The following is a 72,089-nucleotide window of genomic DNA, read 5'->3' as shown; positions in this document are numbered from 1 at the left end:
TGGGAATGGGGAAGGGTTAATGGGGATTGGGGACTTACCGCCCCGCCAACCTCGGAATGGGGCGGTAAGTCCGCCAACCACCATGGCGTAAACATAGTTTACGCCATGGTGGTAAAGTCACGGCCCAGGCGGTAACTTACCGCCTGGGTCGTAATGAGGCCCAATGTTAGCTCTCGTGCAGTATATCAGAAAGCAATGCAGCTGCGCGTCTTACACGTCTGGTGTGAAACGCAAGGGGCACTGTTCATTGCTGCAAGCTTCTATCCTGGGAGCCTGGACTGCTGCTGCCTGACAGATGCGCCCCATCACAACGCCGCAAATACAGGCAACAAGCAAGAGGAACGAGAAGCTTTCAAGACCGCAGGAGAGAGCCCTTTGGAAGATTAAAATCCCATCAGGACAAATCATTCTTGTGCCTGAGAGAAATACGCTGTAATTCATTGCATGAAAAGGAACATGAGCAGACTATAAAATGCTATTTCACAGCGCGTCAAGAATGCAGGATTTACAAACTCAGCAACATGTAGGGGCTCTTTTTTTATGCACGTTTGCGGGGTGTTTTTGTTTCAAGGTCGAACATGCTTTTTTATCCTTCTCAGTACCAGGAATTGTCTTTTAACTGAGTAGAATAACCACCCAACAACGCCTTGGAGTGATCTAGATAACGGCTGTCTTGGGCAAGCCCCCTATCCTTATATTTCTCTGTGATAATTGCTACTAATGTTAACGATGACTTGCTACATTTTCGCTACCGATGTTTTGCTCTATGACCTACACAGCGCTCTGTGGCTTTGGAACTAGGGTTGTGCTATAAAAATAGACAATAATAATAAGCATTGTCAAAGTCAATGGGTTTTGCTTTTTTTAAAACATTTTTTACAGGCATTGTATAAGCATTTATCAGGCATTATCATCATATGCAGAGGTGACCAGTTCTGGTAGGTATTGGAATGATATGTCCAAGCACTTGCAACATCATCAGGGATTGCCATCAAATGTCCAGGTAGAGACACAATTGCCAGGTGCTGCCATTAACTGTCCAAGTACCCACACCATTGGCATGGCAAAAGTCCAAGCACTCTCAGAATTGCTACCCATCATCTCAAATACCCTGTTACTATTATGAGCACTACAGGCTGACATTGAATGGGCAGGTACTCCCCCATGTCTAGAGAATGCCTTCAAACTTCCACAGGCTCACCCCATTGGCATGGATTGAAATCAAATGTGTAGGTACTCACCCTACTTGCGGGCATTGTCATCAAATGGTCAGATATGCCGCTTGCAAATGGCGGGCTACTCCATTATGTGGAAGACGCCCACTGTTCACTAGTGACACGGAGAAGCAAGGCAATACAAACTCTCCTGAGGTGCAAGGAACATGCGTGAGGAAATACAATTAAATAAACTGTATTAATAATGTGTCCAAATCATCTGTGTGCATATATATGTGTAAAATGTCAGCTAGAGAAAATGTGGGCATCACATATCCCAAGATGGCGAGGGGAAGCATCATCAAGACAGAGATAGGCAGAGATAATCAGATTTTGCTTATTTTATTTATTTTTTTACTTTCAGTTATCATGAAAGGATTTTTTTGTACTGCATTTATAATTTGGCCAAGGCATGTACAACTTTTAACACTTTTCCCACAAAAGAGCACAACAGACTTGCTCAACCTTTCCCTAACCCCGCTTTCTAACGTTTTATGAGAGCACTGACTGACTGATTCACAGACTGTGCTGAGCAGCAGATCCTATTTGTCAGTTAGATTCAACGGTTTGGTAATAGTGCTGCTTTTGGGCGAATACCTCCCTAGAAAGTGCTTTTTGCAGTAAATGGTGCAATCAGAAAATATCTGTGTCAATTCTATATATGAATGCACTTAAGCGCATAGCTGTATCTGCCTGTCTGCATGTGCACCGTGCAGGTGCAGTGCGTGGTCCTTTGTGCAGTGTGTGAGCCTATGTGTGATGTGTGGGCTTATGTGCAGGGTTTGGGCAAGTGTGTGTATTGTGTTGGCATGTGTTTAGTGTGGGAGCATGTGTGCAGAGTGTGTACATAGATCTAGTATGTTGTCACCGGTTCATCCGTGCAGTGTGTGGGAACATGGACAGTTTGTGGGTGCATGCACAGTGTGAGCATGTATGAGTACATTATTATTATTTTTGATTATGTATTGTGTTTGATTTGAAAATCAAATATTTCACAATCACAAAATACAATCACAATCACTTAAGAGAAGAAGAAAAAATAATCAGGAAATCACAAAAAATCACAAAATAAAATCACAAATTAAAATCACAATTCCTTAAAAAGCATTGTTAACAGAATTAGTATTTGAAATCTAAAACACATACGATTTAAATACTAACTATACATGGTTATAATTTCCTAACATTTCACTTCAAATTCATTCAAGAAAAAACGTAATCTAAAAATCTCATTGTTGCTAAATTTACAGACATTTGAGAATGTGAGAAACCTGAAGGTGTCTCACCCGCTAGTCCCCAAATAGCTGTCATCCAGGTGGCCAGGACACAGCCATCGCTATTGGATCCAGTTCCTGGGGGTGGACCAGTGGGGGAGGATCACCTGGATGGGGGTCCTTCGGGGGGTGGAAGTAGGACACCGATGGGTGAGACACTGTACCCCCGTCCTTCAAACACCTTTTCCCCATCCTACCCAAAAGGATACTTAGAAGCTCTACCCCACCCTTCCAGACATGAGCTTTTTCTTACACCTTGAAAGACAATAGACTAACAGCAGAGCCGTTTACCAGAGACAGGCAATTGACAATAACTATACACACCTGACGGCCCTTTCCCTTCCCCACGTGGGGAAAAGACAGAGCACGATAGCACACTTTGAGCAAGGCTGAACGCACAAGGAAACAGCTATTCCTGACTGGCAGTTCAAATGAAAGAGAAAGGCGCAGAGACCTGCAGGGACAACAAGGAGGGAATTGCCCTTGCCCGTTTCAACTCAGACCCATGAAGCCTCCAAAAGGGAAATCATAAGACCGGGAAGTCCAGTTGGCGTGTGTTATGACAGGTGTCAACGGCACATGGGGCCCTCCTGCTGATAGCCAAAGCATGGAGAAGTGCTTGCCACCGTGGTGCCTTCCTTGACTCCTGAGACAAGAAACTCCCAACAGTTCAGCACAGCCAGTGAGTTGGAGAAGACTGATAGTAAACTGAACTGTGCTGTGCCCAAGGTTGCAGGCGGCAACATTGTTGAACAAAGAACTTGTGTAAATGAACTTTGAAGAAACCGTAATAAAAGGCCCAGAAGCAGAGCGGTCCACCGCTGCGGCGGCGCTCATTCGAAGGGCTCTGACTGGAGCCTTTTTGTGTGGTGTTGTTTCATTGAAACTACAAGAACCGAGAGGCCTTAGGAGAATGTCAAAGTGGTCCTATGAGTGTCGAGCAAAACCCCTCATACACCTGAAAGTCTTTGACACATTGAGGAAAACTGAATGAACTTTGATATTGGCAAATTTGATCCCGACTGAGGGATGCCTGTGAAGACATTGAGACTTTTTGAATGTTACATTTTGAGTGAAGGCCGTAGTAAACCCGACTGATGGAGGCTACCTTTGCATGAAGGATCAGAGCCCGGCTGAGGAGGATCCAAGGGGCAGAGAGCAATCGCCCAATGTGAAAGATTACCAAAGAAACTTGTGTTTGTTTATTGTTTTATCATTTATAGTCCAGCAGGCCTTCTAAGGCAAGAGACTTGGCCCCAGAAGGTCCTGGCATCGTTGAAAGGAACTGTAACTTCGTGCTGGCAAGGCCCAGGAGTGTGCTGGGCTCAAAGGTCCTGACTTGTCATGTGCTTAAAACATGGGGAAGGGAGACCCCAGCCTGACTTATCATTTGGTAAACACTTCTTTCGTTTCTTGTGAACATTATCCCACACTAATTTTTTAACTTAGTTGTAAGAATTGGCAATAGATTATTTTGATAAAGGCCCTTTTTATTTAGACAAGACGCCACTCGGACTACCTTATTATTATTTGATGGTTGTAGCTTGCTCCCATCTTAGATTTAGGTTTAGATTATACATTTGCATCAACCATTTATACTGTTTAATAAACACCCTTGAACTGTGATCACTTGTGTCTGTCTTTACTGTTGCCACCATGAGTTCCTTACAGGAACCACTCAATAAATATAGACACCAATCTGCGGGAGACATAGTATAATATTCTGAAAATATCTCAGCGAATTATTGTTGTCTTAAATTTGTAAGACTTATACAATTAACAAGTAAATGCTTTAAGTTTTCCACAACAATTTTTTGCTCACAGAATCTACAGATTAGTTTATCTCTAGGGATTCTCGCAGAGGCTCCTAAAATCTCATTAGTCGGATATACATTTAAACCAACATGATAAAATTACTTGTACTGTTTTATGTCTGTGCTGTTTCAAACCAATCCTTATACCATAATTTCTTTTTCACCTTAAGTGGATTCTCTACCAAGGTATCAACAGTTGTGTCCACCTCCTTTAGAATGTTCATTGATCTATCCAACCAGTCCATCAACAATTTATCTTTTTGTTGCAACAAGGCTCTATATAGCAAATAGTAAGGAGATCCGTCAACAGCCACTAGACATTTGCGCAAGAAAGATAACTTTTTCCACTTTATCATTGCCTTAATGGAAAAGAGACCTAGCTGGAATCTTACAACTTTGATCGGGACTCTGTTAAGAAGGGATAAAGGTTTCTGCTATAAAATACCTTATAGACATTCCCATATATCAAAATCAGTTCTGATTAGTAGTTCACTTCCATAAACCAGTGTGGGAACAACCTTTAATTTATACAAGTGCAACACTGGTAATAATGAGCATATTCCAAACATGTTATTCAACATGCACATCTGAGTTGCTAGACACTTAATTTTGGATTTTAAGGTACAAGGTATCATTTAAGATCTTTAATTTAGGGGATTCTGAAAAACAGAATCCAAGATATGTAAAGACATTCACTTTTTCCAAATTCTCATATTTAAAATACCAACTATGGGCCTGATTCATGGAAGTGTTTTATAATGCCGCAATCCCATAGGAAAGTGTTCCGTGAATCAAGCCCTATATCCTTTATCACTTGTTTTTCTGGAGGAATTAACAATCTGAATGTTTGTCTTTGACACGTTAACAACCATAGAATTAACCTCTGCATATTTTTATAATACACACAGCTGATGTTAAAGACCTATGGGAGTCCGGTCAATTAGCACATGGTCATCTGCATACAAAAGATAACTAATGGCCTGATCTCCAATATGAGGTGAAACCTTTCTAACATCACCCAACGTTTCTCCTATATCAGATAAAAATAAATTAAGTAGTAGGGGCGTTCACATGCATCACTGTTTTAAACCATGCCTGGTGGAAATATATGAAGATAATGTCCCTTCTTGATTCAATCGTACACAAATTGATGTTTTTGTGTGCAAATCAACGAGAATTTGTAAAAGATAAGCCATACATGACCATTTCTGCAGTTGTGTCCAAAGTATTTCTCTGTCCACACTATTGAAAGCTTGAGCAAATCAACAAAACTCAAATAAATCTTAGCTTTATTATTAATGACTCGGTACTTCAGAAGGTTTAGTAAAAATCCATTAAAGGTAGGGTTCAAACCTATTACAAACTTTGCTTGGAAGGGGTCTATTATATTATTTGCAATTTCCCAGTGATTTAGTTGTAAACGAACCAGTGAAGCAAATGTTTTACCAGGAATGTCGTTTAACGCAATTGGCCTATCATTCTTTGGCTCCAGCGTGTTGCCTTTTTTGAAAATGGATGGGTACTATTAGTAACAATTTCCAAAAGAAAGGTACTTTCTTATCAATCATTTTTTTTAAAGCTCATATAAAGTATCCGACCATACCTCCAGTGTTTAAGTGTGGAGTTAGATAGGCCACCCGGACAGGGACTCTAGAATCTTTACTTTTAGAAATAACAAGAGCAATGTAATCTTTAGTAAAGGTTAGCAGCCAAACATCGGCAGTCTTCAAATTATGGGGGTAATTCATAGAATGTGGCGCACAAGTGGCGCACGCTGCTGGCGCACATTTCGCCAAAATCCATTTCTGCACACAGCGTATTCATGGATTTTAACATCAATAACCAGCCGTGGCCCAGAGTGGCGCAGCGACCCTGCAGCAGTGCCAGTTATGTCCCCAACCCCGCCCGTGCGCCATGAACAGCGCACAAATCCTGTACATGGCGCACAGGCCAGTGGACCAGCATACAGCCCCCAACCACGAAAACATCTGTAAAACTACCTGCACACCCCTGAGAATACACGTACCTCTCTCGCAGTAGCAAAATCACATGTAAAACTCCCAGCGCACCCCTCCGAATACACGTACCCCGCTCGTGCCAGGTAAATTGCATCCAAAAAGCACCCCCCTCTGGCGTGGGCTGCCTCTGGGGAATGCCCACGGTGGATGGGGTGCCTGCGTGTATTTGGGGGTGCGCAGGAAGTTTCAGACGCGATAGGCCCTGTGCGAGCGGGGTACGTGTATTTGGGGGGTGCACGTGGAGAATCACACGCGATAGGCCTTGTGCGAGTGGGGTACGTGTATTTCGGGGGTGCGCATGGAGAATCACATGTGAAAGGCCTTGTGCGAGCGGGGTACATGTATTTTGGGGGTGCACGTGGAGAATCACACGCGATAGGCCTTGGGGAGCGGGGGACGTGTATTGTGAGGGGTGCGCAAAGAGAATCACACGCGAAAGGCCTTGTACGAGCGGGGTATGTGTATTTCGAGGGTGCGCGTGGAGAATCACACGCGATAGGCCTTGTGCGAGCGGGGTATGTGTATTTCGGGGGTGCGCATGGAGAATCACACGTGAAAGGCCTTGTGCGAGCGGGGTACATGTATTTGGGGGTGCGCGTGGAGAATCACAAGCGATAGGCCTTGTGCGAGCGGAGTACGTGTATTTCGGGGGTGCGCGTGGAGAATCACAGGCGATAGGCCTTGGAGAGCGGCGTACGTGCATTTCGGGGGTGCGCCTGTAGAATCACACACGAAAGGCCTTGTGCGAGCGGGGTATGTGTATTTGGGGGGTGCACGTGGAGAATCACACGCGATAGGCCTTGTGCGAGCGGGGTACGTGTATTTCGGGGGTGCACATGGAGAATCACACACGATAGGCCTTGTGCGAGCGGGGTATGTGTATTTCGGGGATGTACATGGAGAATCACATGCGATAGGCCCTGTGCGAGCGAGTACGTGTATTTGAGGTGTGCGTGGGGAGTTTCACACACGATTTAGCTGTGTGAGCGGGGTCAGTTTGGGTCCTCCCAGGTGTGCCCTCTACCCCCTCCCCAGCCACTGCAGGCAGCCCACACCACAGGGGACTACCCTCGATCCCTGGTCATGTCCCGTAGGCAGCCCATCCACCCTGGGCATGCCCCAGCCAGCCCACATGTCACCATGCACTAGTGAGCACCGACTCACGTCCCCCTGCACCCCCACCCATCCAGCATTGACTGGCACCTGCCAGCAGGCCCCGACTCATGTCCCCCTGCACCACCACCCATCCAGCATTGACGGGCACCTGCCAGCAGGCCCTGACTCGTGTCCCACTGCACCCCCACCCATCCAGCATTGACAGGCACCTGCCAGCAGGCCCCGACTCATGTCCCCCTGCACCCCCACCCATCCAGCATTGACGGGCACCTGCCAGCGGGCCCCGACTCATGTCCCCCTGCACTCCCACCCATCCAGCATTGACGGGCACCTGCCAGCAGGCCCCGGCTCATGTCCCCTTGCACCCCCACCCATCCAGCATTGACGGGCACCTGCCAGCAGGCCCCGACTCATGTCCACCCCCAACATGTCATAAAGATGCACATTCATGGGCCTGATGTCCACCAAAATCCTACTGCATGCCACCCCAGTCTTGAGACCCAATTAAGTTTCCCATCCACCCCACACTGAAAGGCCTATATCATGACACAAACCAAAAGTCAACTATGTAGATCAACACATGTCCATCACACACACACACACTGGGTGCCAGTGATTGTGTAAACCCACATTGTGACATGCAGTAAACCAATGAGCGAATACCACACATGGAAGTAATACATCAAAATGTATTTTGTACAAAATGAAGGTAATGGAATGAAAACATGAAAATTATTTTAAACATGAAAAGAAATGCACGTCCAAAAATGAAAAAAAAGAAATGAAGTCTCAATCCAAAGTAATCCAAAAGAAAGTTAGTCCAAACTCTCCGTCCACCAAAGCAATCCAAAGGAAACATAAATTGTAAAATCCATTGATCCATGGTGATTTAAAAAAAAATATTTTTCATAAATCCACAATTCAACTATGTACAATGATTCAATCCAGGGTCCATGAGCCCAACGAATGAAATGAAACCTATAAAAAAAAACCTACCTAATGAAGAACTATATACAAAAACGTGAGGCATTGTCCAAGCGTCCCAAAAGAAATAAAAACAGAAAGGAAACCTAACACTAACTAACTATATACAATGGTGGCGGGCAAGTCCTACGGCTCACTCTGTGATGTCGTGGGCCAGGGCATCATCAAACTCCATGTCAATGTCCCGGAGGCGGGCCTCTGCCCTGGCCCCGAGGTCTCCCAGGGATGCAGTCATGGCCTGTTCCAACGCCCTGCCAGTTGCCTCGAGGCACTCAGCCCGCCTCAACGCCCGGCGCATTGAGAACTCCACCCCGACCATGGTGAGCCGCGCCTCTTCTGCCTGCCGCCGCTCAGCATCTATCCGCTGTCCCAACCGCAGCCACACGGAAGACACTCCCATTCCAGGGTCCTCCTGCCCTCCGGCGGATGCCTGCCCCTCTGATGTTGATGGCCCCTAGCCACCATCGCTCCCACCTTGAGCCTGCTGCTGCTGCTGTCCATGTGCCCTGTCCGATGATGCCTGCACATCCTCCATCTGCTGCTCTCCAGTTGATGGGGTATCCACCTTTGGTGGACCTCCGACTCCCGACTGTGGCAGGGATGGGATCTCTACCAAGCTGGCTGTGTTGGTCGGGCCAGGTCCACAGGGGGCCCTGGTGGAATGTGTGCCGGAAGACGGCAGGGAGAACGACTGGCGCATAGTCTCCACAGAGAAGGAGAGGTCCGCCAGAGTGCGTGACACATGTAGGAACCCTCCAACCATGGCCCCTCCCAACTGTGCCATGTTGCCACGCAGCTCTTCATGATGGCGTGCGTGGTCCCCCCAGGAAGCACGCACGTCATCACGAATGACACGCGTGAGCAATGGGACACCAATCAGGACGGAGCCCATACGGTCAGGGGACTCCTCGTCCTCGTCCGCAGGTAGTGGAGTGCCATATGACATGAGCCTCCCCCCTACCTGCGGACCGGCCTGGGACGGGGCATCCCTGCTGGTGCATGGTGGTGCAGTCACAGGGTCAGGGACAGCGACATGCACAGGCACCTCCGCAGCGACCTGTGCTGCCTCCTGCCCCTGGCCTTGGACTGCACCACTTGCACCAGTGGCACTACCCCCACCAGGCCCCATGTGCGGCTCAGTAGCGGGCTCCTCCTCCTCTGTGGAAACCACCAACATGGATGTCTCTGCACCGTCTTTCACCATTGCAAGCCCCTGTGGGGGCTCACCCGGCCCAGCCGCTACAGCTGTAGTGGCATACGTGGCACCAGTCCCCTCGCTCCCGGATGATGGCAATTCCTGGGAGGGTGGCTGGGCCTTGCGTCGCCGCCCGGTGGAGGCATCCCTGCCGCTTTGCTCCACAGCGCCGTCTCCGCCCTCTTCTTCACTCGACGCTGCATAGAGGGAGACATAGAACACAAGCATCAGGGTACTGTACAATAGTACAATAACACATGAGTGGCACTGTCAAACGTCACTTCCATCCTGTCCATCCACAACACATGGGTCAATGCATACAACACACATGCAGAAACAGGAACGGTACATGCAATCATCATCAGCATCCATGTACAAGGGCCTCTATTGAAAGGTTTGGCTTCAAACTCACATGCATCATGGCTCATACTGATCCCATGCACACACATCACCGGAGAGTCATGCATCAGGGCTCGTACACCACAGACACAGTGGATACAAGGGTGACTAGACTGCATAAGTGAATCAACACATCGTCACGGACGTGTGTCATGCATCCATGGCATTTCAAAGTCACACACACGCTTCTCAGACACACAGACATGTACACCATACATGTACATGAGAGCAGCACCCATCTCCCACCCCCCATCCATGTGCAAGAACAGAGACAGGCATCCATTCATGTGTGCATTCCGCATGCAGCTCCCCATGTTGCATTGGAACACATGCACCATCCATGTGGTTCAAGCATTAGTGGTCTCACATGCATTGCCATGATGTCCCTGCACACACACATCCATACATGGCCTATATAACACATACAGGCATGTAGCTGACTACCAGCACACTGCAACATGCCCTGTTTCACACAGCAATGCATGGCCACTTACCGCTCGACTCCAGACGAGTCTTCCTTCGAAGGATCTGGACGTGGAGCGCTGGGCTTATGCGTTCCAGGACCCTCATCTGGATGTTGGTCTGGCTGACCCGGCATCCTCTGCCTTCAAGAGGCGCCGGGCCTTGTTGAGGGTCCTGGACCTGAAGTCCTCCCATCGCTTCCGGATGTGCTTGATGTCGTGGGTTGCCACCCCCTCCGCGTTGATGGCAACCACTATGTCCTCCCAGATCCTCTCCTGCCCTTCCTTGTCGGCGCACGATGGTGTGAAGAGGGCACCATAATGCCCCAGAACTTGCTCCACCAGGATACCATCTTCCTTGTCATTGAAGCTGGTAGCCCTGTGCCTCTCTGGCTGGGGGTCGCCAGTGGTCTTGGATGGTGTTTGCCCCAACATGGCGACCCCCGAAGCAGGTGTGGGTGGGCAACTGTGTCCTGGGGCTGGGCTGTGGAGCGATGGTATCCCAGTCGGGAGTCTTCTGTTACAGCAGGGGTGGACACAGCAACTGGACCCCTGCAGATGGCTGACGTGCAGGCACCAAATAGCAGGTCACGTGGGCAGCAGGCAGGCAGGCAGCAGCAGATGGCAGGTGGGAGCGTGCTCAGGGCTCTGGGGGGCAGGAAAATGGCCTTTTGGGCAGGAGCGTGGTCTTCCGTGTGGTGTCGCGTGGCCAGCTTGATACGGAGTGATTTGGCACGTGAAAAAAGTGCACATCAGCGTGTAATTCGAGGAAAGGCCCTTAGCGCGTAAGCACGTCTGTGACGTAATGCGCACAGGCGTTTCCCTCAACACGGGTGCATAGTGGATCAGCACGTGAAAAAACCACACGTCCGTGTGTGAATGCGTGCAATCCGGGGAAAGGGCCTAAGCATGTAAGTGACGTGATGCACGCAGGCGTCACCCTCAGCACGGGTAAAAGGTGAGCGTGGCCAGCAGTTCACTGTACGTGCCTTTCGTGGAGACCGACGTGTGTGTTGCTACTTCGTGTTGTTTCGCGCGCCATCACAACTTCACAGCGAATCAAGGACGTATCTCTTCTTTTGGCGGGGGTATTGGTTACACGTGTTTTTCATCATCACACTAGTCTGACGGTGAATCGCGCATGCTATTTTTCCCACTGCAGGTGCCCCTGTGTATCGCGTACCCGTTTTCGAGGCCCTAGTAGCCTGCGTGTCCCACGCGTATGCATTGTTTGTCTTCCTGGGTGCCACTGCATACTGCGGGAGGTTAATTCCATGCACGTAGGCTGCAGGGGTTGCGTGCACGGTTTTACTACAGTTTTGGGGTGCCTGAGCATTGCGTGACCCATCACTTAATCACCGGGGTCACATACAGCCTTGCAGGTGCAGGGGTGCTGTTAAGATCTTGCATCCCACCCCCTTCACCCCAATTGCCCAGGACAATCGTCGTGTACACCTCCCATTGGGTCTTCTCCATCTGTGCTGGCACTACTCCATCTGTGCCATGGTTGGGAGGCCACCAAAGGTGAGAGGCACCTCAGCTGGGCGTACTCCTCGTGGTGGGCGTGGTCAGGGATGTGGCCGGGGTGACCAGGGAGTAGAGGGACTCCAGGGTGTCCAGGGTGGCCGCAGAGGGGGAAGAGGCAGGGGTGTGCCACTTCGGCACGATGTTGTGCCATGTGTTGGTGCAGTCTAGCCACCACCCCCTGTGGTTCCGGGAGATGCAGCTTCTGCATATGGCACTGGTGCCCATATGACCCGGCAGTCCGTTTCATCGACAGCCACAGGCCCAAGGGTAGTGGTAGCTGCAGATGCAGCTGTGGACACCACCACCCAGGCTCAGGGTCTGCCAGCGCAGGCTGAGTTGGCACTTGAAGAGAGGAACACCGTAGGTGCACGCAGGGCTGCCCTGACCGAGACACGTCCCTGGGGCAGTAATGTCATCTGCTGCCCCGACCAGCCGGGGGTTGGCAAGTGCAGGGGCAGATGCAGACAACAACACCCCGGTTGTGAGTCTACCAACCAGGACAGTCGCGGTCAATAACCCTGCCACAGCAGATGTTGCTGGCAGGGTCCATTTGAGGGCACCCAGCAGCCACTGACGCAAGTCAGGCCTTTGGTCAACCTTCCACCTGCCACTCCCTTGGCTCAATCCACCGGTGCCACTGGCCATACTGATCAGGGTGGCATTTGCCAGCAAGGGTCCGCGCCACCATCCAAGAGGAGGAAGGTTGCACCTGCAGCACAGGCTGGGACCCCACACACAGCCACGACCTCCTGCACATCGAGGAAGAAGCCTTTCTGTGCACAGGAACTGGACTTCCTCGTGGACTACGTGCGGAACCACAACCGTGACATGCTAGTGGGGCCTATTTGTCAAACTACGGCTGCTCATCATGATACCCACTGGAAGCAAGTTGCGGAACATGTGAGTGCATTTGGCAATGAGGTGCACACGGCGCAAGAGTGCAAAAAGCGTTGGAATGACCTCAAACGCAGCGCTAAGGCAAAGCGTGCCTCAAATTACAACATGACTCTGGTGACTGGCAGTGGGCCGGCACCTGAGGAGGGAGACCTCACTCCGCACGAGTCACACGTTGCAGAGTTCATACCACCTGAATCGGTCGAAGGAGTGGGAGAGATTCTGGACTTTGATGCCCAGTCCAGTGAGTGTTGCTGCGTGTTTTTTCGAGGCCATGTGCGTTTTACTTGTGTGATGTGTTGTGCATGACTGCCACTACATGTCATGTGTACATGGTTCAGATCTGCAAGTAATGCAATGCTTCACTGATGCATGGCTGCTCTACAGGATGGTGGACATGTGGAGCAGACGGGGACTGTCCTCATCATCACACTTGCACCCTACTCACATGCTGGTTACCTGGAAGCCCCTCCGGTCCATGTTCCAGCTCACTAGCCCTTCTGTATGTAGCCTGGGGTGTCCTTCCTCTCAGCACTGGGACTATGTCATAGCATGACTGACGTGCATGTGTCCTCTGCCTGCATGTGGGTACTCCACGAAGGCATGCTCCCTTGCCCCTCCACCCCCCCGCACCCCAATATCACCTTTGCACTGGTCTGCATCATTTTGCCGTAATGCAGTGGCCTGTGCATGCGTCCTGTGTACATGCTAACTTCCACCAGCCAACCTGCCAAACACATGCAATGGGGTACATCCTTTGTACTTGATGCAGGGTGTCTCACTTGGAATGTGCAGATGTCAGATGCTCCGCAGGGACATGAGTGCCCATTCAGGCTCCATGTGCATTCCATGCATGCCCCTATATGTCCTTGACTGGAAGATCATTGTAGTACGTGTCCAGTGTGACCTACATTTCATGGCATTTCATCAGCCTTCCCATGACCACTGTGGCTCAGTCCTGCGTCCCACACATGTTTAGGGTGTGACAGTCTGTGTGGGTCACAGGCCTCAGCCTGTTTCAGGCTCACTGACTCTGTCCAACTGGTGTAGTGTCTTCTGCACACGTGGGTGTACTACTGAGGGTTCATCATGTGTCCTGCTTACTGTCCCATCATCACCTGCTGTGTTGTCACTTGACTCAGATGATGCAATTGATGCTAGTCAACACTGTCTGCCAATACACAGGTCTCTGGTCATCCTTTTGATACCATGCAAGGCATCCCTGCATTTACACTTAGGAGGGGTGATTTGCTTGTAGCCATGCAACACATTGCATGAACATTGCACGTGATGCCTGAACTTGACCTTGCACTGCCTTCACGTTTTATGATACACATCATGAAGTACTTGTACATGTAGATAGTTGAGTAACGTACAAATGTTCTGCACTGCATCGACCCACTTCTGAGCAGTATAACACCCTTCTACATGCCTAATCACAGAAGCAATGTCAAGTTGACCCGGCATGCATGGCAGGTTCTCTTTTGTGTGTGACATGTCTGCTTCATGTGTTGGCTGTCTATGTGATGTCTATGTGTGTGTGTGTTGTGTGCTTCTAACATGTGTAGTGAACTTTTTTTCTCTCTACTTTTCAGATGATGACGCAATGGAGCCAGAGGATGGTGTTGTCATGCCAGGCACAGGGTTGTCATCACTACAGCAACCCGGCATAATGTGGCTTGTGGGGTGTTAGACCACGAGAACCCACATGTGCTACAGACCATCTTGTCTTTGGCTGGCCATCTTGTCCAGCCCAGATGACCACTCTGACGTCCATGTCGAGTTGGATGTGCATCAGGTCCATACGTCAGGGGTGAGTGATTCTGATGTGAACACTCCTCTGACCGCGACACCTGCACTGAGGGGTCAAACAGTGGTGGGACCTCTGCCTGTGCTGGATCGGGACGCAGGGTCACCCTCCATACCAGTCGCTGATGGGCCTGGGCCATCATGTCGATGGGGGCATGTAGTCGTGCAGCCACGGGCGGTGCCAACCCAACGAGGACGGCCGGTCCTTGGGTCCCGCAGGTGTCAAGCCCAGCAGCGCGGTGGCCACGCGCCACCGAGGTATACTGAGTGGGAGCAAGGCATGACTGCCAATTCAGAACGCCAGGGGGCAGCAATGGAAAACATTGCTGTGAGCATGGAGCGTGTGGCCCAATCTGTGCTCCCCCCTGCCAGGCAGGTACTTCTCCAGCAGCGGGCAGCACAGTCTATGGCCCGCTCGATCAGGCTGGGCATGGCGGGCTCAGACAGAGCACGCCGGGCTGAAATGTTGTCTTTGCGTCAAGCAATTGCTGCTCACGCAGAGGCACACATGGAGGCCCTGAGGGCTGAGTCTGAGTCCCTTAGATCCACTCTGAGTGTCCTGTTGATGTCCCAGAGGACGCGGTCAGAGGAGAGGTTTGCGCAGCTTGAGCGTACCATCTCGGCTGAGCTACATGCTTGCCGGGAGGTGCATCAGTTGTCCAGCCAGGCCTTGCAGGAAGAACTCTGTGTTACATGTGTTACCTTGCAAGAGGAAGCACGGGTATCACGGGAGGTTCTGCATGCAGACCTACATGTCATCGCCGCACAGAACCAGGCTCACCCGTCGGGCAGACTTGCTGCCAATGAGGGGCAAGCTGCGGCTAGGCATGGTCAGGCTCCTGTGCCATGTCCTCCTTTTCAGGATGAGCCAGACTCAGACGACGAGGTATCTCCCACACAGGTCAGGCTGTGCAGGCGTTGAGCCCAAGGAGGTTTTTTTTTTCCTCAACATCATCGCATGTGGGTGTTGAGCTGTGCCCTGTACCTCCCCCCTCCTGGGTGCCTCCCCACCCCCCCGGGTCGTATGTGGCCATTTTTGATTTTTCTTTTTAGTTTAGTTAGTTAACATTCAATTTGATAGTTAGTTTAATTAGGTAATGTAGGTTTTTTATAGTTAGTGTAATTAGTTAATATAGTTAAAAATTGCTTGTCTATTGTGCTTTCATGTGACGGTGTGGTGCTTTGTGGCTTTTGAAAGCATCCACTGTCTGTTCCAGCTGGGCCCTTCAAGCTTGTCTCGTGTATGTGTTTGCAGCTTGGGGTCCTGACTCTCATAGGCCACTCCTGCTTCCCTTATCCATGGGCTCGCAAGGATGGTTCGGTGTTACAGTCTATTTCACAAGGGCTTTGGACTGTCATATCTGTGGCCTGTCTGCTGCTGTACTACTTGTGTTAACACCCCTAGTGGGTATTGTAGGGGTCTTATTGACGGCATTTCAACATTAGAAATGGGTGGTTTCAGGAATCAGGTGTCCATTGATTGTTATACATTGTGTTGTATGTTTATTTTCTTTAATGTACATGTGCTTGATGCACTTCATGCTGTAGAGAGTGTCTGCCACCCTTTGCCTGTCAAAGTCACACTGATGGTGGGATGGAATCTGATGTACGTCTCTGACATGGTCCAGTCACAACCAGCATGAAGAGACACACACAGGTGACTTTCCTGCATTAATTTTGTGTTTTGTGCCCTTTCTGCAGGGGAATGAGCCTCCAGACCATCTTTGCCGGCAGACATGGGCCAGTGTACGTCTGGCAGCTGGCCACGTTCGATGGTGCAGACATGCGCATGTGTGCGCTAGCAGTGCCACAGGGCTTGTGCTCATACATCCAACAGAAGCAGACGTGTTTCCAGGAACTCCATGCAAGGTGAGCAGCACAAGGGGCACACACCACAGCCAACCTTCCACTAGGCCTGTTGCACATGCATGCTAAGTAGCACCACTGACGGTGAGCTTGGACAGTTATTGGTGTTGAAGCGCACAGTACAGCTAAGATGAGTTGGTAGATAAATGGCAAGTTGCTTTCCAAGTTGTCAGGGGCACATGCAGGGGCTGTCGGACATATCCTCCAGTCCACCATGCTCCATTGAAGCAGATGTATAAGCCCATTAGCGTTCAAAGCCTGGAAAAATGGAGATGCGCACAGGGACAACCAGCGAGGGACAGACTGGCGTGCAATGCATATCATTTGCATGTTCAAAATTACACATGCACTACCTCTTTTATTTGGGGGATGCCAGAACACTACTTGTACTGAAGTCGTACCTCGCTATATGCGTGTAGCTGCTTATCCAGGGACCATTGCATGATGTGTGAATCTTGACACATTGGTCTTCCATTTGCCACGCGTCCACGTGCGCCTGACTTACTGCATTGACAGTGTATGAACAATCACGGGGGAGTCTTATGTATGGGCAGACAAGAGTGTTTGTTTGTGGAGGAGTTACTTGCTTTGGGGCACATATGGTGGTGTGTGTGTGTGTGTGTTATGGACACACACAGATAAGTAACTCTTACTATCTTTGCAGCATTGAACTGCTCCTGTTACTGGACCTGAGAGTGCGCAGGCAGGAGGCCAGCACTCACCCCAAAGATAAGTCTCTCTTTGACTTCCATTTGAGTCATTTGGTACACTGTGCATGATGTACATGGTTTATCTGATTGAGTATGTGTTATTATGAATAGTAGATTTTTGTCTTTTCTCTACTTTCCATTGACAATCCGACTCCCCTCTCCTGCCCCTCTTTCCGGTTATCCAGAATACCAATGCATGTCCAGTCAACATATCCCTGACCCTCCTTCCCCACCATGGTCTCAGAGGCCTGTGTAAGTTTGGGCTTGCAGGCACCCAGACCACGAGGGAGTGGTTGGTTCGTGCCACTCCTGTGCGTGGACACCGGAGCAGTGACACTACCCATCAGATGGTGCTGCATCATTGTATATTATGTAGCAAACATGGTACACATCCTGTTGTACATTGTTTAAGTGTGCTAACTTGGTTGTTCCATCATTGTGCTTGTACATGTGCTTTGAAATTTACTGCTACTTCAAGTCATCTACTGGAGATTCTTCAATGGTTTTTTGCTGCCTAGAGGCTTTTTGCTTGGCTTGTGTGTTTGGCTCCTTTGAGTTCTCTTCGATTTGGTATTTTTGCCAGTCAAGGTGGCCTCTGAGGGTGCGCAACACTATTTACATGCAAGGTGGTAGATGGAGACAAAGGGGTAGGGTGATCCTGTGGCCAGGTAGACTTCAAGGAAGAAGGCTACATACCCCAGACACAGTTGTGCAGTAGGTCATGGTGATATGTGAATGAGGGAGGGTGTTTGGTTGTTGGACAGTTGTCTTGGCCTACAGTGTGATGGGCACCCTGGCATTGTTATTGTGGTGTCCTATGTACATGATGTGTTCTGCTGGTCAATGCCTGTTCTTGTGTTGTGTTTATCTTTCAGGTGTGAGGGGATTGGTGTGGTTTGACATGCTGGGGTGTGCACATGGGCAATGTTCACATGTGATGTGTAGAGGACACTGATGGTCACTTGATTGGACATGCATGTATTGAGTGCATGTCCCTACTGACACACACAGTCGCACTATGCTTCACCACATGTACATCCACCCTTCCATGTCCAAATGTGCACACAGTTTTCCTTCTGGGGACCACTGTGTCCCTGCAGCACATGATCTATGACCATTTCTGGATCCTGTACATGCGTCAATTGTTTATTTATTTATTTATTTTGTCCTTTTCATGTGATGCTTAAGGTGTGTCTCTGACACATTGGCTGGTCACTATGCTGTGTGCTGAGCAGTGTGTTGGATGAGATGCACACAGCACACGTATTCGGGAGTAGGGATTTTGCCTTGGCCAATGTGCATGTGAACAGGCATTGATTGATATGTTCATGCTACAACTGTTTGAATGCATTTGGGTATGACTTGTTTTGTGTGGGAGGTTGTTTGTCAGTCATTTCATCAGATTCCATGGCAGGCGTCATTGTGTGAAGGCAATTTACATTTATCACATGTCACTTCGTATATTATTGGTAATGTGTTGGCCTTTTGATATTGCTTGCCATGTCATGGTGTGTCAAACAAGAGTGATGTGGTTTAGGAGGGTTTGGGTGACATACCAGGGATTGTGATGGCCTGTTTTGCAGGGGTGTGTGATGCACACCTTGCATGTGTTCCTTTTGGTCACACACGATTGTTCATGTTTTAGTAGCTAGGGATGCACACAATGTAGCACATCCATGGCAACATTCTCAGGGTGGTAAGGTTGTGACAATTGACTGTCTCTTTGTCATCATCGATTGTCACCTGTGCCAGGCGTGTGTGCACTCCGCAGGGGTGGGAGTTTAGGTGAAAAATGTAGCCACAAGCTGGGTCCGGCTGCCTCACCACGTGCCCTATCCCCTCCCATGGGCAGTGCCTGTGCCTGTGGTTGGGGATGTGGGGGCACCACCATGTCCACCGGTACACCCTGCCATGTTACAACATTGTGTAGGACACATGCTGCCACAATTACCCTGCACACTACTGGGGGTGCATAGAGTAGCTGCGCACCAGAGCGGTCAAGGGAGCGGAAGCGTGACTTTAGCACTCCGAATGTGCGCTCCACTATGCACCTGGTTGCAATATGGGGAGCATTCTATCTTACCTGGGGTGGTGTGGTGGGGTTCCGGAATGGCGTCATCATGTGGTTGCTCAGAGGGTAGGCACTGCCCCCTGGAGAGGTGATAATGGTTGTGATTATTGGGGTTTGTGTATTTGTCTGTGTGTGACATGCATGCATGTGCACGGGCATTTGTGCTCACCTAGGAGCCATGTGTCGCCATGCTGCCCAGCTTCCAGGGCCCGGCTGAGGGCAGACATTCTGTATATGAAACTGTCATGGGTGGAGCCTGGGTAGTTTGCATAGACAGAGGTGATGATTCCCTTTGCATCGCATACCACCTGCACTTGGATGGAATGCCAGTGCTTGCGGTTTCGATAGATGTGCTCAGTGGCCCTAGGTGGACGTAGGGCCACATGGGTGCAATCTATGGCACTGAGCACTTTGGGGAAGTGTGCCACCCTGTAAAAGTCCTGGACTACGGCCTGCCTTTCTGCGGGTGTTCTGGGCATGTATATGTGCCTGCAGACTGAGGGGCGCGCAGTCATGATTGCCAACACCTGGTGTAGGCAGTGTGACTGCGTGGCCTGTGAGACCCCCCCACTATGGCAGTAGTCCGCTGAAGTGACCCAGTGGCCAGAAAATGCAGGATATTGAGCTCCTTCTCCAAGGGGCTCAATGCTTGGGAGTGAGGGTGGGGGATGTAAGGTCATCTTCCCACTCCCTGACGAGGTCTAGGATGATACAAGGTGGAAACCTATACCTGCCATAGACCTGGACGTCAGGCATCCCAAAAAGGCTAGTCCGGGGGGAAATAAGGCGGGCCCTGGCTATTCTCCTCCTCCTGCGGTGTCCCACGATCAGTGCTGTGACAAATGGGGCATTCATCGTAGCTGTATATACGTGTTTGTTCTTTGCGCCCCCTTTTATACTGTGCGCAGGGACCCTTCGCCTGCCTTCCTGTGGCGGACGTGTTGACGCCTGTGTGCATCTTTTACCGTGCGCTTGTTTCCCGTATTCGAATCCATGAATACGAGTTGTTCGCGTGCGTGTGGGCGTTCCGTGTATTTCCCTGCAGTACTTCCGCAGTTACGCCTTCTTTGTCACGCGTTGTTCCTTATTCCGCGTGTTACACCACATGTCCCGCCCCCTTTTTGGTGTGCGCGCCGACGTTGTGTGCTTCCCTGTGCGTGTCGCACACAGCGTTTGGGTTGTTGCAATGACGTGTGCGCCCGTGTGCACCACGCACGGATTTGGTGGAAAACACACACAGGTCCTTCCTTGAATCGCACGCGTGCACGTGCGCTTGCTTTTTCACGCTTGCGCCACCTTGCGCCTGCTTGCACTGAGATTTTCGGCGCACGTTTGTTCCATGAATCAGCCCCTATATGTCCAATTTATTTTGGAATTTTTTAATATATTTTAATACAATGCAGCATACGCTGAGTTTCCATAATTGGATTCAATTGCATCGATAACTGTGGGTTGCTCAAATTTGTAATACGTTTCCGAAAGTGCAACAAATTGTTATAACATCAGGATACTAGCATAGATTCTGTGTCTTTATGATAAAAAGTAGCCTTGTCATTTGATAACCAATTTCTATATTTATTTTTTGCACTCTTCATTTTTTTACACATTTGTAGAATGGTCTATAGCATGTATGGCTCCTATAGTAGATTTTAATAACCTTTTCTGTCTTTGTATCTCTGTATCGAAAACATGTTTATGTCGGATCAAGGGTTTCCCTGGAAGATGAATAATGTAATAAAAACTTGAAAGAACCTAATATACTTTGTAGGGCAAGTGAGTGTAGAATTCAGTATGTAGCTTCCCACATGTCTATTACATGTTTCAACAATAGGTACACTCCAATTGATTCAATTCTCCCCAGTATTCACCTCCAAGGTATTAACACAGGTCCCTATCAATCTTTCATTCATTAAAAACTCCCATTGCGTATAGAGAATTCGATGATCACTATAATAATTTGCAAGTATACAGATTTAGGGAAGAAGGATTCCGAGACAAACATGTAATCATTTATCGCACATTGCAACTCCCTTGACTGGGTAGCTTTGGCAAGGATATCAACATCAACTTCTCCACTAAGGATACAAAGACCCCAGTTGTCCATAAAGGGTGACAATGCTTCTGCTCATTTGAATGATACACAATTACCCTGAAGGTTTATCAACATTTTTGGTTGTCCCTTATGCATGCAGCATTTAAATCTCCAACTATCATAATAGCACCACCGTGAGAATCAATCAGCCAGTCATCAATAAGGCACTCAACCACATCTGAAAAAACATGAGTACTTACTCTAACAGGGTTTCAATATGTATTAATCACTTCGGTGGAGCCCAACCTCAGAATAATTATAGGCTCCCATACCAACTTAATTTCTTGAATAAATGAATTTGGTTGTCTCCAATATGCGGCTTTAATGCCTAAATTATTCTGTATTCGGGTCTACCGTTTTCACCTTTTGTGGCAGGGTATAGAAATAACTGATAGCCATCCAACAAAGGTAAATCACGCACCAAGTCTCCCGAAACATGAATATGTCATAATCATCAAAATTAAAGGTTCTATTTTCACTCTGAAAGAGGTGTACAAAACCATCAGTATTCCAGGAAGCTATCCTCACCCTTTTCAACTTATTTTCTCTTTTGAGTTATCGTTGATTAGAATGGGGAGCTCCCGCCAACATGTCCAATTTTCTTTGGCTGCAGTGGACACGTTATTCCATTTATTTAATGAAACCTTCCTTGCCAAACCTTCGGTAGTGAGGAAGACAGTCCTCAATAAGGGATATCTAGAAAAATTGTCATTGGTTTCTGAATTTAAGGTTGGTTGTTGCTCCTCATCTTTCCACAATTTATCATAATTTATCTCTGTTAGGTCATATTCAAGTGGTAGTAAATGAGGTGTGGCTTCTAACAATATGTTCCTTGCAAAACTAGATTTTAATTGAATACATACTCGGTCTAGAATGGTCTCCTTTACAAATTCCACCAACTTTATGTCTTTGGAGACAATTACTCTCAAGCTCGGGATTATATGAATATTAAAATATTAAATCCATTCAAAAATGTCAGGGGATTTCAAAGTCTGTGATATATTCTGTTCTTTATCTACTTCCATGGTACCAAACTCAATCTCTTTCTTTAGAAGGTTCTGATTTAATCCATGTCTATGCTGTTTTGAAGTAAGACATTTTATTTAGTTTTCTTTTCAAAATGACTTGAAGAATCATCTAGCGGACATGTGGAGATGTTGAACAAGTCATCACACTCTTGATTATTCAAACTGCTCTCATTTAACTCTATATGTTATGAATACTACTATTATATCATAGACAGAAAGGACTGACCTGTCAGATGCAACAGTATTGAGGAGCTAAGGAGACATGTCCCCTCTTCTCCCAGCTTAACGAGATAAAGGGACGCAGGGACAGTAGGGAAACCCTCAGGGGAATAAAACCCTGTGGCTTTGGTTGAGAGCAATGTGCTGATCTCAGTGTAGTCTCAAGTTTAGTTCAGATGGTTCTCGTTGATTGCCTAGCGGCTCTGGTCTCAGCAAATGCAGTGCAGGACCTCTGAGGCCGTGAACAGTGCTTCTGCTACAATTACAGGATAAGAGATAGTGAATGCCTTTGGATTGCACAGGGAATAGCTATCTGCTCTAAATGTTGGGACCTACAGCCAGTGGACAATTGTGAGCAAAGCAAGAGAATACAGGAAATGAGTGTTGACTAGAACAGGGTAGCAAAGTCAGCTGGTAGTCGAGAAATAGAGTAGACAGATTAGAATAGTCATAGAAGAGGAGGCTTTCCGAAATGTATATCAGTAATTCAGGAAAAACAAGAGCAAACTTACAAAGCGTCTGGAAGAGAGTAGCAATGTATTGTCTCCATGGTAACTGGAGCCTTTATGCCATTCCAAGCAGGAAACTGACGATGCACAGGAAACGTGCCATGCGCAGTATGAATCCACTGGACTGATAAAAAACACACAAGCCACCATCTTGAGATGGTTGGAGACATAGGATCTCTTAACAAAGGAGATCCTATGTCTCCAACGATGCCACAAATAATTCTGTTGTACATGGGACATGACAGTATGCCCCCTTCCTAGGGGCAACATCCCCAGCTTCCACCGCTTCAGAGAATGAAACCTGAAAATCCGACGAGGATCCTGTACTGACGATGCAGGTTCCCAGGTCCTGAAAATATCCCTTCCAACCAACCAGATACTGGACACTGCCCCAAAACTATCTGGAGTCACAGATGCCTGTGACTTCATATTCCGTCCCAGAGAAAGTCATCGATCTTTACCATAACCGCCGACGCTCCAATAGACTTCGGAAGGTCGACTATAAAAACCGGTAGAAATAACCTGCCACTGTCTAGTTAGTACCGGCATGCTGATGAGCTGTCCCAATGGGGATTCAGGGAGTTTTAGTTTGAAGACAGACCATACAAGAAGATACGTAATCTATCACATCCGTTTTCAGTTCAGGCCACAAAAATGTCTTTGTATCAGCTCTAGTGTGTTAGAGATTCTTCGATGTCCGGCAGCTACAGTATCATGACACATTCTTAGTACTTTCTTCTGTAGTTCCGGGGTAGGGATTAAAACTTATTGATTGTGATAATAGTAGGCGTTCTCAAGTTACAAGTCATATTTTGTAGCCACAAGTCGACTGTGTTCGATGTTCTCTTTGGTCTTGTGTAGAACTGTTTGGAGAAAGTCTAACACCACACTAATTAATTGTACCCTATGGAGTAGCCTTTCTCTTTGGAATTCGATTGGGTTCAATTTGTCTTTGTGTGATAGAGCATCCACCTGTAAATTGCTTTTACCAGAGATGATAGTAAACAAGATATTATATGGGAGAAAAAATGCACCCCTCTTGCTTGTCACTGTTTCTGGTTTCTGCATATTGCAGGCTTCTTAGATTCTGATGGTCGGTGCAAACTTCGATGCAGTGCTGAGATCACAACAATAGATGTCTCTATTCCTGGAAAGCTTGTTTGATTGCAAGCAATTCTTTCTGGAGCACAGTGTAATTTAATTCTGAAGAAGAAAATGTTTTAGACAAATAAGCGACGGGGTATTCTACCCCAGAAAAAGTCATTTGAGAACTGCCTCTAAAGCGTTGTGTCAAGCGTCTGTTTCTACTATGAATGGTTTCGACTAATTCGGTGTCTGTTGAATGGGAGCTGATTAGAATAGCTGTTTCAAATGAGCAAAGGCTTGTTGAACGTTCCTTGTCCATTCATAAACAGTTCTCTTCTTCAGCATGGTCGTCAAGGGAAGAGTGATGTTTGCGAAATTCTTGATGAAACTCCTATACAAATTTGCTAATCCTAGGAATCTCTGTAATTCCCTGACCATCTGAGGTGGAGGCCATTGTAAAACAGCTGCGACTTTACTGGAATCCATTGAGCTCCCATTGGCCGATAAAACGTATCCTGGATACGTGACTTCTGACTGTTGGAATTCACACTTTTCAGGTTTACAAAACAAATGGTTCTCTTGTAAGCATTGTAACACAGTCTGCACATGCTGCTTGTGTTCAACTTGTCTATGTAGAAATATGAGAATATCATCAAGATATACTATGAAGGAGTCGAGTAGCACATCCGCAAAAACAGGATCCATACATCTTTTGAAGACTGCAGGGGCGTTGGAGACTCCTCCAAAAGGCATCACACGGTACTCAAAGTGCCTAAAAGGGGTGCGAAAGGCAGTCTTCCATTCATTTCTTTAAATGATTATTTATGTATTTGTAATGCGTTATAGCCCACAGGCATCAGGGTGCAATTCACAGAGAAGAGAAACACTTACAAGAAATAGAACTGCACAGACAAAACAATTAGTTAAACAACAAAGTTTTTAACTTCCTTCTAAATGGGGCATGATTTTCTTCCTTGCAGAGAAGTTCCAGCAGAGTGTTTCAAGCCGTGGCATCTTTAACAGAGAAGGAAATGCCTTTCCCTCTTGCTCTCCTCACCCAAGGGACTGCGAGCAGGTTTGCTGCACTGGAGCACAATGTTCTGCTCGGAACATGCCTAATAAGCATTTGTGTAAGGTATGTTGGAGCCTTGCCAAACATGCATTTATGAGTTAGTGCAAGGATCTTAAACTGGACCCTTTCTGCGACAGGCAGCAAGTGTAGTTCTTTCGTATAACTGGAAACATGTTCTTTCCTGGGGATGTTACAAACTACTCTTACCACGTTATTTTGAACAATTTGGAGTCTGTGTATACTCTCCTTACTTGACCCCCCCCAACGGGGGCATTACAGTAGTCCAGCCAAGGCATAATGATTGCGCGAACCAAGGTTTCGCAGTTTTTGAAGGAGACTATTGAGTTTATTTGTCGTAGAATATTTAGATGGTTTGGGGAATTTGTAACAATGTTTACATGTACATCAGCACTCATAGATGCTTCTAACACCGCACCCAGGGTTTTTACTTTTGTTACCACTGGGATATGCATGCTAACAGTCCGGAATGCAGAGTATGCTGGACCCAGCTTATTGTTTGCAAGATTTGTACCAAAGATCATGATTTCTGTTTTTGACCCATTTAGCACATCCAGTTGTTTACCGTCCACTCCTGGATGGATGAATAGATGGAAGTTAAATGTGCTAAATCGATGTCATAGTCCCCACTAAGATCCATTAGTAGCGGAAAATTATCTGCATAGTTTGTAAATTGCAGACCCCTACTTTCCAGTTGGTCACACAGAGGCTTTATGTATAAGTTGAAAAGTGCTGGAGAGGTGCATGCACCCAGTCGAACTCCATATTTAATTGGGACTGTCTTAGAACATGTGGTACCCTAACAGATTTTGGAATGTCTTTCACTAAGGAACGCGTTTATCCATGTGATGACATCACTGGAACAGTTCCCCACTGAAGCCAGAGTTTTGAGCAAGTAGGAGTGATCCAGCAGGTCCACGTGGCTGATAAGTCGAAGAGGATCAGCAAGCCAGTTTTACTTTCCTCTAGCTTGTAGAATTAACAGGGCACTCTCAGTCCCATAATGGCTCATAAAGACTGATTGACTAGAATTCAGGATGGCAGTTGCTTCTAAATGGGCTGTAATTGACTGGACGCAACCTTATCCAAGATTTTCAATAGGAAAGGCTTATTGGTAATGGGTCTCAGATTAAGGCAGGTTTCTTGATTAGGGGTGTAGCAACCACTTCCTTGATGGTATTTGGTATGCTCTTATGTCTGATAGCGGCGTTGAAAAATCTTGGCAGAAAAGGGGCAAAAAGTTTATTATTGGCTAGAATTACTTCAGATGGCAGCAAGTCACCTGGACATGATTTGGGCCTCATTTTAGCAAGTGTGTCTTCCATTTCTGAAATGGGAATGTTTTGGAATAAAAACCTGGAGGTAAGCCTTCTTTCCTGAGACCTAGTTCGGAAGCTTGATCAGGCGGTATATTGAGTATGTCGCACCATGTTTGGATCTTATCACATGCCAATAAAACGTTGTCCTCCAGTGCTTTCTGAGCATTGTCACAATCCATAGTATCAGGGGAAAAGGACAGGGAAAGAGCAGCTGGCTTTTCCCAATTACTGTATATTTCAAACAGTTTGCGAGAACTGTTTCCTGCTTTATTAATTTGTTCATGGCAGAAAAGTCTTTTTGTTTCAGGTATTTTAATTTTGTAGCTTCTTATAAATATTTCCACTTTTCCCAATTTTCCACTGATTTGTCTTTAGTTCAGATTCACTCAACCTGTCTTTTCAGGGGAGAACCAGTCCTGTTTATTAGGGCAATCATGCACTGCTGATGACCTAAGCGTGCTTTGTCTTCTAACAGAACGAACAGATGTTGTTTTTAAACTTCCACGAAATGTCCAAGGGGATCCAAATTAGAGGAAGCTGTCATAATTGCTGTTAGACAGGCATTTAGATCTGAGGCAGCCAATTTATTAAAATCCCTATTACGTATTTTCTTGAGGGGAGCTCTGCTGAGCCCCGTCCTCATCGGAAGGTTTATACTGCAGCTTACGATCCCGTGATCTGACCAGATGCACAGCTCAGTAACTATTGCGCTAGTAAGAATATTACAAGTAGCTACCAAATCAAAGGTGTGTCCCTTTATGTGAGTTGGCTCATGATTTATAACATGGATATTAATATTGGCCAAGTGAAGCTCCAGTTCAATAGCTTCCTTGTCATGTGGGTTCTCTTTACAGCGGTTGAAATCCCCCAGAAGAAAGGTTGAAGTTTTGGGATGGTCCAGAGGATTTCAAAGGTTTAATAAGTCTTCATTAAAAGATGGCACGTCCGACTTGTCTGTTGGAGATAATTTGGCATGAATGATTTCAAAGTTAGTGCATTCTATGTTAGCCTCAAAAAAGACAAAGTTCTTTCTTACTTACAATAGCCACCCTACACGATCTCCTGCCTTTATACGGATCAGATGGTAAGCTCCTCAGAAATCTAGCTTGGTATACACAGAAGTCCCTTTTACTGCCTTTAATATGTCTGGAATCAAGGGCATGGGATACCGGTCAGGGACCATGATTATATTGAATCTCCTAAAATCTATACAAGGGCGATGCTAGTCCGTATTTTTCTTTGAAATAAAAAGCAAAGAAACCCCTCCCGGGGATGTAGATTCCACAATCAGATCGTTCTGAAGATTAGTTAGTAAATATTGTTTCAGAACTACCTTCTCCCATTCAGACAGAATAAAACAATGAATAAGTGTCGAGGCACAAGAAGATGAATCAGAACTTCCCGGTGAGGGATTCAAAAAAACTGGTGTGATAGTGAAAGATGAGTAGCTGATCACAAGGAATTTCCAAAACCTGAGCATGACATCTTCCTATTTTGCCATGGTTCTAATGCAATTCAATAAAAAAGCATTTTGAGTTTTTCTAGGATCAGCCGATCCTGAACAAACGACACAAGTGACGATTTGATTAGAGGCATTATTGCCACCTACACACTTGGTAACAGCTCATTATTGTCCTGCCTTACATCTTCAGAGTTATCTAATTGTGTATCCAAAATATCTCCTTCCGGTGTTATAATATAAGAATCAACAGAACTAATGATGGTGGTGGTATTAGAATTTCCTTCATCTTCTAAACAATGTAACATGTCCCTATCTGAAATTATTTCGTCAGACCTTGGTCTAGAGCCATCAGGAAGTGGTACATCCTCAATCACAAGTGAGGGCATTAGCGGCGCAGATTTTGGGGGGAAAGTTGTGATTTTCATAGATGGAGTAAGTAATAATCCAGCTTTCCGAAAAGCTTAGGGGAGTAGCATATGATAGCACTGCATATGACGAACTGAATTTGCTACTGCATTTGACTCTTTTCGGTTAACTAATGTATGTGCTTCCAGTAGTGAATCAGTATCTTTCAGATATTCTTTATGAATACTAACAGAATTTACAGAGCATTCTACCGGCAGGATTTGAGATTCCCTCTCCTGCAACCCCTTGCTTTGCAGAGAGTATGATGACGACATTTTCAGAAAAGGGAAGAGTTTTAACTATACAACCGTTACCTGCGGTAGATGCTACTTTAGTATAGGGTTTGTCTATCTAAGCAAGTAACACGCGCAAAAACCTTGGAGTCACTCATTCCAAAATCCAAATTCACAAGCACAGTTTACACAACAGGAGCCAAAGCACCAAGATTACCGTTATTCTGCTCGGAAGTGCGACCGCAGGAAAGCCCGCTATTACTCGCGTGGTACTACGGCATGAGTACACTTCCGGTGGCGCTTTGCGCCCAGCACAGTATTTGTGTGGACACCCTCTTATGTAGTTAAAGGGGCCGCTGTTAACTGCACAGTAAAGCTTGGCAGGCTCCAAAAACACTTCCTCTGTCCTCAGGAAAACGGCACAACTACACTTGTCGGCACACTTCACGTAGCACTTCGCACCCTGTGCTGTATTAGTATAGATGCCCTCTGCTGGAGTTAAAGTGGATGATATTAACCATACACTAAAGTTTTGCAGGCTCCAAAAGCATGTTCTCTATCCTCAGCAATACGGCACCACTACACTTGGCACCACACTTCACACTGCGCTTCACGCTGAGCCGGTATTTGTGTAGATGCCCTCTTCTGGAGTTAAAGGGCCCACTGTTAACTTCACAGTAAAGCTCAGCAGGCTCCAATACCATGCCCTCTCTCCTTAGCAACACAGCGCGACTACACTTGTCGCCACACTTCACGCATTCTGAGTGCATTATGGGTGCATGTTTTTTGTGGGCATGTATGTACAGTGTGTGGGTTTATAGACAGGGTGTGAGCCTACACAAAGTATCTGGGTAAATGGGCAATGTGGGTGCTTTGCATAAGTGCATGTGCAGTGTGAATGTTTATGTGCAGTTTGAGTGGGCAAATGGAGGTTGCGTGTGCACTGTGTATGGGCAATGTGTGGGTGTGGATGAATATATCCTGTTGTATTTTGGGGGTGTATGTCGAGTGTGAGTATGTATATGCATTGTGTGAGGGTTTGCGTAGTGTGGGTGTATATGGAGTGTGAGTTTATGTGCAGTGTGAGGACAGCTGTAATTTTTTTTAAAGGGCACATTGTATATATGCAGTGGAAGGGTGTGCATAATGTGCATGAGTGGAGTGTGTAGGTGTGCATCTTCAGGTTATTTATGGGTGTAAGAGGTATCTGAACATATGTGCAGAATATGGGCACATGCACAGTGCGTGTATGTATGTGCTATCTGTGGGTACATTCAGAGTCTGAGGACGTTCATGCAGTGTTTGGACATATGAGCATTGTGTGGTTGTGTGCAATGGCTGGGGACATGTACATTGTGTGGGTGTATATAAAGTGTAACCATGTCTGTGCAGTGGGAGATTGTAGGTGTAGTCTAATGGTTCATGTACATCGTGAATTCTCAGTGTGTGACTGTGTGTGCAGTGTGTAGATGCCTGTGCAGAGCATTTTTCTGTGCATGCAGTGTGGGCATGTGTGCAGTGGGTGGGTGTATAAGCAATGTGTGTGGGAAATGTACAGTTTAATGGCATATATGCAGAGTGCAGGCATATACATGTTGTGTGTGTGTGTGGGAACATGCATTGTGTGGTTATATGTGCAGTAGGAGTTTCTAGTTTTAGTGTGTGGATATATGCATGGTGTTTAGTTGTATGGATAGGGCCTGGGCCTATGTGTAGTGTATATATTGTATGAATCTCTATGAACAGTGTGTGGTCATATGCACAGTGTGAGCGTATATTGTGTGGGTGTAGGCGCAGTTGGAGCATATATGCACCATGTGTTGTTAAATCTGCAGTGTGTGGATGTACCTGCAGTATTGATTTATGGACAAGATATGGGCTTATGTGCCATGTAAGCACTTTAAGGGTGCATGTGCAGTGTGAATGTGAAGGTGTGGTGTATGTTTGTATGTGCTGTGTGAGTTGCATGTGCAATGTGAGGGTGAAGGCTGAGGGCATTATATCATATCACAGTGTATATAGGGCACAGTGGTAGAGTGCATATGTAGTCTGAGGGTGCATGAGAATGGCGCAGGTGGTGTGTGTGTAGGTGTATGTGCAGTGTGAGAGTGTGGCCAGGGTTTGTGGGTATGTGTGCATTGTGTGAGTGTTTGAGATATGTGTGAGCACAGTGTACAAGTACATGCAGTGTGTAGATGTATGTGCGATGTGAGTGTGAGTGTGAATGTGCAGTGAGATTGTGTATGCGAAATGTGAGTGTGTGTGTGTTTTGTGTGTGTGGGGGCTATATTTTCATTGCGTGCATCGACAGTGTGTGGACGTTTGCTCAGTGTGAAGGTTAAAATGCAATTTGTGGATGCATGTGTAGGTTATTCATAGGTTTGTCTATGTTGCGAATGTGTGTGTAAAGTGTTTGGGCACATGTACAGTGTTAAAAGATCTATCGTGTGATACTGTACCTACTGTGGTTTGCACGTAGGGGCGTAGTACTCCCCCCGCAGTCGGAGTGTGCTCAGTAGGAACAGCAGGAGTCACAATGGGTCAACAATGAGGACAGCAGCCCCTACCGTAGCGTGATGAGTGCTTTCGCACCCTCCATAGGGTCCTCAAAGAAGGGTTTTGCGGAAGAAAAAGCATCACCTAGGAGTGGTACAGCCCATGGCCTACCAAAGAGGGCTCCAGCCATGGCCACAACACCCCCAGAGATGATCAGCTTTGCAGGCCAAAGCACAACGAGGTGGAGCAGCAAGATGGTGGCAACAAGTAGAGGCGGGGTAAGATATCTAACACTAGCAAAGAATAATTCCGAAAGAGAGGGGACGGTGGAAATACGCATAGCGATTGGAAAAAGCAAGGGCCTTTAGCAGATAGGTAGCAAGCCAAAGGACAACCATGGGGTGTGCTCCACCTCGCAAGCCCTCTCTCCGCTATCTTCACTCACATACCAATAGTTTTGCCGTATACGTGGTGCAGCCAAAACTAAGAAACAGCACCACTGAGTTGGGAAGAAGTATAAAACGAACACTATCAAACACCAAGAGAGAATTCAGACTATGATATGTACATATCCATTATCTGAAGCTTCAAATTTCGACTTTGTTAAAAAAATAAAGATACATGGGAGGTTTGTCACATGTGTGGTAGAGAAATACACCTGGTGAAAACTGGACACAATCCAATGACGTACTTGCCAAGAGGCATGCTTATCATGCATGACACTTTAAGGCAGGCCTGGCTTTTGACTTTGCATGCTGGCACTTGTACTTTCATTATTCCCATCATAGGTATGGGCCTACAAGTCCCAGCATGCAAAGTGAAAAGCCAGTACTGTAATGGTGTCACTTGGTTACATGTGATGGCAAGAGGGACATGTTCTTAGAACAGCTGGTACAGGAGCATTGAGAATGCCAGGATTTGTGCAATGCTTTCGGAGGGCTCCCACTTTCAAATAAGAGTTCAAGCAACTCCCAGCCAATTTTAGTAACTCCTAGCTACGGTGCCCACAGAGCCTCGACAGTGGTAGAATAGGATTGGGAGTAGGATGGCGTCTAGTACTTTTGCTGGATTTGGGAGAAGCTTGTTTGCAGTTCCATCTCACCTGACCAAAACAGGAACGTGATACATAAATTGACTGTGTAGCTTGTCTTGCCAGAAAAGATGTAACCTGCTTCAGCGCTATTCATGTTTCTCGTGGGCAATCACAAAGGACAGGAGGTTATTAAGGTCTCTGAGTTCTAATGAACAGTAAAGCAGAACTGGTTTTATGTGTAGCGTGTTATGCTATACAGTGGTATAATAATATATTGTTTTAGACTCATACCACTGTTTTCAAGCTCTAACCTGAGAAGAATGAAGGACTGAGTGGGAGGGTCTGGATTTGAACCTCTATTTTTGAAACTAAACACAAATGAAATGCACAGTTAATGAAATACACTTAGCTCTCTGAGCTAGCTTCATAGAATGTGCGCCATTCTAAACAAATGTACAAATTACCTAGCAGGTGCTGGTAGTTGTATGCCTCATGTTGATCAGACTTTCCTAATAATGCGTTCTCAAATGTCAGCTTCTGAAAAGATTTCCACAGAGTAAAACATGTAGTGTTCCAAGATACAGTATAAAGTCCTTATGCCAATATCCCTGTCCTATCTCTGCCCTAAATAGTGATATTCGAATTTCGCTGTGATGACTCATATTTGTACTAGAAAATCACCAGAAGATGGATGCTGGCAATAAATTGTGCTGCAACAAAGCCAGGTGAAATCTCTTTCTAACCAGGGACAAACCTGAAAACCCACAGTAAACAGCGCACTGCTTGAATTATCATCAGAATGCAAACATTGAAGGATAAACAGCAACACATAAATGTACGCATTCTACAGTTTTGCACACGTGTCCCCTTGTGCTGAGTGCAAATAATGGCCCCTGAATGTAAATGACTGCTAATTCGTTTGTTCAGTTAGTGGACGTTTGCTTTCCTATGAAATAAGTCATTTAATAAATAAATAAAAGACGACATGCCAATTTTCTTAAAATGTAAGAGGCCAATAAAAAAAATTGCAAAATGATTAACCTTTTCTTAATCATGCACAGTGATAGACGATCATCTTTTAGAATGCTGTTATCTAATCCTTATGGGCCTGACATGAGTGTATTATCTTTCCAAGATGGCCACGGATTTTAGAACACTGAGTAGAAGTCCAGACAGATGTGCCAGAAGCGTCCTTCTTTTATGCCTACTAAATACAATCCGAGCATAAGAGACACGTTCATAAAGGTAATCCTTCTGTGGGAAGAAATGACAAAATAGCCAGCAGGTTGAGTGAGAGGAGAGCATGCCAGATGACTTGAGCAGTGCATTTTTGGTAAAGCACATGTCATCTCCCTGTATGCTTAATTTCCCATGCCAATAGTTTTGGCTTGTAGGTGGCACTGCCGCCTAATAGCGAAAACTAATAATGATAAACGCATATTTGATTTTTGGCATAAAGCACTGGGACTTTGGTTATTGCAAGACAACTGCAAGTTGAATTTGATGAATGATGTGTAATGTAGCTAAGCACCCAACAGCTCCAATGGCACATCAGCACGGATATTACATGAAAGCATATCTCAGGACCAAATGTGGTGATTGCACAAATGGCAGCCTGATTAACTTTCTGCCTCAATTATTAGTTACCAGGGACAAGGAAGCAGCCTCTTAGTCACACTTGTCCCGGGCTGAGGCCACAAATAAAATGGTGTTGGCTCAATGCAGAAACTAACACAATTCAATGGATTGCTGCGGTGGAACACCGTTAGTAAAAGAAGCCTCTGTTGTTGAGATAGAGGACACTGCAGAGAGTGAGATTTGCAGGAAATGCAAGTCCTTAATTGAATATTGAAAAGCTATATGACTGTCAGTCTTAAAAATTAGGTTTTTATGCTAAACAATAATTATAATAAGAATAATAATAATAATTAATATTATTATTATTATGTTATTGAAGATATCTTTTTCAAATCATGGCATGGTTGATATTATATTTTTGCTTATAGAATTTGCCCCTGAGAAATCACCTTCAGGAGAGACGAGGGGGAAACATGATCCTGTTGGGCATAACGATGTCGATTGCATCTAGATTAGAGTAGAAAGACATTCTGGTGTCCATTTTGAAATAATTCATTTGGATATGTTATGTTGGTTATGTGTTATAGAAATGTAAGACAAACCTCACACATCTCCGGTCAGCACTAGTATTTAATAAGTATGTTTATTGAAGATTCTAATTAATTAATGATGATGGGTGATAAAATCTCAATCAGCCATATGGCCTGTTTTGATATGTTACATTCTTTGGACACAGGTGCATTATTTTGTGTTGGGACAAAATATAGTTTCCCAGAAGAGTGCCAGTTCCAATTATATAGCTGCTTCTACCCTCAATATGCTTTATTTTAGTACCATTACAACGTAAAAAAAACACAAATGAAACAATATTACTAACAGCTTGGCACATTAGGCTGTTGGTGGTCAGTTATGGCTGCGGTTTCATGGATAATCATGTTCAGACATTTCCATCTGTATTTTTGCAAATCTATTTTCAGCCCCTCTTATCTGCATTTTACATGTTTATTTCTGTGTGAATAATTGAAGCCAAAACTTTCATTCATTCACATTTCTAATTTGAATTTTTCAGAGACACTTACATGTTTAGCCACCTTCACATGCTAAGTAACCAGTAAAAATGTAGTCCGGGGAAAAGTCCTGGTGAAAATCCCTCTGCAGTGGAAAAGTTGCCAAGCAAAAAGTAAGTCTGAAAATGCAGCTGAAAAGCAGCCATAGTTGTAGTGCTGCTAGGTTAATCATTGGGGTTAAGAAGGGTTTAGTAGGCTTGTAATGGCCTGTTTCAGGGTTAGGTTAGGGGTTGGGGTAAGGATGGGGTTTAGATTAAAGAAGTTGGGGTTTGGTTAGTCGTTAGGATAGATTAGGTGCAAGGGTAGGGGTTATTGTAAGGCGAATAGAGTAGTGGTTTGGGTAAGCGTTAAAGAAAGGGATAGCGAGTTTGGAGAGGCCTGGTGATGTTGGCGTGGGATAACGGTTACGATAGACCTAGTGGTTAGGGTAAAGTAAGCATTAGTGTAAGTGGTAGAGTTTCAGGCAGGGTAAGGCTAGTATTAGAGCAAGGGTTTGGATTAAGGCAAGGTCTATGTCATTTATAGTGAACTGGTGATGGGGTGGAGATAGGTTCACTGTTCATTTTCAATTTATTTTGTATTGAGTAACATGCAAATAAAATTCTTTAGCACGCTGAAGGCTTAATGTTCTGAAACAGTTCCTTGTGGAATAAGGGTTGTATTTAAAGTTAGTGGAAGATTTAGGAATGGAGTTAGGGTGACTGCGGAGATTTTGTTAGATGTCACATTTAGGGTTACAGTCTTGTACCTCTATGTAATTAAAAATAGATTTTTGGCTACCTTATTACTGGTAACATTGTCACAGTTTGGATTGCTTGTATTGAATGACTGCATTTTTTAAAACGACATTTTGCTGACTACATTGTCACATGACTACATTTACCTGTGGACATTTTGACAGAGAACCGACCCACCAATATTAGGTTCTTTGCTGAGAAGTTGCCTCATTTGAGTAAGCTCTTTCCTCCAAGACTCACTGCAGGGAAGGTTCGTCTGCAGCTCTAAACTGACTGTCATATTCACAAACTGGCCCAGCCCAGAAGCTGCTAAAGGTTAAGTATTAGAAGCAAAGGAGTGGCTGCTTAAATATCTTACCAGGATTGCCGACTTAATTTGGGAGTCATTAGCTGAAGAATTTCCTAACTGTGTGTCCTTTGGCAACTTGAACCTTTTCTCCTAGATATGCAGGCTATTTAAGGCCTGGTGGCTTTCAGTTGAGGCATTTGCAATGCACTATTAGCCCTGAACGAAACCTTTTACCACTTTAAGTGGCCACCTGTTGATTTACATCTTTCCTCAGCTTCTATGTGCATGCAGATACATGAACTGCACCTCTTCACTATCTCCATGGTGTGGCACTAGACAAAAATACAAGTTTTTCTCAAGCCAAATGCATCTTCAAATATGGGGGTGTGTTAATGTTCATCTATGCATCAAAGAGCTGCATGCTTAAGGTATCAGATTTGCAAGTGTAAATGAAATGAGCCTCCAAATGAAAGCTCTCCCGAGAACTTGTCCTACCTATCACCTCTAGTATCTTTCTGATGTGGCCTTTTGTTTTGTTAAAATTATATTTATTACATAACTACATAATTAAAATTAACACACTTCTTTATTATGTACACTACACTGCATAATATAATATGTCATTGGTGCAGGTAGATGCAATTACTCTCATGGCTTGGATGGCAGAGGAGACCAGTTGGTGGTGTAATGAACTGTGTAAGGAATATATATTTATTTTCCAAGTAGTTCATTGGTTATGGAGACATGTTACAGGTCCAATATCCCATGCTGAAATGGTCCCACCCCAAAATCTGGGAAAGAAACATGCTGTTTTAATCAGAATATTTTAGTTGTATTTAAATTAATAAATCAGGGACTTGCAGGTGGTACCCCAATTTGCAACACCAAGGAAGTCATCTTTAAAACACTACATATAACTTAAGACCACAATGAAAATGAACACCCTATTGCCTGATCATTTTTGTCGCACTAATATATTCATTTAAATTCACAGAAATGTACATACATAAACAGCAGGCATGAATGACTTATCTAGAAAATGTGTTTAAGTATTTTACTATATAATCCAATGGAAATATATTTAAAAATGATGGGCATCGTTCAATCTGATGGGCAGGAATGAGTCTCAATGCCTCTGTTTGGTTTGCGCTGTATGCTTTTAGAAATTGGGAAGGTACCAGACATACAGATCTTCTGACTCCCCACAGTCCCATTGATTCAAAATGATCATTATCATTATTATTCATATTATTATTATTATTGCATCTATTGAGCGCGGACCTAGCTCTGAGAAGCAACAGAGCTTCTCAGAGCTCTGTAGCTTCAATATCTGTATTGTTGTATACAGCGGTATACAGCAATACAGATACATAACGGAGCACCTTACAGAATTATACAGCAGTACAGATGCATAACAGAGCACCAAATAAGAAGGTGCTGCCTTGCTCTGGTCCCCTTCTAGCAAGGTTACAAAATCCTCTCAGATCCGAGGTCTCTTTTCCTTCTGCAAATTGTAGTGGAAGTTCCTTCAGTCAAATTGGATGTATGTCAACAGGCAGTGAGGAATTGATCCAGTTTCTTCCTTCCTTTATTTTCTACGGAAACAACACTTTTAAAAAAATCTAGAGTAAACCCCACCTATGCGTTATCATTTGACACAACATTATGGAATGGCCAGAACCTGTTATTGCTTCTCTTGACTTTCGCACACCCACCATGGCCCTCCTTCTTAGTTCTATTGGGGCAACGAATTTGATGTGTCATAAGTGGAATGTGTCAGCTACAAATTAGCCAACCCCTACCCCCTCCACTCCCGTCCCAGGAGTGAACATTAATTTTGAACGTAATATTAATGTTTGAAAAGTTCTTCACATGTACATGTGATATTGGTGAAAATAACATATTCAGATTTGTAAGAATATTCTGAAACGGGAGGTATCATTTATGTATGCGTGTGCTAACCCATGCAAAAGTAAGAGAACCCTACCAGAAAAACCAGGAGAAGAGCCACTAATATACTGCAGAAAAAGCCACCACTCTAATCACCCGATATCATATGCCTACCAGTATTTAGCCTACTAGCATAGGTTAACCTTATTCCGGCATGTTGCCTAACTGTGTAAACTAGCCACATTCTACACTCAGCCTGTATGTGTAGGATAGCCACATTCTGCATGTAATGTAATTATATAGCTAAGCTTTATACTCCCTGCTGCATCCTAAAACAAGCACTATGTAACATCTGTAGTATGCAGAGTTCAGCTCCCTGAGACGGATTGTTGAGGTGGAAAATGCATTGCACTTCGGTAAACTGTTGGGGGTAGGAAATGTATCACAACTAGATGGGTTGTTTAGAGATGGGAAGTGTGTAACATTGGGATGGATTTCAGGGGGGGTGGGAGATGTGTCGCACTTGGATGGGCAGTTGGGCGCGGGAATGGAACCACACTTGGATTGAGTTTACGTGAGAGGGAAGCGTGTCAAACCTGGATGGATGGTTAGGAGTGGGAGATGTATCGCACTTAGATGGACTGCCAGGGGTGAGAAATGTGTTGCACTTAGACGGAAAGTATGGGGGCAGAAACTTTGCCATTGGAATGTTGGGGGTTGGAATGGATGCTGGGACTGGGAAAGTCATTGCACTTGTACAAACTGTTGGGGTGGAAAATGTAGCACATTTGGAGGGATTGTTGGGTGTAGGAAATACATTGGCACTAACCAGCCATACTAAAAACTCACCTTTCTGCATACACACCCTAAAATCCTGAACTAAACATAACCACTCCTCTACCACACCACGAACCGCATGCACTTCTCAACACCCAACATGAAAACAAACCACACACAATTACACCTCTACACCACATGACTGCTACTGATCGAAAATGCACCAATGCTCAGTGGCCAGTTTCTCCGAACTGAAGCTGCCAACAGCACATCAAAGCTCTCTTGCTCTTCTCCCTCTCAATCCCACTAACCCCACAATCCTCTTTTCTTTGCAGACCCGCCAGAGCGCTAAGTGGCAACTGTTGCGCGGTAAAAGACCCATTAACATTAACATCTCTCAGCCACTTTATGCATGGTGGACCTGAAAATATGCAAATTATACATAAAGGATATATTTTGATAAATAATTTTATCGGCATATGTTTCTCCTTTTTGATATGAATTCAGATCTATATTTGATTAATTTTTTCAATTTGGCTAATGGTACACAAGTTTAAAGTTGAATATTCTTTTCTCATTGTCACTTTGACGGCATTTCTTTTTAATCAACACCTTACACATTAGCTGGATTACATTTGTGTGGGACTTCCCCATTATCAGTAGTAAGCACCTGTTCTTTGAAAAGGTCTTTTAATTTGACAAAAGCAGGACTTCATAATCTAATTTCCATTAGCTAACGCCTAATAGAACAGGTCCACATCTTTCTAGAAACTGAAGCTTTCAACTGTTAAAAGTCAATGAACCTCTTTAGGCATCTGCTTCTAACAGGCCCATAACTTGTCAGCCAGACATCCTTTAATCAATGCAATGGTTGTGTTTCAGATTAGCTTGAAAAATAAATCCAGTGGATCTGATTTCCTGAGGCAAACTACTTGGATTTAAGTGTATGTCTTGTAGTTTGGCATCCAGATACAGTAATTTCAACAAAATTGATCTAAGTGGTATGTTATAAGAGGTCAGGAAATAATTGATTGTTTGGTGACTAATGGATATTTATGCATGAACATATGCATTCAGGTTAATTGCATTTCAAAGCTTATAATTCACAGAATGTCCAAGCTATATTCTGTCACATGTAAAAGAGAAAAGATTCAGTGTAAGCCACTTTTACTTTCACTACTAATCAAAGAATGTGCTGTTCTATTAACAGATGACAATATTTCTTGTGGAATTTATAGCGGGTTTCTGACTTTGTAAAAACCTTTGCATTCTGTATTTTTTGTGTGAAATTACATTGGGCCTCATTACGACCCCGGCGGTAATCGCCCGTCATTACCGCCATGGCGTAATGAGCGTTTACGCCGTGGGACGATGGCGTAATGAGCGCCACATTACGACCCATTGCGCACGAGCATTACGCCATGGCGGCAATGCAATTAATGCCATTGCGGAAAAGGCCCCTACCGGCATCGTTAAGCGAGCAAGGTGCACTTCCGCCACCGTAAGTAGCGGCCACCGTAAGTAGCGGCCACCGTAAGTAGCGGCGGCCGTAAGTAGCGGCGGCCGTAATTAGCGGCGGCCGTAAAAAGTCGAACCCGAAATAGCGTCATCGCGCCGGAACGGGAAACAGCCCGTCGGCCATCTTGAAAAACACAATCCATCGCCATCCTACCAAACAACACCAGACCCAACCCTGACACCTGTCCCAACCAACCACCCACCCATCCAAGTACCCGAAAATGCCTAAATCTGTGAAAAAGGCATGTGACCGCCAGCGCCAGGAGAGATTCAGCCGGGAGGAACTCTGCATGCTTGCGGAGACCCTGCAAGACAACGCAGGTGTCGTTTTCTCCCCGGACATGACCAGGACAGCGATCGGGAAAAAGAAGGCCATCTGGGCCCTGGTGGCTGAGCGCGTCAGCGCGGTGGGGACCGTACCCCGCACCCCACAGCAGTGCAGGAAGCGCTGGGATGACCTACGCATACGGGTCAGAGCCGTCATCTCAGCAAACCGCAACCTTGCCCTGGGTACCGGTGGAGGGTCGGAATCCCCCCTGAAACTCCAACCGTGGGAGGAGATCTGTGCAACCACGATTGGCATGGAATCCATTGAAGGCGTTGGAGGGATGGAAAGGGGAGCCCCGACATCAGGCGATGAAGGTAGGTGCCTCAAACAAGACATGCCATAGTCACAGCAGTCCAATCATGTGTAGCACAAGGTTGCCCTAGAGTGTAAATGCAACACATATCAACACTGCCCATAGCCACATGCGAGCACCACCCTGCATACACTGCTGGCACCCGCATACCTGCATCCACATACCACACCAAAAGGAGACAACCTGCATGGCACTGCCTGAAATCTTCCTCATCCACTGACCACAATAATGTCAAACATTTCATTCCAAAGTACGCAGACCCATCAATAACGCCCTCCCTCCTTTGCTCCACCACAGGCACAGATTCACACCCAGAGGAGCAGGACACCCCTGCGCCAAAGAGAGCCAAGAAGGCCATCAACAACGGCCCTGCACCCTCAACCTCAGCTGCAGTGAGGCAGACCCCACAACAAGCAGGTCCCACTGCAGGCATACCGGAGGTCCCACCGGCAAGCACCCCTGTTGGCAGCAGGCCAGCAGCAGCTGCTCCACCTCCACCGACATTGCCTGCCACAGGAGGCAGGGGGTCAGCGGCCAGCAGCAACATCGGGGAGACAGCTGCAACAGCTGCATGTTCAGACTCGGACATGGAGCACGAGGTCAGAAGCCCCACTGACCTACTACATTCCCCCTGTTTCTCAGACGCCAGCCCCCATGAGGGTCACACACAGGGGCACACAGAGGTAGAGGAGTGGCCATCCACCCCATGCCCTGTCCACACTCCACAGGAGGGGAGCAGCCCCTCCATCACTCCACCAGCACTGGCCATGGGCCAGCACGGCCAGCAGTCCCTCCAGGACATCACTCAACGGCAGCATCAACTGTCCGCAATGCTGGATGAGCATGCCGCGGAATGTGTGGGGGCTAGGTCTAGCATTGAACAGGTCACGGAGACCCTAAGGGCCGAAGTGGCGCAGAGCACTGCCACCCTGAGGGATGCCATGCAGGCCATGTCCAGGGACATCTGTGCAGAACTTGCGGCCTTGCGTCGTGCGGTCACTGGCCTCACCCACACACGACAGGACGTGCATGCACAGGGGCAGCCAGGGACATCCTCCACTGCCAGTTCTGCGCAGAGCAGCCCCGTGCGACGTTCCGGTCGTAACCTGCGCTCCACAGCCAGGGGTGCCCCGGGGGCCGGGAGAGGGGGCTTGTAACAGCCTGTGGCCACTGTCACAGGCATCTGTTGACACCTAGAGGGTGTGTGTTGGGGTGTGCAGGGGGGAGGTGGGAGGGTGTGTGTTGGGGTGTGCAGGGGGAGGTGGGAGGGGGTGTGTTGGGGTGTGCAGGGGGGAGGTGGGAGGGGGTGTGACACGACAGTTCATAGTTTCAATACACTTTATTCTTTCAAAAAAAGTAATGTGTGGACATTTTCATTGCGTATGTGTGCTTTATTGGTGTACAGTCCACAGTGTGCATGTCCCAGAGACACACAGTGCCCCAAGTGCAGTCTCCATGTGATAAACACCAGCCGTGTGTGCTAGAAGCAGTGGTCGATGATACTTTGGCGCATTGCACGCCCCTCCTGTGCATCGCCTCCTCCATGGGGTGCCGCCCCATCTGTACCCTCCTCATCCTCATCGTCAGGTGGTTGCAGTTCTGCGTCAGGGGGCAGGGGCACATTCCGTCTGACGCACATATTGTGTAGCATGACACATGCCATGACGATCTTTGCCACCTTCTCATGGCCATACAGGAGTGCGCCACCAGACCTGCTGAGGCTTCGGAACCGTGCCTTCAATAGTCCGAATGTCTGCTCTATGACCACACGAGTACGTGTATGTGCACGGTTGAAGTCCTCCTCGTGCTGGTTCTGCGGGTTCCGGACTGGTGTAAGGAGCCACCTCTTCAGGGGATAGCCTGCATCACCTGTATGTAGGCGAGAATGTATGTGTCAGTCATGTTGTCTGATCAGGAACATGGTGTTCCGCCATGGCTCGCATCCAACTGTTACTTTGGCTCACTTCTACATGCACTGATTGATTCACACAATGCAACCAGTATATGCTCATGGCTCCCATGGCCTGTTTTGCATGCCATCACCGAATGTATGCAGAGGGGTTGTGTGCATTGTGAGTGCCCATCCGCTGTCTCCATTCTCTGTGTTACTCACAGCCAGGTGGAGTATGCATCATCCCCCCCCCTTTCTGCCAGGTGGAGTATGCATCATCCCCCCCCCCCTTTCTGCCAGGTGGAGTATGCATCATCCCCCCCCCTTTCTGCCAGGTGGAGTATGCATCATCCCCCCCCCCTTTCTGCCAGGTGGAGTATGCATCATCCCCCCCCCTTTCTGCCAGGTGGAGTATGCATCATCCCCCCCCCTTTCTGCCAGGTGGAGTATGCATCATCCCCCCCCCCTTTCTGCCAGGTGGAGTATGCATCATCCCCCCCCCCTTTCTGCCAGGTGGAGTATGCATCATCCCCCCCCCTTTCTGCCAGGTGGAGTATGCATCGGTACGTCATTCACCTGCCCACTTCCATGACATTGGACTCACCGAGTAGCCAGGATCTTGGGCCTGCATGTCGCTCCATGTAGCGTGGTATTGTGGAGTTCCTCAGGACCATTGAATCATGGGTTGATCCGGGGAATCGGGCACAACAATGTGTGATGATCTTGTTGGAGTCACAGACCATTTGCACGTTGATTGAGTGGAACTGTTTCCGGTTGCGGTACGGTACCTCCATGGCACGTGGAACCACCAATTCCACATGGGTGCAGTCGATGGCACCAATGCAACCGGGTATGCCGGCTAGTGCATGGAAACCCACTTTGGTGTTTGCAATCTCCTGGGCAGTCCGTGGTAATGAGATGTGGTCGTCTGTGTGCTTGAGGAGGGCATCGAGCACTTGGATGAGTGTTCGTGAGAATAATGGTTGTGAAATGCCATGCAGGTGCCCCACTGTGTGCTGGTAGGTGCCTGTGGCCAGGAAGTGGAGTACAGACACTACCTTTAGTAGGGGGGGGATGGCGGTTGGACTTTCTATCATGCTGACGATGTCGTTGTGTGTCATGTCTACGATGGCGGTGATGGTGTCCCGGTCCAAACGGTACAGGGTGTGGATCTGCTCAGCAGTGAGGTTGAATGGATTGGCTCTGATGCGTGGGATTGGGGGCTGCCTGCGTGGTGGCACTGGCTGTGCTGGTGGGGCTTGCTGGGCCTGCCTTGCCCTCCTTCTCCTCCTGCGTCTCCTCTGTGCTGCCTGTTGTTGTTGTTGTTGTTGCTGTTGTAGCACATGCATTGCTATCAGGTCCTCCAGCCCCAACATTGCTAGTCGTATTGGCATCATTGTGGAGTGTGACTGGGTGTGGGAAGGGGTGGGGTGTGCTCTTTTTGTGCTTCCCTGAGTCTGTATTGCCTTCACCTGTGCTGTTTCTGTGCACCTGTGGCAGCTGCATTCACTTAACATGGCCCTTTACGGTTGGTTCGCGATGGCGTTATTTGCACCATGGCGGTAAGGTACTTAACGGGCTGGTTGATGGCGTTAGGTGCATGTCCGCTTGGGTCGGCATTTGCGTGCCTTTCCGCCATGGCGTTAAGTACGGTGTGGCCGGTCGCGTGCGCGCACCCTTGGCGCAGTTAGCGCCAGCGTTAACTACGATGCCGCTAATGGCATCGTAGTTAACGTTCACGGGTCATGATCGGACCTGGTGGAAAACGATGGCGGTAACCATTTACCGCCATCGTTTTTCACTTAGCGCCAGGGTCGTAATGAGGCCCATTGTAATAACGGGTCTTTCCCTCCAGGCATCAACATCAATGACCTTACTTATATATAAATGTTTGAATAAAATTGTCTTTATTTCCACTAAATCCTACAGTGTGTTCATGGCCCATGTACAGTACAAAGAGTTTCCTCTCCATCTTCAATACCTGTTGACATCCAATGCTCAAGATTCTTTATTTTTCGTAATTGTATTTTATGTATTTTATGTAGCTTTATTTTGTTGCTTTTGTAACAAAAGTCCAAATTATGTCAAAGCTTTATCTTCAAAGAGAAACAGGCATCAAGCCTTAGTACAGTATATTGTGATTGTTACTTAATGTAGCATGATACATTTCGGTTTATGTAGTGCCTAAATGCATCAGCCTCAAGATGAGCACCAAGCCGAGGGAACCTTTTGGTGCAGGGTATTGCATCACAGAAATTCAGCAATTTGTTAATGTTTTCACAGATAAATGTGATATTGGTGAAAATAACATAATTAGATATGTAAGAAAATTCTAAATCTGGGGGTATCATTTATGTCTTAGCCACTTCATGCATGGTGGACTAAATAATATTCAAATTATGCACAGAGCATACATTTCACTAAAATATTGAATATGCATGTTTCTCCGAATCCATTTCTATATTCAGTTTTTCAGTGGGACAAGTAGTACAAAAGTTAAAGTTGAAATTCTGTTTCCAATTGTCTCTTTGAATTAATTTTTAAAAACATTTCCTGGTCGAAATTAGCGGAGTTTCATTTGTGTGTAGCTTCATCATTATCAGTATAAACCAAACGTTGTTGGAAAAGGCCATTCAGCTTGACTAAAGCAGGACTTCATACTCCAATTTCCATTAGTTAGGGCCTAATGGAACAGGTGCATATCCTTTCTAAAACTGCATCTGTTATACCTGCTTACCAGGCAGTGCCTCACTGCATAAACCTAGAGATGAGCACCAAGCTGAGGGAGCCTTTTGCTGCTGGGCTTTCTATTATTGAAATCCACCACTGGATCATCACGCTAATGATTTCTCTCACACTGTATGCCATCTGCTATGACACCACTGGGAAAGTGCACCCACAAATGAAGATAATTAAGCTTCAGGATGAGTAATTTATGTGCAGTGCTGTATCCAGTATCTGGAGGGGTGATATGGTGTGTTGTAGGCATATTTTTGGGGATGTTTTGGCCCTTTTCTAAACTTAATAATGTAAAATGGCTTAACTGAAGCACTGGAAGTAGAGTCACGTATACTGTAGTAAGTGGGGCCCATGCATGCAAATATCCATATTTAAGAGGTTTTGCTCATGATTTGTGAGCCATAATGTAACTATTATTCAAATATTTTTCGTAGATGTTGCTATGCTGCTACCATAACATTTTTCTTCTTCACTTTAGGCGCCTTTGCGAGATAAGCCAAACCTCATGCCTCAGGCAATTCAGCCAAAACCTGCATCCTCAACATGCATTGCTCAAAGTGACACTTTGATCCGCACAGCAAAAAATACGTTGAAGGAATGTATAGGTGTTTCATATATGTTAAAGAGAAATGTTTACTAATTTACATAAAGTTCTCGGACAGAATGAAATATCTTAATTTATAAAAAAGCATTAAAATCACTGAAGTAACTTTGAAAAAGGTGTGTTATGATTAAGTTGCCCTGCCCACATTCTAATGAAGATTGCATGGGGGTGCATGCAACATGGCTGAAGCCGATGCCACAGAGATTGCGGGCTCTGGCCATGGCTGCTAGCCATGGACAGCATCCCTCAGTTCCAATATGGTGGTATTGTGGACACTAGACCAGGCCGCAGAGTAGGTGCAGTGGAAATTGAGGTTGGTTTGGTAGGGCCGGGTCATGGTAGAGCCTCATACCTTAGGACATTCAGACATAACTTGCATCCTCAGCATGTGCTGCTTAAAGTGACATACATCAATATACACAGCAAAAAATATGTTTGTTAAGGGAGCGTTATAGTTCTTTAATATGTATTAAAAACTGGCAAATCATGACACATCTTTATTTATAAAAACCGTTGAATGTCAGGGGTAAAACTGTTAAAGGGGCATTATGGTCAAGTTGCTTTAATAAAAACCTGTGAAATTACATGAAAAAACCATGTTAAAGGGACATTCTGGTTAAGTTTATATAATAAACACTTTTGAAATTATAGTTGTTTCATATATTTTCATGAGGAATTTTTAATAACTTACATATAGTGCTGGATCTTCAGTTAAACAAAAATAATTGAAATCACTGAAATACCTTTGTTAAAAGCATTGTTATGTTTAAATTGCCATGGGGCATGGGCTTCAGCAAAGCATCTTAGAATAGACATTAAGACTTGCCACAGGCCTGACCCAGGGCCCACTTTAACCCTATAGCTGTTACCTGGTGCCCAAGGACAGTGGGCATATTGTCTGGGGCATGTCCATGGCCACAGGTCATGCCTTAGGCACAAAAGTTATATCACCCTTTTGTTCAACTTACATTTTGGCACTTTTTTAAAACACTGCAAAGATTACCTCAAAATTTGCAAAAACATGCTTTTGGGACAGGGCAAATGCATCTAACACAAGTTTTGTGACAATCCATCCAGCAGTTAGGGCTGCAGGTGTGACAGGAATTTCATTTCCAATCAAGTCAATCAGAATTTTGAAAAATGTTTGAGCCCTCCTATAACTTTGCACCTCCTTGACAAAACCTCGCCACATTTTCTAAAAGGATTCATATTCATATGTATATGTTGTTTCAAAGGTTTCGTGCAGATTCTTCAAAAGGTACAAAATGTATAAGCCACCAAATCACACAGCAATATGACAGAACATCTCTGAGATGTTCGCGGAAATCGGCAAAGAAGCAACACCTGTGTTTTTCCCTTTTTCTTGACATATTCCACCCTGTCTTCATCACCTCTCACCTCCCCAGAGATTATTTCATGTGTAAGACAAGTACAATGTTGTGTTGTTTAATATTTTCTCACTGCACTGCTCACGTACTAAGGGTGCAGTTCACAAGTCCAACATGGTGTCCATTTCAGAATTTACTGCACCTCACATTTCTCATTTGACGAATCATTCTCTTTGCACAATGTCCGCAGACATTACACAACTCCCTGATTGGTCCAGAGGCATCCGCAGACACCGAATCAGCTAGTGAGCTGTAAGGAAGGCATGGTATCAAAGTAAGACAGACACAAGTGACCCCGTTACAAGGATGTTTATTGAACTTTATCAAGGGTGTGATAAACACCTATCTAAACCTAAAAGATGGGAGCAAGCAGTGACCATCAAATAATAATAACGCAGTCCTAGTAGAGTGGAGTCAAAATAAAAGGGGCTTATACAAAAAAACCTATTGCCAATCCTTACCGCTAACTTACAAATAGTGTGGGGTAATGTTCATTAAAAAGAAAGGAGTGTTCACTAAAATGATAAGTCAGGATGTTAAGGCACTTGGCCGCCCTTTCCAGGTTTTCAGCACGAGACAAGGCAGTTCACTCAAGCATAGCACAATCGTGGGCTTCTTCAGCACAAGGACACAGTTCCATTACCAACATCAGGGCCTTCTGTGCCCAAGTCTCTTACGTTATCAAAGTCTCTTGATTCAGAGGGCCTGATGTACCAAAACAATGAAAAAGTTCCTTTACAAATATTCAAGTTGGGTGATTCACTCTTCACCCTGGATCTCCCTCAGCCGTGCTCAGGTTCTTCTTTCTCCAATGCTTATAGAATATATTTTCTCAGTTGACTCATGGTTCACCTGAATCCCCCTCAGCTTGGCTCAGATCCATTCTACACAATTAGTCTCCCTCAGCCGGGCTTGGACCAATTACAGTTCGTATTAGCTATCACAGACTTTCGAATGTGCATGGGGTTTGGCTTGACCAGTTGCAGGACCACTTCGAATTCACAGTTCACAATTGTACACTCTAAGTTGAATACCTAACAGAGACCTTTGAATGAGCACCCATGTGGTGCTGGACCACTCTGTATATGGTATCTGTCTTGGTTTCAAAAGTTCAGTCACTCCTTGGATATTCAATTATATTTGCATTGCTCATCACATACGCCATACACTCTATTCTTTGCAGATTTCTTCATACAATGTTGCCACCTGCAACCTTGGTCCTAACACAGACCGGTTTGCTATCAGTCTCTCTGACACACCGGCTGTGCTGTCTTTACTGGCGCTGCTTTGTTGTAGTAGCCAAGGACAGTACCACGGCTACAATCGCTATTCCCCACCTCAGCTATCGATGCAGGAGGGCCTGGGTACCTTAAACACACAATGCATCTTTCTTCAGCTTTAATTCATTGTCTTATGTATCCTATTCCTGAAGGACTCGCGAAAGTAGCAGTTTTCCTCCTAAAAGAGCAAGGGTAATTCCCTCCTTGCAACCCTTTCTGGTCTTGCCGTCTTTCTCCTCATATTAAACTGCCACCTCAGAACTACTGCTTCCTCGTGTGTTTTGCCTTGCTCAGAGTGTGTTTTCGTGCTCCAGCTTTTATCTGTGTGGGGAAGTGTGATGGAAGTCGGTGTGTGTAATTATCCGAAATTGCCTGACTCTGCCTGACCCTTGTGTTGGTACATGTCAGGTATACAGCTCAGTTGTTAGTCCATTTTCTCTCAAAGTGAGCTGTCCATGAGAAAGTGTTTGTGTCGGGAAAGGGGAGGATGGGGGGTTGAGTTCCTTGAAATCCTACCTGGTAGGATGGGGAAAAGGTTTTACAAGAATGGGCATACCGTGTATCACCCTCCAGTGTCCCACTTCCACTCCCCAAGGACCCCTCATTCAAGTGATCCTCTCGCACTGGTCCACCTCCAGGAACTGGATCCAAAAGTGATGGCCACCTGGAAGACAGATCCCTGGGGACTAGCGGGTGAGACACCTTCAGGTTTCTCACAGAGGCTACATACCGAAACAAGATATCACTAATTCTTGTTACAAACTTTTGGGCATTTCTTTTAAAATCCACTGTGGATTAACACAGAATTTGCAAAAGTACGCTTATTGTGTCTCCATTGTTTGCAAAGTTTCGTGCAGATTCGTCAAACGACACCAAAGCTATAAGCCTCCCAAAAAGTGTTCTTCCTATGGGAAAGCCAATTTAACCTTGACTACAGGCTCCGTACTGCAGACCCTGTAATTACATGGCCACGGTAGTGGCCATGTAGTTATGGTTAAATTGGTGTTTCCATAGGAAGAGCACTTTTTGGGCGGCTTATAACTTCGCTCCCCCTGGACGAATCCTCACCAAACTTTGCAAAAAAAGTATATGGCCCACTCTGATTTTTTTTGCAAAGTTTGGTGAGGATTCGTCCAGGGGGGAAATTTATAGGGGGGGTCCCAAAACTTTTTTTTCCCCATAGACTGAATGGGAAAAAACTTTGCGCACGGCTACAGCCCGAACCGCTGGACGGATTTACACCAAATTTGCGGCAGGAGCAGCGGCCTGGTCCTGAAAGCGTGCTTTTGCAAATTTGGTGTAAATCCGTCCAGTAGTTTTTTTTAAAAATGACCAAAATGTAAGGCAAAAAAATTAGTGATATCTGTGTTCGCTTCGCGGACGGACTTCCCTGTTCGCTCCGCGGACAGCACCCCGATTGGCCCATGGCCTTGCGTCATGTCCGCGGAATTGTGACGTGTTCGCTGATTGGACGGCGAGGGGCGTGGAGCGCGTCAGATTTTCTGTGGCGCCCGCCATCTTGTATTCACCGTCGACCGCGTACAGCGAGGTGAAACGTGAATAAAAAATTGTATTTAGTGCCCTGTGTTGGTGTGTAAGAGTGTTTGGGGAGGGTGGGGGAGTATGAGATAGGTTCAATGTTTTGTTTTTTTATGTGCTAGACGTTTTTGTTGCGTTCGATTTGTCTGCGGAGAACACGGCTGTTCTGACATTTTGTAAATAAACTAAATGGTGGGGTGTTTAGAGGACGGAGTATGTGTGATTTTTGTTCGCAAGGAAGGTAAAAATGAGCTATGAACACTCGCGGTGTACTTAATTGTTCGTAAATACACAAACTGTGGGTGTCCTCAGGATGCTGTCCGTATTGTAATCTGTCTAGTTGAATGTGTTCTAAGAACACTCGCCGTGTCCCGAAATGGTTGCAATTACACAAAATGGTGGTGTTCTGAGAACGTTGTTTGTATTGTTCGTTGTCAGGGTGAAAGTGTTTTAAGACCACTCCTTTTGTCGTCCGCTAATAGTACAATTTCCTATGAGTGTCAACCGACTTTTTGTCCACTAAAGAAACGATAAATCCGGCTGGTGTGCGCCGACATTATGTGATAATCCTATGACTGGCGCTATTGACCTGGCTGACTTGCTTTTGCGGCACTAAATCATATCTCCCGCCCCTAAGCCTGATATTATCAAAGCATTCATATTCCCCGCCTCTCTCTGTGACGTTACAGGGTGCGTCATCAAACGCGCCCAGTCCTCTCCAGTCCTAAGTGACTTTACACAGAACCCGGAAGACAACACATATTATGTCACAACACAGCACGCCACAATTCGGAATATGAAACAGTGATTTAAAAGCAAACAGCAAGATTGTAAATTTTGTAAAGTACATTTATTTGACATCAAATGTTTAGAGAATATTCAGCAATTTGCATTTGTCTTTGTTGTCGATCCGCAAAAGTTCATGTTGAGGCACGCGATGTTCCTTTGCGGTACAGAGGGTGTTAGATCAGCTTACAACTCAGTGCGCCACAATTCGGAATATGAAACTGTGGTTTAAAAGTAAACAGCAGGATTGCACATTTGGTAAAGTACATTTATTTCACATGAAATGTTTAGTGAATATTCAGCGATTTGCTATTGTCTCTGCTGTCGATCAGCAAAAGTTTGTTTGGAGCCACGCATCGTTCCTTTGCGGTAGATAGGCTGTTGGTTTATGATAAAAGCAGTAAATGGTCGCTCTGATAATCGGAAGGTTGCTCCAAAAACAAGCCATTAGACCACCCTATTGGTTGGTATGCTGTTTGTAGCCGCTAGTACTGCGTAAGGGCATATTGGTCCTTGGCGATTGTCCCCTAAAATGGTGAGGGTCATGAAGTTGCATATTTGAACCTGCACCTGGCAGTTGAAGACCCCATCCGCTGGAGTCTGTAAATCGTGACATAGGCAACATGGGGCCACATACCTGTTTTAAAAAACATAAATTAGTCTCACCAGCCGATCTTCATTAAAAATCATCATTTTATTTATAGTGCAACGGAGTATGTTAATAATAAAATAATCATATTTTCCCATTCATATAGCGCTAAGAACCGTGAGGTATTTAAGCGGTGCTTATTATTAACCACGGTGTGTGGTGCTCATTTATCGACCACGGAAGGATAAAAGGCTGAGTTTGGTCTTGCCGGGATTCGAACTTGCGTTAGCAAGCTGTGCACGGATGTCAAAGCGAGCGTTGTACTCGCTGTGCCATTTGACAGGCTACAGTGAAGTGGCACAGCGAGTAGAGCACTTGACCGCCTATAGACCGGTTAAATTATTTCTATTAACCCACCCTGTGTCGTCTGCCTTTTTCAGAGCCCTCTAAACAACAGGGGATCAATTCGGCGGTGATAGTGCGCGGTAGAAAACATTATGCCACTTTCAACGAACAAGTTCAACTTTAGCGGTCTTTAATGCTACGCTATTGTAATTATATCTGGTATAAAATAATCTAAAGGGTTACTTACAGTACAATTGCAATTTCCATTTTCTACGAGTGGTGCAGTCCCAAAATACGACTCTGCGTGTGCCAACGATCTTTCGCATAGTGATATAATATATAAAAGTGGTTTTGTTTAATTAATTTCATCCTTATCTTCTCTTACGTTTTAGCAACACTCCTTTAAGAGAAGTCTTTCATCACAATCTCTGTCTGTCAAGGTCAAAACACAATATAACCTTATAGTCCGCTTCGTGAGCCTCTCCGGGGCCCGAGAAAAAAATGGAAGCAGCTGACCTTCACTGTGAACGAGCATAAATTCTTACTTTGCAACATTCTGTGTAAAGCCATCTGTAGAAGTTGGTTTTTGCACACCATGTTTGTATATTTTTTCTGTGATATTAAAAAAAGTTTGTTTAAAGGACGTTATGGTTTTAAGTACAGCCGATAGACCTCTGAAAATCGCAAGTTATGGTAAGCTATGAAAAATAACTCGCGCCACCACCGTGCACTGCTGAGACTAACACCCAGGACATCAAAGATGACATTGCAAATGTCATTGATGAAATCACTGATGACATCTTATGTGTATGTACTTTTCATGGAATTTGTGTACTAGGGATTTTTATTATAATGTTGCGAAAAAAGTGTCAAGGATATTGCAATAAATATCATACCGTTATTAGTGCTTTGAACGATGCATTGATATAAATAGCATTGTATTATGGGATTCTATCTAGTATACTGAGCTACTAATGGAGAAACATAGCATTGTGTGCAGAGTACAAGATGAAAGTATAATATTTGTAATGTTAATATGTTGAAAAATGAAATGATAATTGTCCTGAAATGTTCGAAAATTCACAAAATGGGGGTGTTCTGAGGACGTTATTCGTATTGTGTGATTGCTTAGCTGTATGCAATGAGGGAATGGCACAGAGAGTAAAGTGGACGCCGTCCGCCGACATCGCGCCTATTCGTGGACAGGGCGTGCTACATCCGGGTTTTTCCAGGAAATCCAACATGGAAAGAAGACTGTACGGATCAGCCAATCAGATGTCGAGGTGGTGGATTTGTGTTGAAAGAGACTGTGTGTGGTGAAGATGGCAGAAGCGGAGAAAGTCAGGGTGTTGGTGCTCGGAGATATGTTTGTGCATGGTTTACAGCAGTACGCTGAATGCAGGCATGTTGCAAAGAACTTTGATGTGAAAGGAGTGGAGGTGGTGTGGAGCACTGTGCCTGATTGCAATGTACAGGGAATTGTACAAGTTTGTGAGGATATGGCCACGATGAACAGTCCGCATGTGGTAGTTTTGCACTATGGTGCTTTCCATTTGGGCAACGTCAGTGCCCCTACTTTGTTGGCTGATTTGGAACGCTTGGTTCAAGCCGTAATGAAGATCCTTCCAAATGCGAAAGTAATTTTTTCTGGATTACTACCTAGGGCAATATGGGACAATAGTTCAGTTTTTTGTCCTCAGCAAAACATTGCTAGGTGTGTCATCAACCGAGGCATGTCTGCCTTCATGCTTAGAGCTGGTATGTTCTTCTGTAACAATGAGAATATTGATGCCAGTAATGCTGTTAATTTTAAAGAAGATGGCATTTCTTTATCTTTTACGGGAAATGCCTTTCTATTTTGGAATGTAAGGGTTGCTTTGGAGAAGGTTATGTAAAGATTTTAGGAGTAAAGTAAGAAAAAAAAACAAGAAAAAAAATACAAAATAACAGGTGTCTGTCAAGCATCTGTAAAAAAAAAAAAACGGCTCTTTTCAGAGCCAACTTCAAAGGGGAAATGGGGCACAATATTTAAATTTACATTCACCAAGCTCAGATTTTCGATGTGTCCGCGGACATGGCGGTAGTCCGCGGACATGAAAATCACTACGAGGCGGTTAGTATGTTCTATGTTACATGTATATGAAGTCAGGGATAGTATGGTTAAGTTGTGCTACTAAAAACCTATGAAATTCAGTGAAAAAACTTTGTTAAAGGGACGTTATGGTTAAGTTGCGCTACTAAAAAGCTATGAAGTTCAGTAAAAAAAACTTTGTTAAAGGGACGTTATGGTTAAGTTGCGCTACTAAAAACCTATGAAATTCAGTGAAAAAACTTTGTTAAAGGGACGTTATGGTTCAAAGTAAAACCGAAAAACCCCTGAAATTCGGCAGTTATGGTAAGATAAGCAACCATAACTCGCACCGCCACCGTGCACTGCTAACACTAACACCCAGGACCTCAAAGATGACATCACAAATGTCATTGATGACATCACTGATGACATCACATGTGCATTTACCTTTCATGAAAAATCTGTACAAGGGATTCTTAGTGTAATGTTAATAAAAAAAGTGTCAAAGATTATTGGAATAAATATCAAGTGCTAATCAGTGCATTAAGCTATGCATTGATATAAATAGCATTCTATTATTAACTTCAATCCAGTATACTAAGGTACTCATGTAGAAACATAGGCATTGTGTGCAGCATACATGATGGAGGTGCAATATTCATAAGCTTGCCATGTTGAATATTGAAATGATAACTGTTTTCATATTAGAGTTTTGCGTACGGTGAAACTTGTGATAAGTAGGTAATAAAACCCACTTGCTACATAATTGCATTATTATACACAAATCACAAAGAGACAACACCACATACAAATATGAATATATACAAGGGAATTGAAGTAAGAAAAAGAAACAGCAATAGTAGCAGAAAGTGTTCATAACCTAACTGATTACCTTTATGGAGAGAGAGAAATGATTGCTCTGTTTCAAAGCTGTTACTCACCCTATCTATACATATATCACATGATGTGTCTGGACCCTAAGGAAAATAGTGTGAGTACAACATATAAAAATATGAGCATATACAGGGAAAGTACAGTAATAAAAAAACATCAAAAGTATCAGAAATGCTGATAAATCTACTGATAATTTTAATGCACAAAAAGGATTGCTGTCTTTCAAGGTTGTGACTTCTCCTATGTATATGTTTCATATGATATGACTGGACCATAAGGGAATTATTCTAAGAACATACTTGAAGGATAAGTCTAGGAATATAGTAATTTACAATTTTTAGTTCCTGACTGTTACTGAAGAAAATCATGTGGCCTAGATATGTCAGGAAAGGAAAAAAAGGGAGAGCCAGCCACGTGATGTCATTAGTGATGTCATCAATGAGATTTTTGATGTCATCTTTGATGTCCTGGGTGTTAGTGTTAGCAGTGCACGGTGGCAGCGCGAGTTGCTTATCTTACCATAACTGCCGAATTTCAGGGGTTTTTCAGTTTTACTTTGAACCATAACGTCCCTTTAACAAAGTTTTTTCACTGAATATAGATATATACGGAGAGAGACACAGCTAGAAAGGTGCATATATGCACATGTATTTCCATGCTTCTGGATCTCCCCATTTTTTCAAACTGCACTCCTTACAGCAATCCTTTTGGAAGTTTGGAAGCATCAGCGATACCATAGACAGCAATCGGATTTTGTTTTTTCAATTCAATCTTTAAGTCACCATATGATAAGCACTATTAAAAAACAGATCCGTTTCACCCTCTCACTGGTTTCATCTGAGTCAACCTTTTCATTGTGTTTTCTAGTCCCTCATGTTTCTCCACTGTTTGTGTTACAAAGTCACTGCTTAGAGCATTACTGGCAGCCATCTTTTAACATTTCACACACTTTATGTCCATCTATTCCATAGCTTCATGATTTCCATATTTTGTAAGTCTCTATTTGTATTACACCACAGTTCTGAGAACCTCCAGCTTCACAGTGTGCAATATATTATTACACTATTAATTAAATGCATCGTGCTTTCAATAGTCTTTTTTATTATGTTTTTTGCTACACATTGTCACAAGTGTTTAAAGACATATAGTGCCTGATTTTTCAACATCCACGTGACTTTTTAGCAGATCCATCTAAGTGCATTGTGCATTGTAACTGATCCCACATTTTAAAAGCCTTGCATAGCCATTTGCAAGTTTTCTTTACACATTATTGTCATGACATGTTTTCAACATTTGACCCTGCATCTCTGCACGTGCGGTATTATCAAAGTCAGCTGTAGCAGGCTGTACGTCAGTGATATCTAAGTCCACCTCCCCCTCCTCCTCACCTGTCTCTTCCGAAGAAATTTCACGCCGATGACTCTTCTTCTTAGTCTTCTTCCTTTTTGTGAAGAGATATGGTCTTCCGCGGTAAGAAGCCACCCTGATTCCCTGCCAAGCAGGGAAGCCGGGGACCCCGCTTCCGCAGAGACCAAAGAAGAGAAAAAAAGCAACAGCTTTAAAAAAACCTCTTCAGGCAGAGTAGCTGCAGGAGGACAACAGGTTGATAGAATAGCTCCGGTTCTGATGGATGGTGGCCTGGATGGTACGACGAGCACTCCCAAGAAGGAAAGGACCAAGCAATGGAGTGGCAGGAGTCCGTTCTCACAAGTAAAGGAAATCCAGGAAGATGTAGCAGCCGGAAGGACCCCGGCCAGTGGAACGAAGCGGACGAGCCGAGGAGGAAGGCACCAAGACGAGCACTAGAGCCGTGCAGCCCGAGGAGCGGGTTCGCAGCAAAGGAGCAGGATAACTAGAGAGATAGGGAACAGAAGGAAACAGGAGAAAGCCAGAAAGAAGAGACGGAGAGGGAGAAGGGAGGAAAGAACAGAAGCGGAGCAAAACACGGGAAGAAAGGTAAGAAAAAAACAGAGAGGGGGGAGAGGGAAGGGCGAGTAGCGAAATACTCAGGGACTGGAGGCGAGGAGAGAAAACAAAACACCGGAGAGGAAAAGCAAGCGGACAGCACGATAGAGCAGCAAACGGAATGGAACACAGCAACAAAGTGGAGAGCAATAGTTGCAACGCGCCGATCCGGAAATGAAGGCGGGGCTAAATAGGGAAGCAAGGCAGAACAGAAAAAGACTAAACCGCAACCCAGGAAGGAAAGCCGAAAACCGAACAGTCTAAAGGTGCCGCCAGCGCCAGACGTTCCAAAGACGCCAGCGGAATCTGCGGGCTGGCGGCAGCGTGACAGGTATGCCATTGTAGAATTAATAAAGTGCATAGTGCTCTCAATAAAATCCACATTATTTTGATACACAAGAAATATAGAGTCCTGTGTACCACCTCTCACATTTTATGCTTCAATATTAAAATGTGTGGTTCCTAAGCGTGCAAGCTCTGCATGTTATAAAGCGAATCCCTGAGAATCCATGATATTCATATGCTTTCTGTGTGCATGTTTTCTCTATCTGGCTCTACATTGCGCTATATATTATTTTAATATGTAAATGTATATATATTACACGGCCCGCGGTAGCGGCCATGTAATTATGGTTAAGTTGCTAAACCCATAGGACGACCACTTTTTCGCCGGCTTCGCCCCCCCCCCCCCCCGGAGGAATCCTCACCAAACTCTGCAAAAAATGTATATGGCCGGCACTGAATTTCTTTGGCAAGTTTGGTGAGGTTTTGTACAGGGGGAGAAAGTTATAGGGGGGGGGGTTCCAAAATGTATTAATTCATTTTTTCCATAGACTGAATGGGCAAAAACTTTGTGCACGGCTACAGCCGAATGGCTGGACAGATTTTCACCAAATTTGCGGCAGGAGCGGCTTGGTTCTGAAAGAGTGCTTTTGTGTGTTTGGTGGAAATCTGAGAGGTACTTTTGTTGCAAAGTACTGAAATGTACGTCTCAGATAATAGTGGGAATGTACTCACAGAGGAAGTCTCATTTAGTATGGAAGTTGGATGTAAACGCATGCTTGTGTGAAATGTATATGATCCTCCTGGATTCTGCAAAACCGATGATATCTTTGATTACATAGACAAGACGATTACATCATGGGTTACATCGAATGCTCATAATATCCTAATTGCGGGCGATTTTAATGCTAGGTGTGGGAAATCCTAGCTAAACATGAACTTCCAACACTTAATATCCAAAAGCATCTTGACCCTTAAAGATTCTTACTCTAAGGGCTGCCACTGGCTGAACTTCTTAAAAGAGTGGGAACTTATCCCACTAAATGAGTGGGTTCAAATTGATATCCCTTGTAATCCCAACTGGCAACTAGGGAACAAAAAAGCAATATTGGATTATGTTTATGGGAATGGTATGTTGTTAGATTTAGTGTGTAACTTGGACATAATCTTTAACAAGTTCAGTGAACACGCCTTATTAACTTTACAATTAAATTGGGCTGAAGGAGCCTTTACAGAACGAGGCGTGGGTGCACTGGAGATGAACCATGAAGGGAACCGTATATGTTGGACTTTGGGAAACATTCATAAAGCATATAGGGCGCTCAAGGGTATACTTGTTGAGGCCCCCGAGCGCTTATTCGAATATATGGATATATGGTGTCACACACAAAGTAGGATTAATTAAAGGTGGCGTCCTTACCGTCTTGGACAAGAAGAGGACCAGCCTGTTTGACCCAGAGGTGCAGGTAGCTAAACTTAAGCTCCCTAGTGAGCTATGAAGAATTAGGTGTTACACTGGATCCAAACACAGTGCCTTGGTAAGGATCAGGAAAGACAAGAATAATTATCGTAATTGGTGCAAAAGGTGTAAATATGCTGGCCTAACCATAAAATGGCAACAACGTATTAATGTTCCCGAAAACATTGTGTCAAACACTTTGACTGGCTAGGGACCGTAGTAATATTAAAAAACATTGAATCCTATTGCTGAACAAAGATGGCAAAATTTAATTGAGCCTAAAATGTTTGTTTCGAACAGTATGAAGACCTTTCAGACAGAGGGTGAGCACCCTTGGCCATTGTGGTTTAGCTAGGAAAGTGTCAGTGAAATTATAGGTAAAGCCAAGAATTACAGAGTCAACGGCCCAAACGGATTAGCCCTGGCAGTTTTAAAAGTTGACCATGACAGATGGGCTAACCTGCTGTGTGTTCTGTTTATAAAGGTGTGTGCCACTAGAACAATTCCATTGACCTGGCCAAATTCCACTTTGGTCCCCATATTTAAGGGGCGGGACCGTTTCCTTCTAGAGAACTAAAGGTTGTTGTCACTACTGGATACCACCGGTAAGGTGTTCGTCACTTGTGTTTAAAAGCATCTTCAAGCTTGGGTTGATGAGAAAAACATCTTGCACCCTTTTCAGACAGGCTTTCGGACAGGATCAAGCACAATTTATAATATCAGGCTATTAGACATTTTGATAGCCTATGCTTGTAACAAACAGGGCTTTGCTCTTTACATTGATAATATTAATGTTAAAGATCATTTGTACCACGCACTATCACCACTGGAGTAGTGCCCTGGTGCTTTGGTGGATCTCAAAGATAAGAGGGGTGTGGGGTTAGTAGGGTATAGCGGGAAAAGGTATAGCGAAGGTTGTGATGTCCTGTTGACAGTTTCAGTTCAGTTTGCACCGTTCGTTGAGCTTGAGTGTGATTTACGGCTCGGTAAATTCCTGTGTAGAGATGTGGTTGTGTTTGTTTTGAGTTTGGGAAGTGTAAGCAGAGCTTGAGGTTTCAGGTTTGGGATAGTAGGGTTTTTAGGGCTTTTCTTACCTCATTGCTTTAGACTTCTGTGCTCCATGGTCTCTGTCTGTACTGTGTGTTTTGGTTATTTTATAGTGGTTTGTTCCCCGGGTATTGTGCATGGTGGTGACTTTCTCTGTAATTGTGGAGAGGTTTGTGGGCATGTGGTTTTGAGGGCCTCACCCTGCCCCCGGGCTGGGGGTGGCTACGATTGGTGGCATTTGGTTGTCTCCCCGGGTTTCTTGTGTGGGATCCCCAACCCCCGAGGACCAGTGCGCCCCAAGTCCTCCTGGGGTGCCTGTTATTGGTTAATGCGTCCCTTTCTGCAGTTGAGGTTCCTGTCTCTGGGGTAAGACTACAGTGGGGTATTGGAGGAAGTGGTTTTTTGGGCTTTCTCCTGGCCTTGTTCCATCCATGCATGCTTGTTGAGGTGTGCTCTGTTTTTCCGGTGAAGTCGGTTGTTTTTCCCAGTCGTTCCCTTCTGATTCTGAGGTGAAGAGCCACGTTGTAAGTAATTTCCTGAATTTTAGGTGATCCTTTGTATTGCGTGTGTCTTTTCATGTTTTTGTTGCCAGGTGAGAGAAATATGGCCCCCCGAGTTTTCTTTTTTGGATGGTTTCGGTTTGAGGCGAATGTTGTTGCTTGATCTGAGTGTTCCTGCCGGCAGGTAGATGGTTATTTTCTTTTGTAGGAATTCTGCTCCTTGATGGTGGATTGCCTTGTGCGTTATGCACATTGTTTTGAACTTTATTCTTTGTTTGATGGGTAGCCAATATAGCATTTTTAGCCCTGGGATGATGTGGACCCTTTGTGGTTGTCTGTGTGGTTGTCTGAACAGGAGTCTGGCTGCTGCATTTTGGATACATTGCAGTTTCTTTAGTAGCCGTTCCGGCATTCCAAGGCATAGGCTGTTGCCATAGTCTATTCTGTACATGGTGAGTGTTTCATAGGTGAAGGAGAGGAAAGGTAGGGTCCTTTTTACTGTGTGTAGGTGGAAGAAACATTTATTGATTATTGCATTAACGTGTGGTTTTAGTGTTAGTTTGTTGTCCATCAGTACTCCAAAATGTGTGACTGTTGTCGATGGTGTTGGTGCAGTTTCTAGTTCTGTGGTCCATGGGATGTATTGGTTGCATTCCCAGTGTTTGTGTATAACCATTATTTCTGTTTTGCCTGGGTTGAGTTGGAGGCTATTTGTGTTCATCCATTCAGTTCTTCTAAAAAGCCTTCCAGTGTTGGCTTTTCTTCTTGTGTGTCTTCTATTTTGTAGATGATTTGTGTGTTGTCTCCGTAGTTGTAGCATTTACAGCTGTGTCTTTTGATGAGCTTGATTAGTGGAGTCAGGTAGATATTGAAGAGCAGTGGGGAGAGGGCTGATCCTTGTGGTACTCTACAGTTGGTGTCCCTTGGAGTGGATTTAAAAGGTTCAATCCAGACGGTTTCTGTTCTATCGGTTAGGAATTATTTAATCCAGAGTAGGGCTAGGTCAGTGATTCCTATTTCTTCTAGCCTCTTTATTTTTTTATTATATTTATTGGTAGCACCCAGACCCAGAGGTATCACGGTGCTAAGTACAAGGTTAAGAAAACATTGAGTTACAGGTACCAAATAAAATAGTGTTTACAAGGTGTCAATGGTCGAGTCAGGTACATAGTGGGTAAGGCAGTACATTACATATATTTGTCAAAGAGTAGGGTTTTAGCTTTCTTACGTAACAGAGTGCAAGTAGGTTCATCTTGGATATGTCGAGGCAGGGTGTTTCACAGTGTGGAAGCGATGTTGGTGAAACAGGAGCCCCCGGCTCTTTGTCTGGTAAATCTGGGAATGTTCAGGTCAGAAGTGGCAGAGGAGCAGAGATTGCGCATATTGTGTTTCTTGGTGATGTGTTCAGTGAGATGGGTGGGCGGTGTTGTGTAGGCAGCGATGGGTGATGGCAAAGAGTTTGAACTCAATGCAGGCTTTGATGGGGAGCCAGTGAGCCTCCCGTCTGATGAGGGAGATGTGATCAGAAAGCTTCACTCCCCAGACTGCTCTGAGGGAGTTGTTTTGCAGCAATTGGAGTTTGTTCAGATTCGTGGTGGAGGTCCCTGCTAAAATGGAATTGCAGTAATCTAGTTTGCTGCCTATGATGGCTCTGGCTAGAGTGAGGCAGTTATCTGACATGAGGAATTTCCTGGAGAGATTTATTCGTTTTGTGGGGTAGGATGTAGAATAGACAATGGCTTTGACATGTTTTTGCATATTTAATTCTGAGTCCAAGTAAACGCCTAGCGTTTTTACATGTTTGGAGATGGGGATGGTGTTGCCATCTATGCAAAAGGAAGAGAAGGAAGGGCTGAGAAGTTTGAGGCGATGTGGGGATCCTACGATAAGGAGTTATTTTTTTCCATCATTCAGATAGAGATGGTGAGTGGCCATCCAGGCTTGTATGATGCTTAAGACATGATTGATGAGCATGGAGTTGGTGTCGTGGTTGCCAGTGGGTTTGAGACGGGTCTGTGTGTCATCAGCAAAGTTGGTGGAAGGGATGTTGAGACTGTCGATAGGGTCAAAGAGAGGTTTGGTGTACATGTTGTAGAGGGTGGGTGAGAGACATGAGCCCTGAGCGACACCGTAGGATACAGGTATGGGGTCAGCTGACTCGGAGCATGCAAAGACCCTGGTGGTTCTGCCATATAGAAATGACTGGATCCAGAGGGTGGCTTCTGGAGCGAGGTGGAAGGCGGTGGTGAGGTGTTTAAAGAGGATGTCATGATCGACTCGGTCAAAGGCTGCAGAGAGCTGTAAAAGTAGAAGGATGGCAAGCTCAATGTGGTCCCTGGCGTGGTCCAGCTGGATCTTGAGGTCAAGGAGGGCGGTTTCAGTGCTGTGTCGGGATCTAAAGCCAGATTGGCACAGGCCTAACAAGTTGTGGCTTTTGAGGTGTGATTGCAATTGTAAGTATGCTGTGCGGTCCAGGATTTTGATAAGGTAGGGAACAGTGGGATGTCGGATTCTGGGGTGGCTGGATGGGAGGGTTGTCAGTAGAGGAGAAACAGGTTGATGGTGGTTTGTGGGGAGGATTCAAGTTTGGCCAGAAGGGTTTCATTGCCTGGTAGTTGTTGTAGAGGTGAGGCTCTGAGGAGAAGTGTGGATTTGTGAATGATGGGACACCACCTCCTAAGCTACCTTGACGATCGGCTCAAAGGATGGAGTGCCCTGTAGGAACAGCAAGGCAGAGGAGGGGGTCAGCAGCATCATGTAACCAGCTAGTATGTCCAGATTGTGAACAGTTAGGAGGTCGTGGATGTCAGATGCGTGGGCCGCAGATGGAGCGGACATTAACAAGACTGCAGGTGGTGGTTTTGGGAGGAGAGAGGGACTGAGAAGGGGGTATAATGGATGGGGGACATGATGGGTGTGAGGGAGTGATGTTGTATGGGGCTTTTAGAGGCAGAGGGCAAGATGAGTGAATGATTTTTGAGTGGAGGGGATGGGTTCTGGAACAGAGATGGTATGTATGGCAAGGCCAGTACAAGATGTGGTGGAGTTGGATGGTGGAGTGGGGGTCGCTGAGAATAGGCCCACAAAGTGGGAAGAGTTATCTGGGTCGAGACTGGTGTTACTTGTAGGAGTGTGTGAGCAGTTGGGAGATTTGGTGGGTGTGCAATGAATAGTGTGCAGTCTCAGTCTAGAGTTTCTGACCTGGAGATTGATGGAGTAGGTAGGAGGTGGGGTGTGTTGAGTCAGAGGATGGGGAGGATCTGTAAGCAATGTAGTACCGTTGGTGGTGATGGGTGGGGTGGTGGCATGTGTAGTGTGCTGAGTGGAGAGAATGGTGCTTGGGAAGTAAGCAGGTGGGCTGTGACGGCTCGTGAATGGTGTGTTGAGGAGGGTTAGTATGTGTTATGTTGTGGATTATGTGGCACTTTCGTAGTGGTGGTTTAGCAATGAATAAGGAGGTAGAGGGTAGGGCAGATGGTAGCAATGCTGCTGAAGGTGTGATTACAGGTCTATGTAGTGGTACTGTTGGAGTTAAGGTGAGGAATGAATGTGTTGTCGAGTGCGCGTGTGCCCCCTCGTGGGCAGCATGGAATTGTGTTCCCAAAAATGTAGAAACTCTTGCATCATGCTTAGGGATGGGTATAATGGCCAAGTTGTGTGCAGTGGTTGAAGTCAGGCATGGTGTGTATGAGAGGGAGGAGGTGACTGGGATGTTGCACCCCCTTGCAGTGGTGGGCTGGCATAACATCTGATTGTGGTAGGAGGCGCGAGGATTTGGGCTCTTATGGTGGCCAGGAGGTCTACAGGGAGGAGCCAGGCACGGGTCAGCTGCAGCGCGGTTGCGTGTTGGGTCGTTGGCACCTGTCCCAGCTTGGAAGCCGTAAAGTGGAGATGAGGTGAGACTATCAGGGGAGGTGCGCACTGAGGGGGTGGGTGACTAGAGAATTCAGTGGCTGACACGGAAGCCGTTTGCTCGGATGAGGCTTGTCCTCATTGATAGTGCCCAGTGTTTGTTGTTTTGGAGGAGCGCAATGTCTTGTGAGTGAGTCTGGACTGGAATTTTGTTGGTAGCTGTGTGTGTGTGTGTCGATGGCCCTGGTGGTAGGGTGGGGAATAGAGTAACTGGGATGAGTGAGGGCTTTGTCTGCCTCTGTCGCATGTATTCGGCAGGTTGCACTGATGTGGCGAGATGAGGTAATGGTTTTGGAGGGCACGCAAGGCGGTGCCTTAGATGAGAGCAGCAGCGTATAGCCGCCGGTAGGAAGGAAGCTGATTGGCGGGGATGATCAATCTGTGTGTGGCATGAGAGGTGAACCGTGTTCTTAGGGCAGCTCGCGTTAGTGTTATGCCTGAAGCGAACATCACAACGACAGGGATTCTGTGTTGTAGTGGCATTAGAAGTACACATCGAGGGACTTAAAGGGCATGCATGAAAATGAGCAAGTGGATGACTATGCACAATAGACATGGGTAAACAAGGTTGAGCCAGAGACACAAATGTTGGGAAATCACTATGCACAGATTGAATATTATAACAACAGCTGTTTAAGTGTGGATGGCTGCCAAATAAATGGGAAACATTGATCTTGTATATTAAGAACATCACGCAAATGTCATAGTCTATTTGGGTTTTAACCCATGAGTCAATGGCCTGGTATGGCAATACCTGTTGCGCAGTATTTCTAGCCTCGCGGTCGACGCTGCTAAGATCGGCAGAGACTGAGGGAGGAAGTGGCCTTGAGTGTTGGCCTTCTGTGGGGGCCGGCTTCACCTGCCGGCACAGGGGGTTGGATGCTTCAAATGCAGATATCGCCCAATCAAGGTGATGTGGGCCCAGCGCAGCCTGGGAGCAAGGTATGCACTCAGGCATGGCGGCAGCCATATTGGATGTAGCTGTGGCTGTGGTAGTAGTTGAAGAAAATTCAGATTCTCGGCCTGGGGCTGCAGGGCTGCTGTGGTTGATGAGGTTGTCATGGCTGATTGTGCATCAGAGCTGAACTTGTGTCGGAGTCTGCATTTGTCTTTAGATCATCCCAGATTGAGAGGAGTGCCATCTCAGTTCCTCTCTTAGGCCTAAAACTGACCTGTGCCTGGTCCAGTAGTTGGTGTTTTTCTATGTGTTCCTGTGTTAGTGTCTGTCAGACTTGACTCTCACCTTCTTCGGCTTGGTCTCCGGCTCGGTGTCTTCCTTCTTTGTCTTTCCTTCTTTCGGGGAGAAGAGATAAGTCTGATCACTCACACCAGGTCACCACCATGCCAGCCCAGAAGAAAACATGGAACCATGGGGGCCTCCCAGAGAGCTGGGTCTCAAAGGGAAAAAACCCTCTCTTACAGAGGGAAAAACCGCTGCACCTGCCAAGACTTAATGTTCCTTGCAGCAGATGGTTCTGTGCAGCAGTAGAGGGTCCAAACTCAGTCGAGGAAGTGCAATCGGACCCTGGAAGCCTGGAGTAAACAGCAGGAACAGCGAAGAAAGAGAGTCTGAGTAAGCGTAGGCTCAGGGGAACCACGGGCAGAGAAGGAAGGCTTAACACAGACAGGGAGCTGGAATGAAGGGAAATCGAACGCTGCGGTAGCATAGCAGGACGAACCCAGAGAGAATCACAAGGAACAGAGAGCAGGGAAGCCAAGAGGAGGAACGAGAGAGGAAATCAGAACGGGGTAAAGGTTGAGCAAACGTAGCACAAAACAAATGAACAGCGTACCACAACAACGAGGGCAGTTGCAACATGTCACTCATCTCTGCTTCCGGGTACTTATTGTTTTGGTAGAGATGCGTTGGTGATCACGTAAACGTGATGATGTGCATGTAGGGGTGCGAACAATGGCCATCTTGAATCAGGCTCTCCAACCCCAACATTGCCATAACAACCTTTGCTTATGTAATTGCCACGGCGGCTGTATCCGTTGAGAATTACGCTGAGATGTTAGAGTTAGTCCATAGACGTAGCTTTCAAGTAGTTTGATGGGTAGGGGATGTTTAAGATAGATCTGTAGTTGGAGAAGTCTTCCTCGTTGCCTACCATGTCCTTGAGTAGAGGTTTGATGTACGCTGATTTGAATAATCGTAGTCATTTCCCTGTTGCAAGTGATAGGTTGAAGAGGTTCCTGTAGCATTCAAACGGTGTGCCCTGTGTGAGGATTGATTTGGCTATGTCTGAAATGCAGGAATCCATGGGAAAGTCCACTTTGTTGCTATTTCTTACCTGCTTGAGGAATGTCTCTACTGATAATTGGGGGAAGCATTGGAGTTTGTTCTGCCGATCCTCGGTTGGGGGGGTGGATTGTGTATTTTGGTTGACTGGCCTGCTTTGTATGATTTGGTCGATTTTGTTTTTGAAGTGGTCAGCGAGGTTGTTGCATAGTTTCAGCGAGGGTACCAGAATGTTGTTGCATCCAGGTGGATTCCTCATTTCGTTTATGATGTTGAACAGTTCTTTTTGGGTGTTTGCAGCTTTGGTGATTCGGTTGTCGTAGTTTTTATTTTTGGTCTTTTGAATTTCCTTTTTGTATGAACGGATTTGTCGTTGAAATTGTGATTTTTTTGCCTGGTCATATTTTTTCTAGTTCCATTTTCTTGTTTTTCCTTTTCATGACACTGAAGAGGGCAGTAAACCATTTTAATTGTTCTCTTGTGCGATGGAGTGAAAGGTTTCTCTTTGGAGATATTGTCGATTGTTTGTAGTGACCCATTATGAAGTGTTTCTGTATTTCTATCATGGTCAATGTCGTCCAGGTTCCCTCTGATGGTTTTGTGAGTTCAAGTTGTTCTACTAAGTTACTACATTTGATGGTCTTCCTGTTTCTTTACATGACATTCAGAAGTTTATTAGGTTGTTTGTCTGCTTTTGTAGATAGCATGATCACAAATGGAATGATGAGGTGGTCACTCCAGAGTATCTGTATTGGTGGTGCTGTGGTGATGAGGTTTTTGTTGGCAAAGTTTACGTTGAGTGTGTGTACCGCTGTGTGTGTTGCTCCTTTGACCAGCTGATGTAATTTCATTCTCTTCGGTTGCTTGACTAGCGATTTTTGCGAGTTTGCATTTTCTTGTTCAAACCATATGTTGAATTCCCCGAGGAATATCAGGTGTTCATGCTCAATGGCAAGGTTGGTGATGGCTACTACAAAGGTGTCCATGAATGTTGCATTGCATGTTTGTAGTCTGTAAACCAGAACGAATTTGAGATTTGTTTTGGCTTCATTGTCAAGTGAAAGATTAGCAATTCGCAATTTCTGATGTTTAGTAGTTCATCTCTTTTTATTTTCACATGCCCCTTGTATGCTATTGCAAGTCCTCCACCGCTTTGTCCTTCCTGTTTACTTGTGAGCACTTACATTTGTCAGGGAGGCAGCTGTGTAGTGTGATTTTGTCGTCTAGCCATGTTTCTGTGATGAATACGACGTCGATACCTCGGTGGCATGTTTGGACATCAATCTTGCGTTGATTAGGTTGCAGTGGATCCTTTTGACGAGATTTAGTTTGTTTTTTTATATTGGCTTTGTCTTGTGGTTGTTATGTTAGTCTTCTTCCATGTTGCTCTCAGGGTGTGAAGGGTGTTCAGTGCGATATGTTTGTTTGTTGAATTGGTCTGTTAGATTAGTTATTGGGTTGCTGATTTCTTCCGCTTCCTCTTCTATATTTTGTTGTAGTTGGTGGAGGTGTCATCATGTTTTTGTGATATATGGGGTGAGGGCGTCAATTTCGTTCTTTTCTCTTCTTGTATCTCTTCTTTTTCTGCGTGGTTCCAGTATGTTTTCGGAGAGCCTATTGAGGTTGGTGGTGTTGGGTTGTTCTGGTGCATGGTCAGTTGTCAGGTATGGTGTTAGATATAGGGACTTTTCTCTTCTCATGAAGTTTGTTCTTTTGCCCACAGTGTTTGTGGTGGTGTGTTCTGTGTTCCTGTCAGTGTCTACTGGAGGAGGGTGTGGTCCCATTTGGTTTGTTCCTTGTTCCATTTTTCTTTGTCGTTGGCCTGTTCTGTGTCGTGGCATGCTATGGTCCTTAGTTGAAAGTTGGTTTGTAGGTTTGAGTGTAGGTCTCAGGGGCAGTAGCATGCCTGCAGGACCTCGCAGGGTTTGGATTGTGGTGGTTGTTATCTTCCTTGCGTTGTGGTTAGTGGTATAACGGTGGTCTTGTGACTTGATACGTGGCTGTTAATCTGGTGATGGCAGTGGTGGGGGGAGCTGCTAGAGAGTAATGCCTGAGGTGTTCTTATCCTGCTATGGGGTTGACTTGGGGAGTTAGTAGGGGGTCTCAGGTTTGATATGATTCTAGGGTTGTGGATGTTTTTCTGGGGATCATCGGGGGAGATACCCACGTAGTATAATGGATAATGGGAGGTGGGCTACATGGCAAGATGTAACAGACAGTACCGATGCACCTATATTGGTGTTTCCTGGATAGTGGGAAAGAGGCCTACGTCTCATAGTAAATGGAAGACACCTATATTCTAGTTTCCTGGATAGTGGGGAAGAGGCCTAGGTCTCAGAGTAAATGGAAGACACCTAGATTCGAATTTCGTGGATAGTGGGAAAGAGTCCTAGGTCTCGAGTAAATGGAGTGCACCTAGATTTGAGTTTTCTGGATAGTGGGAAAAGGCCTAGGTCTTACAGTACAACAGTCAATGAAACACACCTAGATTCGAGTTTCCTGGATAGTGGGAAAGAGACCTAGGTCTCACAGTAAATAGAAGACACCTATATTCGAGTTTCCTGGATTGTGGAAAAGAGGCCTAGGTCTCACAGTAAATGGTAGACACATAGATTTGAGATTCCTGGATAGTGGGAAAGAGGGCTAGTTCTTACAATACACCAGTCAATGAAGCACACCTAGATTTGAGTTTCCTGGATAGTGGGAAAAAGGCCTAGGTCTCACAGGAAATGGAAGATACCGAGATACGAGTTTCCTGGATAGTGGGAAAGAGGCCTAGGTCTCACAGTAAATGGAAGACAACTAGATTCAAGTTTCCTGGATAGTAGGGAAAAGGCCTATGTCTCACAGTACAACAGTCAATAAAACACACCTAGATTAGAATGTATTGGATAGTCAGAAGAAGGCCTAGGTTTCACAGTACAACAGTCAGTGAAACACACCAAGATTTGAGTTTCCTGGATAGTGGGAAAAAGGCCTGGGTCTCACAGTAAATGGAAGACACCTACATTCGAGTTTCCTGGATAGTGGGAAAGAGGCCTGGGTCTCACAGTAAATGGAAGACACCTAGATTTGAGTTTCCTGGACAGTGGTAAAAAAGCCCTGGTCTCATACTACAACAGTCAATAAAACACACATAGATTCGATTTTCCTGGATAGTGGGAAGAAGGCCTAGGTTTCACAGTACAACAGTCAGTGAAACACACCTAGATTCAATGTTTCCTGGATAGTGGGAAGAAGGACTTGGTCTCACAGTACAACAGTGTGTGAAATGCACATAAATCTAAATTTGCTATTCTGAAGGATGTCCTGCATGCTCCCCGTGTTAAGTAGATAGTGTTCATGGCTACTGTGAGTGGTGGGTGGTTTAAAGATGTACAGCGACATATGTCATCACTGTTTGCACCGTGCCTACCTTGTTAGTTGATGCTGGTTGACGACTGCCTGTTTCATGCTTCCCCTGCTGACACCTGCAGACACCATCGGGAACTGCTTCTACAGGAGCTGTCCTCTGCCGCGGGGTCCTTCGCCACAGGGGCTGCAACAGGCAGGGGGCTGCCCTATCAGGATGAGCCGTATAAGTGCTCTGGGTCAATCACAGCCAGGGTTGGAATTACGCCTTCGCAACCAAGGAGACAGGTCAGGGGTAAGCAGGGAAGCACAGGGGGTGGCGGTCTGGGAGAAGGGAGTCGGAGGAGAGCGTGTGGGTCGGGCTGTGCCAAAGAGGGCTGGTAAAGCCAAAATAAAGGCTCTGGGGTGCAGACCTACAACGCTTGCCTGGTGCCTGGGACCAAAATGGCCCAGGTAGGTGACCTGCAGACAGTTAGGCCCTCGCTGTTGTGGAGGAGATCGGTGGACCAATCAGGGTTTGGAGGCGGCACGGGAGGCGGGACAAGGCCGGAAAGCAGGAAGGTATCCAGGGGAGAGCATGAGGATCACGCTTGCCCAGGAAGCCAAAATAAAGGCTCTGGGGGGGCGGAGGCCTACAATGCTTACATCGGCCCTGGGACCTAAATTGACCAGGTAGGGTTAGGCCCTCGTTGTTATAGAGGAGATGCATGGACCAATCAGGGATTGGGGGCCAGTGCGGGAGACGGGACAAGGCCGAAAAGGAGGAAGGGAGTCATGGGAGAGCATGCAGGTCGCTCTGTCCAAAAGAGGGCTGGAAAAGCCAAAATAATGGCTCTGGGGGTTCAGGCCTACAACCCTTACCTGGTGCCTGGGACCTGGGAACATTTGCCTTTGTTAGAGGTTGCCCATTCAGACCGAGATCCTAATGGTCGGGCTCACATCAGTCCTATAAAATCTCTGCACCCAATATGTCAACAAGATTGGCAACCTCCTGATACCAGTATCCACATCAGCAAAGACCCTCAGCATCTACCTATATTATACCCTCTCCCTTACTCGTCAGGTCAATGCCATTGCGACTACAGCAGCAGCCCACACGACAAAGCTTATCAATGCCGACAGACCCTTCCTTGACCCCGCCAATTGCCTCACCATTGTGAGAGCCATCATAGCAGAGGGATTGGATTACTGCAATGCCCTTTATGCGGGTACATCCTCACATAACATTTGCAAACCTAAAATAACCCAAAACAATTCCATCAGAGCCGTTCTCAACATCCCCAAAAGAGAGCATATCACAGAGGCAAGAAGAAATGCCCACTGGCTACCTGTGAAGCAAAGGATCATCTTTCGATCGCTCACTGATGCCTATCCAACTCGGCACCCCCTTACCTTTCAGACAATTTCACCAAAGTACAATCCCCCAGACTCACCAGAAGGGCCTACATCCACAGACTGGTCCTTCTTAAATCCAAGAGAGCCAAATGTGGAGATGCCAGCTTCTCTGCCATAGCTGCCCGCCAATGGAACTCACTCCCACTGCACCAACTTGACAGCGGTTTTACTTATGTGAATTTTAGTGCTGCATTTAATTTGGTAAATTGTAAAATCTTATGTCGTAAACTGAGGCGATTGGGCTGTCCGTCCTGGTTGTTACAAATTATCATAGCACTGCACTCTAATAACACTAAAAATACGACTTGGGAATGGTGTAACACTATCTGGCCCTATTAAAATCAATAAAGGCATTAGGTAAGGTTGCATACTGGTGCCTCTTCTTTTCAATATATATTTAGCAGATTTAACAGGACATCGTGAATCGCATGCCAAATGTCCGCCTAAAGTTGAGTCAACTTTGATGTTAGCAATGTTATATGCGGGTGATCTCTTCCTGTTCGATCACACTTTTGCTGGTATCAAGGTATTTGCAAGTATCACCCAAAGAAGTATGAAACCTACCCACACCAAAGGTAGAATACTCAATTGGGTGGTGGACTTTAATTGTCTAGCTAATATTACCGACTTCTCACCACTTGCCTGGACCGACCACCACATGGTATCGTTCTTGCTCTCCAGCAACAGACCTCTACCTATGCCGACTAGCAGGGCCCCACCCACACTCACAAGAAACAAAAAGAGTATCACTGTGGAGCGACTTATCCCAAACTTACTCCCCACACTCAACTCACTCCCTGACAACCTGGATCCTGAGACCTTGGTCGAGGAATACAATAAAATGATGTCCACCTCTCTAGACTCAATCGCCCCTCTTAAACTCAGACCAAGCAAATCTAAAAAGCATCTGAATAAATGGTTATACACCATTCCTCAAAAACTTAAGACAGCAAAAAAGAAACTGTGAGGCTACCTGGAAAAAAGTCCCT

The sequence above is a fragment of the Ambystoma mexicanum genome, chromosome 4p (assembly GCF_040938575.1).
Source record: "Ambystoma mexicanum isolate Mex_15411 chromosome 4p, UKY_AmexF1_1, whole genome shotgun sequence".
In the NCBI taxonomy this organism is placed as follows: domain Eukaryota; kingdom Metazoa; phylum Chordata; class Amphibia; order Caudata; family Ambystomatidae; genus Ambystoma; species Ambystoma mexicanum.
Note: the sequence above shows the minus strand (reverse complement) of the source record.